The following is a 72,089-nucleotide window of genomic DNA, read 5'->3' as shown; positions in this document are numbered from 1 at the left end:
GGGTTTTATCCATTTCCACTGTCCTCCAAGTTGCTGAATCTCATCCTCACGTCAGTTACAAGAAGCGGCCACAAAGGCGCGACATAATACAATGAATGTAGGTGGTTGGAAAGACTATCGACCGATGCACCTTTGATAGTTCTTAATGTAGACTTTATTTGTGTGAATTAAACGTCTGATCGTATACATACATAAACAACATAGGCAAACGCTGTAATTTACTGTAGAGCATAGCTACTACTATTTCCTAAATTGGATAGCAAACCACGTGACAAATGCGGAAGTTGGCGCCGGTCGAAATCCAGCGAAAGGGGAGTTGATTCGTAGCTCAGTGGAGTGGATGCATCATTTGTTCATCCTTCTTCGTTGTTTGAGGTTCCATATTATTTTGTCTCAGTGACTTGGACACAACCGATAAGGACACTAACTGCACTGTGCGAATTTAGCCTCAATTGCAGAATTTACAAGGTGAGTTCTTGGAGACCAAAATACGGTGATCATTATTTCCAAACTGAGTTTGCTACCATAGAGATCCTATATTAAATTAGTTATTTTATGGTTGCTACTTGCCAAAGCGCTCAGCACTGTCGTAAACTTCAAGTCCGAAGAGACCGCACGTGTCAAGACAGTAGGCGCAAACTCGTTTCAGGACGTAGCCGCATATTATAGAAATATCAGACTATCATCTAATCTTTGTACAGAAATACAATATTTTTTACTTTGTAGTTGACTAAATGTACATTATCTTACGCAAATCTACCAAAAGGTTAAGTTAACTAGTAGACTAAACTTATTTCAAGTGAGAGAAAGCCTTTTTAGAACCCACAATAGTCAATGGTAGCGTAGGTGATTTGTTAAACGCTTCGAACACACCGACAGTGATTTTTGGCTTTTAGTACACCAGAATTACATTTAATTTCCAATGAAACGGTGTGTTTGCCTTGCATCATTGCGTTGCAGAGGCAGCTGCAATTCGTTCGATGTGGTGCATACGTTGGATTTATCGAACGTATGCGTCAAACTGTGTGCGTAAACGGTTTGACAGAAATGATAACAGAAAGTTAATATTGAACGTTTGTTGCATACATATCCAGATGATGTGGCATCGAAGTGTATCTGCTCTAGGCCAGGGTTTCCCAAACTCGGTCCTGGGCCCTACATCTATCTCATTATTAAATTGGTTTGAATGGAATACTGTATTAGTCAGCTATAAACAGTAGCGGTGTGTGGGGGTAAAAATCACAATCCAAGCCCCACAATCCAATCCCCCCCCCCCCCAAAAAACAGCATATTACAACTTAAGTGTTGTAATAATTGTGTTTTTACTATAGTCTGTGATCAGTGGTGGAAAAAGTACCTAATTGTCATACTTGAGTAAAAGTATAGATACCAAATAGAAAGTTGTAAAAGTGAAAGGCCGTCATTGTAAATAAGAATGTTGTTCTTAACTGACTTGCCTAGTTAATAAAAAAATAAAAAGGGTAAATGGAATTGCTAATTTATTCAAGTGTCAAAAGTATAAATCATTTCAAGTTCCTTATATTAAGCAAACCAGATGGAACAATTTTCTTGCTGGATAGCCAGGGGCACACTCCAACACTCAGACATCATTTACAAACGATGTATTTGTGTTCAGTGAGTCTGCCAGATCAGATGCAGTAGGGATGAGCTCTGTCAGTGACCATCGGGTTCTTGGTCACCTTCCTGACCAATGCCCTTCTCCCCCGATTGCTCAGTTTGGCCGGACGGCCAGCTCTAGGAAGAGTCTTGGTGGTTCACCTCTTCCCTTTAAGAATGATGGAGGCCACTGTGTTCTTGAGCACCTTCAATGATGCAGAATTGTTTTGGTACCATTCCCCAGATCTGTGCTTCAACACAATCCTGTCTCTACAGACAATTCCTTTAACCTCATGGCTTAGTTTTTACTCTGACATGCACTGTCAACTGTGGGACCTTATATAGACAGGTGTGTGCCTTTCCAAATCATGTCCAATCGATTTAATTTACCACAGGTGGACTCCAATCAAGTTCTACATCTCAAGGATGATCAATGGAAACAGGATGCACCTGAGCTCAATTTCGAGTCATAGCAAAGGGTCTGAATAATTATTTAAATAAGATAGGTTTTTTATTTTGAATACATTTGCAAAAATGTCTAAAACCCTGTTTTCTCTGTCATTATGGGGTAGGTTGATGAGCGGGAAAAAATAATTTAATACATTTTCGAATAAGGCTGTAACGTAACAAAATGTGGAGAAAGTCAAGGGGTTGAATACTTTCCGAATGCACTGTAAATCCAAGATGGCGTAGCAGTCGGACGTGTGTTTGTATTGTCCTGTCGCGTGTAAATAGTAAATAGTAAATAGTCTTCGTATTTTTCGTATACATTTCGTATATATTTTAATTTCACTTTCCATCTAGGAACTGAATATACATTCCTACATTCCGCCTCACCCAATGTGGTACGGACCTGCTATTTTTTTTATACTTTAGAACCGTAACCCCAATCAGAAGCTAGCCAGATAGCTAGTAGTCAGTTAGCCACTGCTGCGGTCTTCACCCTCAACTCGGACACAGCCAGCTTCAATACCGGGCCAATACCTGCCAGTCTGCAAGCGCGATATCAACCCAGAGCATATAGGACTGCTTTTTCTCTACCACATCACCGGATTCCTGACGCAAGCTCTGGACAATTACACCGTATCATCACAGCTAGCTAGCTGCAACCGAGTGGCTACTACTGGCTAACACCTCTGTCCCGAAGCAAGCACCAGTTAGCCTTGAGCTAGCCTCGAGCTAGGCCCATCTGCCAGCTAGCTGAAGAGGTCTACCAGCGAATTCTTGGGCTACAATACCAGCTACAAGCTAATTTAGCCTTTTTTTTTTTTTTTGCCGCTGCTAGTAGCTTTTACCTTCTGCACAGACACCAGCCCTGTTATTAGCCTGGATATTACTCACCAATTTACCAGCATCGGACTGTCTCTCGACAACAACGCCGGATTCCTGCCGTAATCCCTGAGCCACTGCTTCTGATCCTCACAGCTAGCTTGCGGCTAGCGCAGCTAGCGCCACTGCCACGAAGCTAGCACCAGTTAGCAAACACAATTCTACAATTCACAACCTCTCTTTCGCCATCGCCATCTGGCTTGGATTCTCTGTCGACACGACCACGTCTGAGCAGACCCCCTCCGTCTGAGCAGACCACCCCCCGGGCTACTAACTTTAAACGCCGCGAGGCCTCCCTGCTCCATCTACGGCTGCCCCCTGGACACTATGATCACTTGGCTACATAGCTGATGCATGCTTGACTGTCCATTAATTCACGGTACTCCATTCTGTTTATTTGTGTTTTATCTGTCGGCTCTGTGCTTTAACTCAGGATCTGTGTGTAGTTAATCCGACCCTCTCTGCCTAGTCGTCGCCATTTTTACCTGTTGTTGCTGTGTTAGACTAGCACCCTGTTATTGCTGCTGTTATCTTACCTGTTGTTTTAGCTAGCTCTCCCAATCAAGACCTGCAATCACTTTATGCCTTATTGTATGTCTCTCTCAAATATCAATATGCCTTGCATACTGTTGTTCAGGCTAGTTTTCATTATCATTGTTTTGGTTTGCAATGGACCCTGTAGTTCCACTCTCCGTACCTCTGATACCCCCTTTGTCCCACCCCCCACACATGCGGTGACCTCACCCATTGAGACCAGCATGTCCAGAGATACAACCTCTCTTATCATCACCCAGTGCCTGGGCTTGCCTCCGCTGTACCCGCGCCCCTCCATACCCCTGTCTGCACATTATGCCCAGAATCTATTCTACCACGCCCATAAATCTGCTCCTTTTATTCTTTGTCCCCAACGCTCTAGGCGACCAGTTTTGATAGCCTTTAGCCGCACCCTCATCCTACTACTCCTCTGTTCCTCGGGTGATGTGGAGGTAAACCCAGGCCCTGCATGTCCCCAGTCACCCTCATTTGTTGACTTCTGCGATCGAAAAAGCCTTGGCCTCATGCATGTCAACATCAGAAGCCTCCTCCCTAAGTTTGCCTTACTCACCGCTTTAGCACACTCTGCCAATCCTGATGTCCTTGCCGTGTCCGAATCCTGGCTTAGGAAGGCCACCAAAAATTCTGAGATTTCCATACCCAACTATAACACTTTCCGTCAAGATAGAACTGCCAAAGGGGGAGGAGTTGCAATCTACTGCAGAGATAGCCTGCAAAGTTCTGTCATACTTTCCAGGTCTATGCCCAAACAGTTCGAACTTCTAATTTTAAAAATTAATCTCTCCAGAAATAAGTCTCTCACTGTTGCCGCCTGCTACCGACCCCCCTCAGCTCCCAGCTGTGCCCTGGACACCATCTGTGAATTGATCGCTCCCCATCTAGCTTCAGAGTTTGTTCTGTTAGGTGACCTAAACTGGGATATGCTTAACACCCCGGCAGTCCTACAATCCAAGCTTGATGCCCTCAATCTCACACAAATCATCAAGGAACCCACCAGGTACAACCCTAAATCCGTAAACATGGGCACCCTAATAGACATTATCCTGACCAACCTGCCCTCCAAATACACCTCTGCTGTCTTCAATCAAGATCTCAGCGATCACTGCCTCATTGCCTGTATCCGCCACGGGTCCGCGGTCAAACGACCACCCCTCATCACTGTCAAACGCTCCCTAAAACACTTCTGCGAGCAGGCCTTTCTAATCGACCTGGCCCGGGTACCCTGGAAGGATATTGACCTCATCCCGTCAGTTGAGGATGCCTGGTCATTCTTTAAATGTTACTTCCTCACCATATTAGACAAGCATGCTCCGTTCAAAAAATGCAGAACCAAGAACAGATATAGCCCTTGGTTCACTCCAGACCTGACTGCCCTCGACCAGCACAAAAACATCCTGTGGCGAACTGCAATAGCATCGAAGAGCCCCCGCGATATGCAACTGTTCAGGGAAGTCAGGAACCAATACACGCAGTCAGTCAGGAAAGCAAAGGCCAGCTTTTTCAAGCAGAAATTCGCATCCTGTAGCTCTAACTCCAAAAAGTTCTGGGATACTGTAAAGTCCATGGAGAACAAGAGCACCTCCTCCCAGCTGCCCACTGCACTGAGGCTAGGTAACACGGTCACCACCGATAAATCCGTGATAATCGAAGACTTCAACAAGCATTTCTCAATGGCTGGCCATGCCTTCCTCCTGGCGACTCCAACCTTGGCCAACAGCCCCGCCCCCCCCGCTGCTACTCGCCCAAGCCTCCCCAGCTTCTCCTTTACCCAAATCCAGATAGCAGATGTTCTGAAAGAGCTGGAAAACCTGGACCCATACAAATCAGCTGGGCTTGACAATCTGGACCCCCTATTTCTGAAACTGTCCGCCGCCATTGTCGCACCCCCTATTACCAGCCTGTTCAACCTCTCCTTCGTATCATCTGAGATCCCCAAGGATTGGAAAGCTGCCGCGGTCATCCCCCTCTTCAAAGGGGGAGACACCCTGGACCCAAACTGTTACAGACCTATATCCATCCTGCCCTGCCTATCTAAGGTCTTCGAAAGCCAAGTCAACAAACAGATCACTGACCATCTCGTATCCCACCGTACCTTCTCCGCTGTGCAATCCGGTTTCCGAGCCGGTCACGGGTGCACCTCAGCCACGCTCAAGGTACTAAACGACATCATAACCGCCATCGATAAAAGACATTACTGTGCAGCCGTCTTCATCGACCTGGCCAAGGCTTTCGACTCTGTCAATCACCATATTCTTATCGGCAGACTCAGTAGCCTCGGTTTTTCTAATGACTGCCTTGCCTGGTTCACCAACTACTTTGCAGACAGAGTTCAGTGTGTCAAATCGGAGGGCATGTTGTCCGGTCCTCTGGCAGTCTCTATGGGGGTACCACAGGGTTCAATTCTCGGGCCGACTCTTTTCTCTGTATACATCAATGATGTTGCTCTTGCTGCGGGCGATTCCCTGATCCACCTCTACGCAGACGACACCATTCTATATACTTCCGGCCCTTCCTTGGACACTGTGCTATCTAACCTCCAAACGAGCTTCAATGCCATACAACACTCCTTCCGTGGCCTCCAACTGCTCTTAAACGCTAGTAAAACCAAATGCATGCTTTTCAACCGTTCGCTGCCTGCACCCGCACGCCCGACTAGCATCACCACCCTGGACGGTTCCGACCTAGAATATGTGGACATCTATAAGTACCTAGGTGTCTGGCTAGACTGCAAACTCTCCTTCCAGACTCATATCAAACATCTCCAATCCAAAATCAAATCAAGAATCGGCTTTCTATTCCGCAACAAAGCCTCCTTCACTCACGCCGCCAAACTTACCCTAGTAAAACTGACTATCCTACCGATCCTCGACTTCGGCGATGTCATCTACAAAATAGCTTCCAACACTCTACTCAGCAAACTGGATGCAGTTTATCACAGTGCCATTCGTTTTGTTACTAAAGCACCTTATACGACCCACCACTGCGACCTGTATGCCCTAGTCGGCTGGCCCTCGCTACATGTTCGTCGTCAGACCCACTGGCTCCAGGTCATCTACAAGGCTATGCTAGGTAAAGTGCCGCCTTATCTCAGTTCACTGGTCACGATGGCTACACCCACCCGCAGCACGCGCTCCAGCAGGTGTATCTCACTGATCATCCCTAAAGCTAAAACCTCATTTGGACGCCTTTCCTTCCAGTTCTCTGCTGCCTGCGACTGGAACGAATTGCAAAAATCTCTGAAGTTGGAGACTTATCTCCCTCAACAACTTTAAAAATCTGCTATCCGAGCAGCTAACCGATCGCTGCAGCTGTACATAGTCCATCTGTAAACTACCCACCCAATTTACCTACCTCACCCCCCATACTGCTTTTATTTATTTACTTTTCTGCTCTTTTGCACACCAGTATCTCTTCTTGCACATGATCATCTGATGATTTATCACTCCAGTGTTAATCTGCTAAATTGTAATTATTCGATTTATTGCCTACCTCATGCCTTTTGCACACATTGTATATAGATTCTCTTTTTTTCTACCATGTTATTGACTTGTTTATTGTTTACTCCATGTGTAACTCTGTGTTGTCTGTTCACACTGCTATGCTTTATCTTGGCCAGGTCGCAGTTGCAAATGAGAACTTGTTCTCAACTAGCCTACCTGGTTAAATAAAGGTGAAAAAAATAAAATAAATAAAAAAATAAATAGTAAAGTACAGATACCCCCCAAAACGACTTAAGTAGTACTTTAAAGCATTTTTACTTAAGTACTTTACACCACTGACTGTTAGGCCTATATATTGCGGTTGCAAGGCCTGTGAACTAGGATGAATATGTATGAACTTTCCAATTTGTAAGTCGCTCTGGATAAGAGCGTCTGCTAAATGACTTAAATGTAATGTAAATGAACTAAGGCGGAGCCAATAAGAAGACGGTGGTTGAATGAGTTAAACCACGCCTGTGTTTCATCACACAACTGGAGAGCAAAGAAAACAGGAGCTGCCTTCACTATTCCAGCACCATTTCAACTTCAACATTTTCAACATAATCAAATGACCTATGCTTCGTCTAATACAGTGACAACTAAAAGATACCAAAACATTTTTTGTCCAACCAACATAAGCTAAATATGGTGTGCGTGCGAGTAAAAAAACAAAACATTTTGACTCACCCTACTTGAAGAGAAATGCCATCCTCCTCTCTTTCATGTTGTTGAAACGGTTTATGACTCTGTCATACAGTACACGCATTTATTTTCTTGTTGTCCTAGGCTACTTGGCTAAGATGCTTGCTCGCTAGCCTAACTTCCTTTCAAGGGCAACATTAGCCAGTTAACATTAGCCTTCCACATCTAGCTACATATTGAACTTCCACCCTCTCAGGCCAGGGGCACAATATATTAATTTATGGTTGGATCAGAATCGCCTTTATAATTGTTGGCCAGTACAGAGAATTAAAGGGGAATTTCACCCTGTGGGAATCTGAGCTTGTTTTCATCATGTCTAAGGCATTTCTAGGACTGTGAGGTGTGTTTCACACATAATTACCTAGGGGGAAGGGAGGTCAACGCTTTGCGTACTGAATGATACACCCTATGATGGCTTCCGGTGTATTGATTAAATTAATGTTGTCCTGCTTTGTGGCATTTCGTAAAGGCTCTATGTTATACTATTCACACAATAGGTTGGGTGTAGATATGGTTTTCATTGTTCGATAGAGCCATTAGACGACTTTTGTTGTCCCTATCGATGGATTCATTGCTAAGTATTCAAGCATACACATGTTTTCCTGTCTTTGAAAGACTACAACTTGTGTTGGGTGGTGCTTCATGCCCTGGCACCTGTCCCTCCCCCAAGCTGTGCTTTTTTGAAAAGGAGGCAGACACTAACAACAATCCTTTGGGCAAAACGGAAAGAACTGACCAAACACAATGGCTTCAAGTGATTCCTCTCATCAACACGAATTTGATGATGGATTATCTGTTAGCTACATGATTCAACCACATGTTTCAACCGGAATATAGCGAAGAGGATTAGAAACAAAGATTTTGATTTATCTAACGTTAGAAGCTCAGCTAACGTTACTACCGATACCAGCACCAAGAGGGCAGATGACAAATGCATTGCCTAGCTGAGTTATTTTTCCTGCAAGCCACAAAGCTAACTTTAGTTTATCTACTCAAACCGATATTGTGTATTGCTGGCAAATATAATACTGTGATACAGTGGGGGGAAATCTATGTGTTTTTCTGTTTGCTAATTTAGCTAGCTAGGTACACAACTACCAGTAGCCACATCTATGACTAAAAATAGAGGTTTTACAAAAGATTGCCGATTTGTATCTCGATTGTGAAACCTCTTCTTTTTAGTCATAGATATGGCTAGCTACTAAATTGCAACTTACAATGTTACAACCAGACACCTAAAGCTAGGTTTACCAGCAAAAGTTAGCCACGCCTCTCATTTTGTAACTTGTTAGCAAACATGTAACATCAGCAACTGTAAATAATTTTACCAGCTAGCTATGTAACGTCATTGATGAAGGTTGACATTGGTTGTGATTATGACCTTGGATGCATTTCAATCTCACAAAATTATAGGCATGACGCAAGATAGGATTCCAAACAGAGTAACAAGTTTTGCATATCCAGCAAGCTAAGTTCACTAGCAAACAGCGAGGAGAAACAATAATACAATTAACATTTGTAAATCTCTAAAACGGAAGCTGGTTGTACTATAAAAATATTTCCCTAAGCATGCCTGATATACATGTCTGTAGGTATCCACTGTCTGCTTACATACTTAGACTAATTTGTATCGCCTGGTTACTGTGCAAAGGTTGAGAGTTATGTCATATTTCTTTCTATTAGGCTAGATATCTCTGCCTGTGCATGCATGTTCAACTATCCTAATGTTGATGTTATGCTGGCACGGTTCAACTGTTATTCAAACTGTACAATAGAGTATACAGACAATACCGTGTGGTGCCTGGTCTTCTTGGAGTGGATTCTAGATACAGAAATATATTTCCTTTCCCTGCGTGTCATTGTAGCAGAACTGTGAACTGTGTCCCTCTCGAGGGATTAGACATTATGTTGGATTTCAAGCAGATAACTCAAGAGGAGTTGACAGTTTGTTCATAGTAAACACAGCTTTACAAGTATTCCCTGAATTTACTGTAATTTTCTTTGGCATGGCAATTTCATCATGACCTCCTCCCCCATAATCTGATCACCAGTTCTCTTAGCTACAGATTGTTACACCAGATAATGTGATTTAGCCAAAGATTTTTGTTATCCAGTACTGGTAGTTAAAGGATAGGTACTGTTTGGTGTAGCCAGTGGTGTAAAAATACTTTAAAGTACTACTTAGGTAGTGTTTGGGGGGTATCTGTACTTTACTTTACTATTTATATTTTTGGCAACTTTTACTTCACTACATTCCTAAAGAAAATAATCTACTTTTTACGCCATACATTTTCCCCGACAACCAAAAGTACTTGTTACATTTTGACAGGAAAATGGTCATCCCTACTGACTCTGATCAGGCGGACTCACTGAACACAAATGCTTCATTTGTAAATTATGTCTGAGTGTTGGAGTGTGCCCCTGGCTATCCGTCAAGAAAATTGTTCCGTCTGGTTTGCTTAATATAAGGAACTTGAAATGATTTATACTTTTGATACTTAAGGACATTTTATCAATTCCATTTACTTTTGATACTTAAGTATATTTACAACCAAATACCTTTTTCGACTTATACTGAAGTTGTATTTTACTGGGTGACTTTCACTTTTACTTGAGTCATTTTCTATTAAGGTATCTTTAGTATGTGAATTGAATAGTTTTTCCACCACTGTGTGTAGTACAGAGAATGTTCCACCAACATTAGCGATGCCGTCTTCGTCCTCGATTCGGGGGGAAAAGGAGTCTCATAAAATGTCCGTATCCAGTTGCAGGGGGTCAGTTTGAATTTATGAAATACTCCGTATATTATAATAAATGTTGGTCCATAAAGAAATTAACAATATGTGCTCCGCCATTGTCTATTTTCAAGTCTTCTCACTCGTTGATCGAGACAGGTCTCTGTCATCATTACATGCAGCACTTTGGGGTGGACACCCACCTGTCTCTATCAATTAGAGAAGACTTGAAATAAAGAAGATGTCGGCACAAATATTTGAGTAAATCATTATCTGTTGTAACAATCTGTAACTACAGTTTTCTGCACTTGTCTCGCTACACCTGAGACGCACTTGGACGCACTGAACTGTACTACACTGTTCATACAAAAAAAATAATAGTATGTTACTTTTACCATTTAATGTTGTTGTTGAATACCCAGTTCTCTTGAGTTAGCATTAAATAGTGTATACTCTCTTGTATTTTAGATTTTGACAAATAAACAAACATTCTTTGGATATCTGAATGTCTAGCATCTGTTTGATGCTACAGAGCCCTGTACAGCTTATATAAATATCTTCTGTGAATCCATAAGGGCAGACAAATTTTAAAGATTGATAGAAAATATCCATATTTATTTGATGGTGGTTCTACATCAGGGCTCTCCAACCCAGTTCCCGGAGCGCTACCATCCGGTAGGTTTTCACTCCAACCCTAATCTAGCACACCTGATTTCACGTAATTAGCTGGTTGATAAGCTAAACCAGGTTAGTTTCAACTGGGGTTGGAGAAAAAATCAACAGGAGTGTAGTTCTCCAGGAACAGGGTTGGAGGCCCCGGTATGGTCTTATGCTGAGAGTTTATACAGGGAGCCCAATTCTGATATTTTTTTCCACTAATTGGTCTTGATCAGATCTTTTTCAGAACTGATCAAAAGACCAATTAGTAAGAAAAACTTATCGGAATTGGGCTGCCTGTGTAAACACAGTCATAATCGTTTATCCGGCTTTGGTACACTGACAATGGTGGGCTGGGGAAGCTGAGACTCTTTGTGCTTATGGCGATGGGCTTGTACTGTCTGCGGTGAACGGCAGCTGGGTAAGACTGCCGAAAGCGGTGTACGGATTCTTAACCCCCAACTGTTTGGTCCTCTTGCAAAATATTTGCTGGTACTGCACGTCTTCTGGGAAGACATTGTTGTGGTCTTAGCATTTTACACTTTTTGTTGAAGGGATGTAGGTCAGCACGCCTTTGTTGGTCAAGGGCAGGAGTTCTTAAACTTTTTCAGCCTGGAACCCAAATTAGAAATTCTGTTTTCCTGGGACCCAAGCTTATGAAAACATCCAACTATACATAAATATCGGTACATTTAATTTAGTTTATGCCTAAAACAAATGCAATCTAGATAAAAACAAATCGCAATGATATACCCAGTGGTGGAAAAAGTACCGAACTGTCATACTTGACAGTTTGTAAACTGTAGTAAGTAAAGATAGCTTAATAAATTCAGCAAAAAAAGAAACGTCCCTTTTTCAGGACTTAATGAACATGCACCTATGGAACGGTCATTAAGACACTAACAGCTTACAGACGATAGGAAATTAAGGTCACAGTTATGAAAACTTAGGACACTAAAGAGGCCTTTCTACTGACTCTGAAAAACAATAAAAGAAAGATGCCCAGGGTCCCTGCTCATCTGCGTGAACATGCGTTAGGCATGCTGCAAGGAGGCATGAGGACTGCAGATGTGGCCAGGGCAATAAATTGAAATGTCCGTACTGTGAGACGCCTAAGACAGCGCTACAGGGAGACAGGATGGACAGCTGATCGTCCTCGCAGTGGCAGACCACGTGTAACAACACCTGCACAGGATCGGTACATCCGAACATCTCACCTGCGGGACAGGTACAGGATTGCAACAACAACTGCCCGAGTTACACCAGGAACGCACAATCCCTCCATCAGTGCTCAGACTGTCTGCAATAGGCTGAGAGAGGCTGGACTGAGGGCTTGTAGGCCTGTTGTAAGGCACGTCCTCACCAGACATCACCGGCAACAACGTTGCCTATGAGCACAAACCCACCGTCGCTGGACCAGACAGGACTGGCAAAAAGTGCTCTTCACTGACGGGTCGCGGTTTTGTCTCACCAGGGGTGATGGTCGGATTTGCGTTTATCGTCGAAGGAATGAGCGTTACACCGAGGCCTGTACTCTGGAGTAGGATCGATTTGGAGGTGGAGGGTCCGTCATGGTCTGGGACGGTGTGTCACAGCATCATCGGACTGAGCTTCTTGTCCTTGCAGGCAATCTCAACGCTGTGCGTTACAGGGAAGACATCCTCCTCCCTCATGTGGTACCCTTCCTGCAGGCTCATCCTGACATGACCCACCGGCCATACTGCTCATTCTGTGCGTGATTTCCTACAAGACAGGAATGTCAGTGTTCTGCCATGGCCAGCGAAGAGCCCGGATCTCAAGCCCATTGAGCACGTCTGGGACCTGTTGGATTGGAGGGTGAGGGCTAGGGCCATTCCCCCCAGAAATGTCCGGGAACTTGCATGTGCCCTGGTGGAAGAGTGGGGTAACATCTCACAGCAAGAACTGTCAAATCTGGTGCAGTCCATGAGATGCACTGCAGTACTTAATGCACCTGTTGGCCACACCAGATACTGACTTTTGATTTTGACCCCCCCTTTGTTCAGGGACACATTATTCCATTTCTGTTAGTCACATATCTGTTGAACTTGTTCAATTTGTCTCAGTTGTTGAATCTTGTTATGTTCAGACAAATATTTACACATGTTAAGTTTTCTGAAAATAAACGCAGTTGACAGCGAGAGGACGTTTCTTTTTTTGCAGAGTTTAGAACATGACAAGTTAAAGTCATCCAGTAAAATTCTACTTGAGTAAAAGTCAAAGTATTTGCTTTAAAATAATACTTAAGTATCAAAAGTATAAGTCATTTCAAATTCCTTATATTAAGCAAACCAGGTGGCACCATTTTCTTGTTTTTTTTTTATTTACTGAAAGCCACGGGCACACTCCAACTAGATCAGAGGCAGTAGGGATGACCAGGGATGTTCGGTTGATAAGTACGTGAATTTGACTATTTTCCTTTCCTGCTAAGCATTCAAAATGTAACGAGTACTTTTGGGTGTCAAGGAAAATGTATGGAGTAAAAAGTACAATATTTTCTTAAGGAATGTAGTGAAGTAAAAGTAGTCAAAAATAGTAAAGTACAGAAACCCCAAAACACGACTTAAGTAGTACTTTCAAGTATTTTTACTTAAGTACTTCACACCACTGGAAATACCCATATAAATAGCGATTCATGTTTATTCTTCCCAATTTAAAACAATTACATATCTGTCTAGGTTGGAAATGTTGCTGTTAAAATACAATAAATAATTTTCATTCTGAACTGGAATAAACTGATTGATCACATCACACATATGTAGACCGGACGCTAATAAGAAATCTCGCTATGTCATCCGACGAATCATCAAACAACTAAAGCCTCAATACAGGACTAAGATTGAATACTACTACACTGGCGTCCGAATCTCGTCGGAGTTGGCAGGGCTGGCAAACTATTATGAACTACAAAGGGGAAGCCCAGCCGCGAGCTGCCCAGTGACACGAGCCTATCCGCGAGCTAAATTACTTATATGCGTGCTTCGAGGCAAGCAACACTGAAGCATGTATGAGAGCACCAGCTGTTCCGGACGACTGTGTGATCATGCTCTCCGTCGCCGATGTGAGTAAGACCCTTCAAACAGGTCAACATTCACCAGTTTTGACTGGTTACTGTATGTAGTGCCAAAATGGATCATAACATCTACTGCTTTCTCAGTCTGGCAGGAGACCTCTTCCTGCTGTAGATGAGCAGCCCAGAACTGTGTGTTTTTGCCTCAAAAAGCATCTTGCTTCAATCAGTTCATTCCAGGTCAGGATAAAAATTATTACTTATATTTTAACAACAACCGTTCCAACCTAGACTTGTTTTCAACAATCATTTCTACAGTAAGACGTACAGTAGGCCTGATCATTTTTTCATATTAATTTTGTATTGTTACTTATGGTTGAACTATTAATAGTTAACTAGCTTGCTTCGGCTAATGTTAGCTAGCTAGCTATTAGCTGTGTACAAGGGGATTGTTTGAAAGAGTTGTCGATGTAAGTTTCTATGAGAGACGGTAATCCGTTACTTCTGCTTATCCTCACCTGTTATAGAATGACAACAATGCCTTGCTAGCTGATGATCGCGCTGCTGCAGTGTGTAGGTCGTGGAGTGATCTTCAAGAAAACGGCAGAAAAAATATCCGGTAAACGGCAAAGCACACGGGCATCTCCTGCCCACTTGCACAGCTACCAAACTGAGCAGGGACACCGCTGCTAAACAGAGAGTGCAGTTGTACTTGGCCCAATCAATTCCAGTAATTAATGAAATAATTATACATGTAGTCTGAGACCATTAACAGGTCCGTGACCCACTTTGGGCCGCGACCCATACTTTAAGAAATGCTGGTTTAGGGACAATGAGGGGACATTGGGAGCTGCTTTTGAAAATAAAGAGCAGTCAACAAAGTGCATGGGCTGGGGGGCTGAAGAAGGTGTGAAAAGTCTTAGGAAGGCAGTTCTTACACAGTATGAATGGTTGTGTATGGGAGATTGAGAAAAACACAAATGTACTGTCTAAGCACAACCAAAACCCCCTTCCTCATCCTCAAGTACTCTGTAAACCTCCCCCAGCCCATTGACTTTGACAGATCATTCTTGTCAATAGCAGGCCTTTACAGGGGATTTTTGTAGACATGTCTTTGTATTGTGTTTTGAGCATCTGCAGAGAGAATAATGAGGTGATTGTTTCATGACTGTTGTAGTCTTGATTTTCTACCTTTCCGTGTCCCTTCTGCCCCACAATCTTGATGTGCTCCATAACCGCAAGGTATGTCCGCTCCCTCATGCTTCTGTACTCTGTGGTCCTCACTCAGGCTACCTCTATCCACCTGTAACCCCATAACACAACAATACAAACACTACCCAATTCATGTTTATTCCGTGCTTACTGTAAATTGTCATAACCGTCAGCTTGTAAATGTTTTGGCTAATATACCTCCACCTTGTGCAGCACTAGGGGTTGGAAGCACATGTTTGTGGAATCCGATTCTGTACCACCTACAACAAAATACACAATTAGTGGGTTGGTTAAATTGTGCGTTGTTGTATCTCTTAGACTAAGCATACCTAACATGGACATTTCAATATTGTCAGCTTGCTGTTTAGCTAACTAGCATCACTAAATTAGCAGCAACATTGCTAGCCAGCTTGAGACTCTGAGAACCAACTAACCACAGACAATGTTATACACATTCATCATTGCTAGCAACACACAGAGAGTGATTTAGCTATATCAACAATTCTAATTTTAGTAACGGAGTGTTTTCCAGACAAGGTGGAAGAGATGGCTACCAAATTGAGACGCTCTTTATTTGGTGACATAAGTTAGCTTACGTTAGCTTACGTTAGCTAACGTCAGTCAAAGATAGAATGAACAAACAAATATGTTTACTCTGCTGATGGTAGCTACCAGTCTAGCAGTGACTACCATGGCGTAGGTGAAATTGTTTGACTGTGTGTATACCAAAAGATAGCTATATGATTTAGCTGATGGCTTTCAGAGTTCAGTACGGGATTGTAACGTTAACTAGCTAGCTAACTTGCCCAGCTAGGCTAGCTAAAGTTAAGTTACCTCTAGTTGAGAATCTTCCGTTTTGTTATGAAGGAAAAACAAATTGTCACACAGGTCTTTAGCTATTGTACACATGAAACTGTGTCATTCTGAACTTTATCTGCAACGTAATATTCTATTTTGTTGTGACTCGAGCGATACCGATCCGTCCGGTGTACAGGTAATTGCCAAAACAAAGGAAACACTTAAGTAAATGGGACACAAAGTATATTGAAAGCATGGGGTGCTTCCACACAGGGAGTTCCAGACACTCGTAGAATCTATGCCATGGCGCATCGAAGCTGCTCTGGCCCAACGCACTATTAAGAAGCTTTATGTTGGTGTTTCCTTTATTTTGGCAGTTACCTGTAGCAGCAGGCTACACGGAGACTGGAATAGCTGAATAAGGGAAATGGCTCAAGTAGCGCAAAAGGGAATGTAACATTGCAGATAAAATTCGTAAGGACACAATTTCATGTGGTCAACATCTTAAGACCTGCATCACTATACTGAGAGCTTTGCCGTTTCTAAAAGGAGGTATTTGGGCCTTTGTTTTTTCGGGGGCCCCCATACTATACAACGAGGATGAGGAAGGGATTTGCTGTTTGCGGTAAGTTTCTCATGTGAAATCACAAAAAAAGGTGTCTGAACCCTTCTATAACATTACATTTACATAAATTTAGATTTGGTTGAAAACAATAACTTCTTCTTTAATCACCTCCCTCATGGATGCTTCTTCCTTCTTTGCAGGATAAAAAGGAGGGAGTGTCAGTATGTTTAATCGTTTCTTTCCCTGGATCTTTGAACCAAATGACAACTTGGTTCAAACCTCCAGCAGTTTTTGGTCCCTTGACTTCTAACAGAGTTACTATTTCTCACTGTTCACGTGGTTAAATTTGTGAGGGTGCAGAAGTCATTTTGGAACGTATCAGGCCTCTGTTGCCGTGATAAAAATAGCTTAGCCACAAGACATAGCATAAGATGTTCGATGTAGATCACTCACACAATCCATTATTCAATGCTTCCTTTTTTTAGAGGTGCATTGTATGAGCACATCTTGTTATGGTACTCTTCCAATAGTGGCTAATCCCAACGGACAATACAGCAACCTCTTGCTGTAGCTACTGACTGATCTGAAACAACTGAATAGGAAAACGCAATATGGTGAAACAAACTAGTCATTGGTCACCTCAACCTACCTAAGTTATTTTCAGGCCGGTGGTTATACAGTTAGTCAGAGCAACTTGTTAATTTTCGTAGTATGTCAGCACCCCCCTATGACCCTCACTTGACGCAATTTCAATCACTAAGAGTGCTGCGTCCTTCGACAACCTTTTAAGATGCCTGCCTCCCATGGTTTTTGTTCGGGTATTATTTTGTGCTTTCTTTTACAGAAACCTGTGAGAGAAGTTTCCCTGAAAATGTAATAATAAACCATCTGAATCTCCTCGGTTTACATGTAATCCTCTTTGACTGTTTGTTGTTTTTCTTTAATTCAAGTCACAGTCAGGAGCCTCTCCTCTCCCTTGGAGATGGAGCCTGGCACACACAGCTGGGTGCTGTTGTTTGACCTGCAGAATTAGTAACCTGGGGCTGGGATTTATTAAAGGCAAATATTAGCTTGTCTTTCAGAAGCATTTATTTCCTGATTTCATTACTGTTACGTCACTTTTTCCTTTCTTCCTTTAGCTCTTTCTTTCTTGCCCTCCCTACTTGTGTTAAAGCTAGAGTCCTTACCAATAACAAAGCGGCACCCCACCTCTGTTTTGGTAAAAAGCTGAGGTATGGGCCTGGACAAATGTGACCACTCTAAGTTGATAGACTGAGCTATGGATGCAAGGAGTGACCATCCACGATATAAAAATTATAGTTCTAACCATGTTTTGAGTACTATCGCAATATTTCTTTATATGCCAAAATTCACACACAAAGGAGACTAAACTCTTTGGACCTTTAATAACATGATGTATGTAAAAAAAATATTGTGTGCTATAGCTTGGAAAATAAATAAATTAGGGCTGTTTAAAGTTCAATCCGCTTTGTGTTTTGTTTCCTTGCCGCGATACTGGCATTGTCCCGGCCCTCGTTTTGCGGCTATACAGTGTTTGTTTTACATTTACATTGTTTGAACACCATTGGTGTAAAACAAGCACAAGTTTGGGGTTCTGATGGGGTACGACAGTTTATTATGCTTATGAGGCATTTTTAAGTTATATTCTTCAAGAATCAATGGGTATATATCATTAATACGTCCAAAATGGATGTAGCAACTATGGATTTACATTTTATTTTATGTATTTCTCCCCAAATTCGTGGTATCCAATTGGTAGTTACAGTCTTGTCCCATCGCTGCAACTCCCGTAATGACTCGGGAGAGGCGAAGGTCGAGAGCCGTGCGTCCTCCGAAAAACAGCCACGCCGCGCTGCTTCTTGACACACTGCTCGCTTAACCCGGAAGCCAGCCGTACCAATGTGTCGGAGGAAACACCGTACACCTGGCGACCGTGTCAGCATGCATTGCGCCCGGCCGGCCACAGCAGTCGCTAGTGCGCGATGGAACAAGAACATCACTGCCGGCCAAACCCTCCCCTAACCTGGACAACACTGGGCCAATTATGCGCCGCCCTATGGGTCTCCCGGTCACGGCTGGCTGCAACAGAGTCTGGACTCGAACCAGGTTCTCTAGTGGCCTTAGACCACTGCACCACTTGGGAGGCAGCTTTCATACTTCTTCATAATCCTGTCCTTTATCCTCTTTCTCTGTCTGTCTCTCTCTCTCAGGGTTTTGAGGCTGGGCCATAGAGATGACCAGGCTGTGACGGGTGGATTCTGTGTAGGATTGACCCTGGCATGGCTACTGCTAGGAAGAGTAAGTATCGTCCTTGTTTTGTTGCTCTGAGATTTGTGTGTTTTCCCTATTATGTGGTGTTCATTGCAAGAATTGGTATTTCAAAAGTGTGTTCAAATTCAAAACATGGTGCAGCTGAGTGAACCTTAACCTTAGCCTAAATCCTTTACTACGTTTCTTTATTCTTCCTCGGGTTGGCAGACATTGTCGACATCTGGATCAGGCTCCCATCAGTCTCCCTTATACTGTCTGTTTTCGAAATGGTACCCTATTGCCTAGATCGGTGTTTCCCAACGCCGGTCCTCAAGTAACAGTACATATTTGTGGTGTGGCCCCAGTCAAGCTCACCTGATTCTACTTGTCAACTAATCATCAAGCCCTTGACAAGCTGAATCAGGTGTTTTTGCCTGGGGTTACAACAGAAGTGTGCGCTGTTTGGGGTACTCTGTGTGCGCTGTTTTGGGTACTCGAAGACCGGCGTTGGGATAGTGCGCTACTTCTGACTAGACGCCTATGGGCCCAGTTTCCAAGGGCTCCATCACTGCTCTTAAGTTTGCTATCAAAATAAAGCCCCCCAAAATCAGTTTTTTTCACTGATCGAACAGCACACGGTACTCAAACCTGTAATAGTTTTTTGTTTGTTATTTCGGGGGCTTTGTGGCAGCAACACAGGAGGTATTGGCATGGAGATGGTAAAGGCTCTCCCCCTCTTTATTTCTCTCCCTCTGCCCCCCTCTTTCCCTCTCACCCTCCCCTATGTTATAACAGCACTACAGTATACAAATACTTAGTAAGTGTGTCATTTAAAGAAGTGATCATCAGGAAGGATACAGGCAACATGAGACAAGAGAATAAGACCTGGGAGACAGTGGCTGGAATTCAATCCAAACCCTACATGGCGATGTTTACGCATGCAATATCTTTGTTTACAATGCACACATACTACGTCTTTATTCTGAGAACTACAATTATCCAGTTAGTCTAGTTGTGGGCAAACCACAATGTGGACTTGATTGAATTAAGCCTGAAGTGTGTCTGTGTGAGCGACAGTGTGAATGAATATGATGCACATGACAGATAAGCTGGAATTGTTCAGGGAACCTCATAGAAGCACAGCAAGAGAACACCAGCTTGGGAGACAGGTCACTGTCATTAATACCACCCTCCCCGAGGAGATTGGGTCTTTGTTTCTGCACACAAAGAGCTCATCTCTCCCTGGGTCTTTGTCCTCACTTTGATTCATTTAAGCTACAGACTGAATGAGAGACTTTCTATTTGGTTTCACCTCAATGTATTTTTTATGTGTCTGGGATGTAGAATGGAGGGCGGGAGAGAGAGAGTGAGTCCTGGAAGAACATTGGCTGGTGCAATGGAATAGTCCCAAGGCAGGCTCACTTAAATGCTCCAAAGTACTGTCTGGGCTTGTGTCCAGAGAATGTGGATTAACCAAACGGTCTTGTTTAAAGGGCTGTGGATCTCTTAGCATTGTCTGAATCCACAAATTTAGTGTATCCTATTAGCTAGGCTTCATACTGGAGTGGACACAGAGCTACTCAGAGGGTGCGTTCCAATAATTTCTCCTTTCTCCTGAAGTGTACACATTCATTACCTCCCACGAATCTTGTAGCATTGGGTTGGTTGAGGCATGGGGTAGAGGGAGTTTCAACCTTTCAAATCAGTGAAGGGAACAAGTGTACACTTTGGGAGGAAGGAGAGATGATTGGGGCGTCGCAAGAGTTATACATCACACTTCCATAACAGTTCTGTTGTTCTTCTGTACTGCAACTTTCCCCAAATTCCCCGGTTTTCCAGAAATGGGAAGATTGGAATCACTAGAGTATAAGCAGGATTTCCGGGAATCCTCCAACCAGGATTTCTGAAAAACCGGGGAACTTTGGGAAGTTACCATAATTTTGCTCTGGTGAGAATGCAGGCCATTTTCGTCTTCCAGGAATTGTGTACAGATCCTTGCGACATGGGGCTGTGCATTATCATGAAACATGAGGTGATGGCGGCGGATGAATGGCACGACAATGGGCCATAGAATCTCGTCATGTTATCTCTGCGTATTCAAATTGCCATCGATAAAATGCCATTGTGTCCGTTGTACATAGTTTATGCCTGCCCATACCGTAACCCTACTGCTACCATGGGGCACTCTGTTCACAACGTTGACATCAGCAAACCGCTCGCCCACACGATGCCATACACATGGTCTGCGGTTGTGAGGCCGGTTGGACGTACTGCCAAATTCTCTAAAATGACGTTGGAGGTGGCTTATGGTAGAGAAATGAACACTACATTCTCTGACAACAGCTCTGGTGGACATTACTGCAGTCAGCATGCCAATTGTATGCTCCCTTGAGACATCTGTGGCCATGTTTTGTGACAAAACTGCACATTTTAGAGTGGCCTCTTATTGTCCCCAGCACACAGTGCACATACTGTTTAATCAGCTTCTTGATATGCCACAGCGGTCAGGGGGATGGATTATCTTGGTAAAGCATAAATGCTCACTAACATGGATGTAAACAAATTTCTGCACAAAATTTGAGAAGCTTTTTGTGCATAGGGAACATTTCTGGGATATTTTATCTCAGCTAATGAAACATGGGACCAACACTTTACATGTGTTGATATTTTTGTTCAGTGTAAGAGGGATCCGAGTTTCCCAGACATTTGAAGGCACCAGAATGACACGCACCCCAGACAGGCAGAAAATAAGTGGGTTTACAATCAAAACGTTCAAGTTGCCATGTTCTTCTCGCTTGTAAAGAAAACCATTTTATTTTTGTGACTTGTGACACTCAGGAATAAGAAAATAGATTGCATAGTGAACTGTTGTACCAGAGGCCCTTGCAATTTGTGTGTGATTTTTGTGTGTGTGTGCTGTAAAAGTGTGTGTGACTGTGTCAGTACTGTGACTGAAGGTGTGTGTCAACGCTGTTGTTTATGTATACTGAGGTGGTTGTTCTCTCCTCAGGCTCTGCGGCAAAGGCGGGGGCCGTCAGTTTCTCAGAAGAGCCGGCCACCGCTATTGCTGCCGCCGGCACCCCCTCCCATGTCCACTTTGACGAGAAGCTCCACGACTCTGTCGTCATGGTGATCCCTCAGCCCGATGGGAACTTCATGGTCAAGGTGTTTTTTTTGGATGAGCACATTTTAACATGTCTGACGTGACAATGACCATAACAGTTGGCATAAACAGCACACCCAGAGAGCTAGGATACTCTGAAACATACCCCTTGAAATCTCTAGTGGTCCCACAGTCACCCTTCTTTACTTGTAAAAGTCAATACAGCCAGTGTTGCCATTTTAAACTACGACCCTGTATGACAACTAAGGGGAGGAGACAAGCTTTTCTCTCATCTCTTCTAATTTCCGGGTCTCTGTTTTTAAGGTTCAGTTCCACTTATGCCAGATAGATCTCTCCTTACTACCTGCTCCCATAGCCCTCCAACCATCAACTGTTCACGTTAGGTCTCTGAGTTTATTCTGACCATGTGACCTGTGCAAGAAACTCAGCTACACTTCCTGGGCTCCATAGTTAGTGGACCCTAGGAAGAGTAGCTGCTGCGTGAGCAACAAGCTAAGGGGGACCCTAGTAAACTAAACTAATCTACACTTCGCTAGTAGCTAGCCACATTTTTTTAACTGAGGAGCCGTTAGCCTGGTCACAGATCTGTTTGTGCTGCAAATTGCCACGTTGGCTATACAGCACAAGGAGATGTGGAACCAGGCATTGAAGTGGATCAGAGAACCTCTGTAGTCTCTGCAGCACTGTAACAGTAGGCTTGTGCAGTATGACTGTGCTGTTCTGACCGCCCTTTTATTCCACTGCCCTGGTGTGGGAAGCGGGATCGACCAGACAGACGGCAGGGTTGAATGTGCCGTGTGTCTGAAGTTGTCATCTACCCACTAGGAACCTCGGGGTTGCCATGGAAAGGGGCGCGGGGGGGGGGGGGGGGACCAACCGTAGCCAGGCTTGCTCTTTTCTCCCTCCTTATCTCTTCTCTTGCAGCTTTTTTTGCTTGCTCGCCATTTATTTTTTTATAATCTTCACTCTCTCTTTCTCGCTGTTGTTAAATTGCATTGTGTAATTTTTATGAAATCACATGAACCAGACAGGATGTTTATCAGAGAGAGAAAAGCAAGTTTCTTTTTGTAGCAATTTTTGTCATCAGATGAAACTTAAGGATTTGCATGTTCAAAACCGGAAGCTTCTTTGCAGGGTAGCTCTAATTGATCTTTTATTGCTCAAATGCCTTTCCTGGGCATTTGTGTATATGGTGAATGAATTAGTCTCTCTTTCTGTCTCCCGTCCATCTCTCTCTCTTCCCCCAGGTTGGTTTTCTGAAGACCCAGCACAAGTATGAGATTGTCTTCGACCTCCCTGAGGTTCCGTTACTGGGGCAGGCTGTGTGTCCAGCTCCTGTACCCAACCAGCACATCTGCATCACCAATATCACTCCTGTAGCAGAGGGTATGTCAGAGTCTTGGTCAAGCCGGCGTCAGCCCTAGTCCCTATCCCACCCGTCCATCTAACCCCAGACTCCAGCCCCAGCTACCTCGACCTACTAGCCCATGCTTCGGTTTTACCGTAGCTGTCAGCCCACCCCCCAGATACAGCCTTTTCCCTACACCCAGACGTAATCCAAACCCTTTTGAAATCCACTGATCTTTGTCCAGTCTCCAGTTGACCAGACCTTCATATCAGTCATTCTTTATATTAGCTGGACATCTAATATGTACAGGAAACAGTGAAAAATTGCTAACCTCCCCCAGGGGGTTTCTGTAGTTCGTAATGAGGGTTTTTATTACCACCCACTCACTACAGTAGTTTGTTCTAGCGTTGACTTTAGTTCGTCGTTCCATTCCACCATCTGCTGGGATACCATAACCTTCTACCTTCGTGTGTGTGTGTGTGCGTTATTTGTAGTGTTGGCCAGCTGCGTTAATGTGCTTGACCCCAGAGTTTTTCCACTCTGGTTGACATTTCGCTCCCCTGGCCCTGTGAGTCTGGCATCTCTGTCCACTCTACCCATTCAAGAGAAACAACAATAAGAAGTAAGAAGTGAGAAATACAGAAAAAAAGATAGAGGGAAAAGTAAACAAACAATACAATTATTGCAGTCATAACAAGTATCTTTCTCTCTCCCCTCTTCCCCCCCTCCCCAGGTGGTCTGAGAGTGACGTGTGAGTACATGGCCCATCAGGAGGGGGTGCTATGTGAGGAGGTGATGCTGGTCAGTGAGAGCCAGGCGGAAGTCTGTGTGGGGGTCAAGGTTCAAGCCCGCGTCATGGGTAAGTGTAGGGGGAAGTTGTCCCTAGACTGTTTTTTCCCACTCATGGTTAAGATTGGGATTGAGGAAGGATAACCTGATCCTAGATCTGTACCAAGGGGAAACTTCACCCCGCAGCAGGTAAGTCTACAGTCACAGCCGTGATAACAAAACCAATTTGTTCCAAGTCGTCTTTATTGCAGTCACGCTGTGCAGGAGATCTCGCAATGCCTGGAGAAGTGTTTAGCAACCAAAATGATATAGCAGTACTTTGAGATGTGAGCATGTCTAGATCCCAGAAGATTTCTGTATCATGTCAGTGTGGTTCCTGAGAGATGTTCAACACTTCTCCAGGCGTTGTGAGATCTGATCACCTGCACACTTTTCATGCAACTAAAACTTGTAGTCACCACTTTTTTTAAATTTATTTTTATTTCACCTTTATTTAACCAGGTAGGCCAGATTGAGAACAAGTTCTCATTTACAACTGCGACCTGGCCAAGATAAAGCAAAGCAGTGCGACAAAAACAACAACACAGCGTTACACATGGGATAAACAAACGTACAGTCAATAACACAATAGGAAAATCAATATACAGTGTGTGCAAATGTATTAAGATTAGGGAGGTAAGGCAATAAATAGGCCATAGTGGCGAAATAATTACAATTTAGTATTAACACTGGAGCGATAGATGTGCAGATGATGATGTGCAAGTAGAGATACTGGGGTGCAAAAGAGCAAAAATAAATAACAAAGTGGGGATGAGGTAGTTGGGTGGGTGGGTAATTTATATATGGGCTGTGTACAGGTGCAGTGATCGGTAAGCTGCTCTGACAGCTGATGCTTAAAGTTGGAGAGGGAGATATAAGTCTCCAGCTTCAGTGATTTTTTTTCTTCAGTGGGTGTTGCTATGGTGACCAGTGAGCTGAGATAAGGCGGGGCTTTACCAAGCAAAGACTTATAGATGACCTGGAGCCAGTGGGTTTAGCGACGAATATGAAGCGAGAGCCAGCCAACGAGAGGATACAGGTCGCAGTGGTGGGTAGTATATGAGGCTTTGCTGACAAAACCGATGGAACATTGATAGACTACATCTAATTTGCTGAGTAGAGTGTTGGAGGCTATTTTGTAAATGACATCGCCGAAGTCAAGGACCGGTAGGATGGTCAGTTTTACGAGGGTATGTTTAGCAGCATGAGTGAAGGAGGCTTTGTTGCGAAATAGGAAGCCGATTCTAGATTTAATTTTGGATTGGAGATGCTTAATGTGAGTCTGGAAGGAGAGTTTACAGTCTAACCAGACACCAAGGTATTTGTAGTTGTCCACATATTCTAAGTCATAACCTTCCAGAGTAGTGATGCAAGTCAGGCGGGTGGGTGCGTGCAGCGATTGGTTGAAAAGCATGCATTTAGTTTTACTAGCATTTAAGAGCAGTTGGAGGCCATGGAAGGAGAGTTGTATGGCATTGAGGCTCGTCTGGAGGTTTATTAACAGTGTCCAAAGAAGGGCCAGAAGTATACAGAATGATGTCGTCTGTGTAGAGGTGGATCAGAGAATCACCAGCAGCAAGAGCAACATCATTGATATATACAGAGAAAAGAGTCGGCCCGAGAATTGAACCTTGTGGCACCCCATAGAGACTGCCAGAGGTCCGGACAACAGGCACTCTGATTTGGTCACACTGAACTCTATATGAGAAGTAGTTGGAGAACCAGGCGAGGCAGTCATTTGAGAAACCAAGGCTGTTGAGTCTGCCGATGAGAATGCGGTGATTGACAGAGTCGAAAGCCTTGGCCAGGTCGATGAAGACGGCTACACAGTACTGTCTTTTATCAATGGCGGTTATGATATCGCTTAGGACCTTGAGCGTGGCTGAGGTGCATCCGTGACCAGCTCGGAAACCAGATTGCATAGCGGAGAAGGTACGGTGGGATTCGAAGTGGTCGGTGATCTGTTTAACTTGGCTTTCAAATACTTTAGAAAGGCAGGATGGGTATAGATTGTCTCCCCCTTTGAAGAGGGGGATGACTGCGTCAGCTTTCCAATCTTTAGGGATCTCAGACGATACGAAAGAGAGGTTGAACAGGCCAGTAATAGGGGTTGCAACAATTGCGGCAGATAATTTTAGAAAGAGAGGGTTGATCGAGGGTTGATTGATTTAGAAAGAGAGGGTCCAGATTGCCTAGCCCAGCTGATTTGTAGGGGTCCAGATTTCGCAGCTCTTTCAGAACATCAGCTATCTGGATTTTGGTGAAGGAGAAGCGCGGGGGGGGGGGGGGGGGGGCTTGGGCAAGTTGCTGCGGGGGGTGCAGAGCTGTTGGCCGGGGTAGGGGTAGCCAGGTGGAAAGCCAGCCGTAGAAAAATGCTTATTGAAATTCTCGATTATCGTCGATTTATCGGTGGTGACAGTGTTTCCTAGCCTCAGTGCAGTGGGCAGCTGGGAGGAGGTGCTCTTATTCTCCATGGACTTTAGTGTCCCAAAACTTTTGGGAATTTGTGCTACAGGATGCAAATTTCTGTTTGAAAAAACTAGCCCTTTGCTTTCCTGACAGTGTATATTGGTTCCTGACTTCCCATAAAAATTGCATATTTTGGGGGATATTCGATGCTAATGCAGTATGCCATAACATATTTTTTTGCTGGTCAAGGGCAGTCAAGTCTGGAGTGAACCAAGGGCTATATCTGTTCTATGTTTTTTGAATGGGGCATGCTTATTTAAGATGGTGAGGAAAGCACTTTTAAAGAATTACCAGGCATCGTCTAATGACGGGATGAGGTCAATATCCTTCCAGGATACCGGGCCAGGTTGATTAGAAAGGCCTGCTCGCTGAAGTGTTTTAGGGAGGATTTGACAGTGATGAGGGGTGGTCGTTTGACTGCGGACCCATTACGGACGCAGGCAATGAGGCAGTGATCGCTGAGATCCTGGTTGAAGACAGCAGAGGTGTATTTAGAGGGTAGGTTGGTCAGGATGATATCTATGAGGGTACCTGTGTTTACGGATTTGGGACAAAAGAGCTATCTAAGGCAAGTTGAGTGGGACTGAGGGCTCTATAGTGAAATAACACAATATGGACTAGACGAGGCATATTGACATTAGAAAGAGGCATAAAGCGGTCACAGGTGTTGATCGGGAGAGCTAAGACAACAACGGGTAAATGGTGATGAATGGGCAGAGCGGGTCAGTTAGGTACATACAGGACCTGAGTTCGAGGCTGGGGCCGACAGATAAACAAAATGAGGTACCGTGTTATTGAAACAGTCCAGGGGGCATCAGCTGTGTAGCCGAGTGATCATAGGGTCCAAAGAACAGCAATAGGTGAGTCAGTGAGCCGTTCAGTAGTCAGTACTAGGCTAGGCGAGTGGGAGACACAACGCTTAGAAAGCTAAGGGGTCCAGAAACAAAGGGTCCAAGCCAATTGGCAAAAGAGGTATTGTAGCCCTAGAATTAGCTGGGAAATGGGCCTAGCTCATGGCTAGCTCAAGGCTAACTGGTGCTTGCTTCGGGACAGAGGCGTTAGCTAACAGTAGCCACTCGGTAGCAGCTAGCTAGCTGCGATGATCCGGTGTAATGATCCAGAGTGGCAGGAATCCGGTGATGTGGTAGGGAGAACCTGTCCGATATGCTCTGGCGGTGTCTGAGCTAAAAGGTGAAGACTGCTAGCTGTGGCTAACAAAGACTGGTAGCTAGTTAGCTGGCTAGCTCCTGATGGAGGTTCCAGTTATAAGGAATAAAAAATATCAGATCTGTACCAAATTGAGTGAGGCGGGTTGCAGGAAAGTATATTTAGTTCGTAGATAAAAAATTAGATTAAAATGTATACGATAAGAAAGAAAAAAATGCTATTTACACGGGATAAGACAAAGACAAACACAACACACGGCCGACTGCTACGCCATCTTGGAACGATTACAAACCATCTGTCCGTCCTAAAAATGAGTACTTGTGTTGTATCTATCATGCTGTGTGCTCTGTGGAGGTAGTGGTTCTCAAACCTCTCCTCTGGGACACACAGCTGTTCTATGTATTTGAACTATTCCAGATCTAATCCAACTGATTTAACTTGTCAACTAATCATCAAGCCCTTGAACAGGTGAATTACTTAAGCTAGTTCAAGGATACAATTAAATTGGGAAATGTCTGCGGCCCCTGAGGAGAGGTTTGAGAACCACGCTGTACAGTGAACCCTCATAATTTACTGTGTACACAAGTGCTGAAAACCACCTCCCTTCTTTCTCTAATAATATCATTTCTAAATAAGAAAGGGAAAGGGGATACGTAGTCAGTTGAACAACTGAACGCATTCAACCGAAATGTGTCAGTTATTTCTGAGTGTCCGTCTAGTTTTACTGTAGCCAACGAGTCATTGTCTTCCCAAACAAGGCACGGCAATGGTGTAGTGTTGTTGAATTGAGTAACAGTCTAGCGCCTAGGAGTCTGATACTGCTCCTTAACAATTCGTTTTTTAATAATAGGTTGAGAACAATTATGTAGTAGTGTGCTGTTGCCACCTCCTGGTGAGTCTGAACAGCATGGGTTAAGCATCACTGACGACTTCAATAATGTGGTAAATTGAGTAAAACGAAGTGAATCACACATAAATGGGGAGCTTGTTAGATGGGTAGATGGGAGCGTTCGTGTTCACATGCAGTGTCACAAATGGCACCCTACTACCTATTTGGTGTACTACTTTTGACCAGAAAGTATTGCACTACATAGGGAATAGGGTGTGATTTGGGACGTTCATGTTCACCTCCCCGCTCTGTACCTACATCTGTAGGCAGGCAGGCAGAGGAGGGAAGGGGATGTTGTGTGTGTGTGTGTGAAAGCGTTTGTGAAGGGGCCGGGAAACAGATCGCACAGCTTAAATCCTTTTGGCCTTTACTGACCCTCTCTCTCACTCTACTTTACTAGCACACACTGTAATAGAGGACTGGCACTGGTCTGATGTTGTAGACTAAACCATTTCTGAGAAATAACCTAATGGTATTTTCTCTTTCTTTCTCTCACCTTTTTTTTATTTTCTCTGTTTTCTCTCTCTCTCTGTTTTCCAGACCGTCACCATGGTACACCCATGTTGTTGGAAGGAGTGCGTTGTGTGGGAGTGGAGCTGGAGTATGACTCTGAACAGAGTGACTGGCAAGGATTTGACTAGACCAGGCAATGCAACACACACACACATTCAAACAAAAAGACAGTGCCACATATATTGGAATTCATCATCCACTCCAAACTATCCCTGACCATTCAAGATGTTTTGGTCCAAAAGGAGGATGAAATTAAGAAATAGACAGTGGTTCTTTTTTTAAAGCAAGGCTAATGTGATCAGATCTCTGTTGAGCATACCTCCAGTATAGTTAGTTAATGCATCTGAAATGCATTGAAACAGGTACTATTTTTTTATTGTCATTAGTACTGCAATGATATACGTCATCCAACTGCCCATGCCTTTCCACTGCGTGCCCCTATGTTGTTGAATATGTTTTCTGAGTAAACCTATAGGGGGCAGCAAAGCTCACGTAAACAATTCAGCCCATTTCACCCAGCCTGGCTTTAACAGTACCCATAGGGGTCGACAAAGACCACTAAATGTATCCCTCCCATCTGACATGGAGGGCTTGAAAATTACTTATTTTAAGTTCATAATAATAATTATACGCTATGAATCAATTGCAAGTGCCTATGTTGCTGTACAGCTTTTACCATCAACAACTGCCTTCTATCCCTTGCCTAGTTAAATAAAGGTTAAATAAATGAAATAAAAATTTTACAAAATAATCCATCTACCAATCACTAACCTGCCCTCCCTCCCCCAAACCCCTCACCGTTCTCTCTGAGCACTCATACTCTTGTTGCAAACTAATCTCTTTGTAAGAAGTATAGTTAGTCACTGTTTACTGTCAATGGTTAGTCACTGTAAATGAATATTCCCATCAATTAAGAATATCTAGTACAATCAATCTCTGTATTTCACATAGCTAAGTGGAATTAAACCTGTTTTCTTTATCAAATCAGACAATCTACATGTGTTAAATGTGTTCGCCCTTAATTGTTTTTATATTTGTGTATAATAGGCTCTGTAATGTCTTGAAGTTATCCCTTGTTATCGGGTGTCCATACTAAATCCACGCTCCCAGTTTGAGGTCAATTTCATTTAAATTCCAATCAATTCACGAAGTACACTGGAGTTCCAATTGTCTTCCATGCTTTTCAATGTGGATCATTCGGAATTGGAATTTGGTTTGCTTTCTGAATTGACCCTAACCCTGCCAAGCTTCAAACGATAGTGAAACGGATCGTGGATTCAGTTTGGATACCATCCGATCTTGTCCCATCGACAGGTTAAGAGTAGAAAAAGAGGGGGCACTATTGTTCATGCAGTCAGACTGATCAAAATAATATTCTCCACCCACATTGTGATAGGCATCATGTCTGTTCTTAGCAGGGTTGGGTCAATTCAGAGAGTAAACCAAATTCCACATTTCTAATTCAAAAGCGTTTAAAAGAATTGGAATTTCATTGTACTTCCAGAATTGACCCCAACCCTGGTTTTTAGGTTACTGTAATGAGGGATTACTGTACTAGGAGGGGTGTAGCATTTTGTCAGTCAATACACTACACAATACATGTTCCCTTATAGATGTTTGTTGTTGTGATCGCTCTTATTTTGTTATGCCATGAAAGAATAAAGTTAATGTATTTAAAAAAAATAAGTACTTTTGTATAACTGCTTTTGTTTCACTATTGCAAAACTCTGATTTTCCGCTGGAGGGTGGTCCTTACTGTACCATTTACTGTGTTCTGTTGATTGTAATGGAGCTACAGGATACATCTATCTTCTGAGGTTTATAGTGTTTCACATAGGCTATGGGTATGCTGTAGTCTAGATATTGGAACAGATCCATAGATTAGGTTGAAAATTGACCCCCCCCTTACCCCGACGCACCCGTTTTCCTAGTCGCCTTTGTCTCGCTCTTGCTTCACCTCCATTTCCCTCTACCTCACACATCCTTGTGTGTCCCTGTCTCAGTCCCAATCATGACACAACTTGCCCTACTGCTGCAACCACAGATTAAAATGTTACAAACGGTCAAGACCTCTCTAGGTTGGCGTGTGTGTGCTCTTTGTTCCTCGACTATAAAAGCCTGGCCAGTACCTCATGGCTGCTCTCGTGTTCTGGTTCCATCATGACCGTAACTAGCCGTTAGACCCCAGATACAAGACTCGATTCCGTCCCCTTTTTAGATGACCCAGTCCCCTTATGTAAATTGACTTATTTTTTAAATACATAATGTGTTTTATATGTAACTTCACAATCCCTTCATTTGGATGAGGGGATGTAAACATGACCCAGTAGTACCCTCGTTGACACACACACACACACGGTTCACAGTCAGTCCACTTAGTTGACACGGCCACAGAGAATTCCATTGTCTGTACTCTGTCTCTCTCATTTCGGTTCTAGTTCCTGTTCCTTCTCCTTCCCAGCCAGCAGCCATGAGGCCAGTGTGACCGGGTGGGAAAGAAATGGCAAGACCTCTCTAGAATATTTGTCCTGGTTCTCCACCCTTCTCTCGAAGTATGCACTTGCCCGCTTCCCGTCATGGATGTAAGTTAACAATTGTGGTAACTCCCTCCAAACAATTCCTACACCAATTCAATGCTTAAATCAATGACTTGGAGTGTGCAAGTGCACATTTACTTTGGGAGGAGGGTAGAGAATGGGGACATAGCATCTCCCTTGTAGAATGGTGTGCTAGTTTTCAGGGAACAACTCATTAGCTCTCAACCTTAAAAAGGGCTTTTAGAAAATGATCAACTGGCCAAAATGATTGACAATGATGCACTAAACAGAATATTTAAATGACAGCATTAGAAAGTGTATACTGTTAAACCGCTCTCCTTTCTCTCTAGGGATATAATATTTATCATGTTACTGAGAGGATGATCGAACTCCATACATTTCAGTCACTGCTTCAATAGTAGGTCTACATCACTGAACTAACTTATAGGCCTCCTAGGCATCGAAGTTTCCCACCCCTCTGGTGCAAAGTAAACTACCCACCTCACATGATAACTATATGGAAAATAAAATGAAGGATCCAGAAGCAAGGCATTTGTCATTTAAATGAAATATTAAGATTGCCATGTCAAAATGGTAGTGATAATAACAAGCTTACACTGCTATTATACTTGTTCAAAGTGTACAGGCAAAGCAGTAAACTAATCATTGTTTGCATACTTTTCCTCTGATTAGGCTATCATTACTGTTAAACTATTTTAGGAGTCATATTTTATTTATTTATTGTAGAGTAGGTCAGTATAGTAGGCTACATGGTCTAATGCATCCACTCTAAATCTAGAAGTACATGAAACTCACCGTTTGGATTCAAGATTTAAAGGACTGCAAACCTCCAATATTCATTAGCCTACTTTGAACGTCTGTTCTTTAGATAATATTAAATATATGAGCCTATGTAGACTATTTGAACATTTAACTAATACATTTTCTGTGCATCGTTTTTGGCTAGCGTTACTCTGTCCGTAACCTATAGGCATACACATTTAACGCGCAAGACAAGACTACCGCCATTTCGATACAGTCTGAACTCAATTCTGAGCCTTGAAATCACAGCGTTCACCAGAGCAGAGACAACGGGTGTTGGTCCCTCAACCGAAAATGTCTAATTTGTTTTGTGGACAGTTGTTTGTAAAATCATTTAGTCATCAAATCCGTGCTAAAATGGACGGATTTGCATCTTCTTTCATTAGCCTATGTAGACATCAATTAAAGCCTAAAGACATATCACTTGTTGGCTACGGTTATAATGGCTATTTTATGCATACGAAATTATGACTTTGTATACTTCACTTATAAATTGTGACGTGTGTTACAAATAAATATTAAGACATGTGTGACCTGATATCAAAATAAATATACCATCTATATACCTGTATTATGTAGCCTATACATCTTCCCAAATAAAATATACAGTTAATTAAAAATGTTCCAAACATTTCTCCTTTCATTACATATCAGAGTTTTTCGGTGGAGACCAAACTTTCCATTCTACTTTAATGCTTTGACATGCAGATGTAGGCCTAAATTAGTTGAAAATTATTTTTTGCCTACACTGTAAACGGCCACCAACCACCTGTAAGTTACTGTAACAAAAGGTACAGTAATGTTACCTTCCAAATAAACTTTGATTTAACAGTAAAACAAAAATATTGTCTTTATCATATACCACCACAGACACATTGCAAGCAAATTTAGTAAATACAATATATTCAATCTGTTATCTTAGAAAAAGTTTATAATTTCAGTTCATCCATGATTAGAATTTAAGTGATGAATGATTGGTCTTACCGTTCCATGAGGCCAAATGCTATCATTAATTCAACGCATAGGCTATACAATTCAACAGTTGGTTAAAGGTAGGCTCAATTATTTTCACTATTCAGACGCTGTTGAGGTTCATGCAGTTGGGACACCAGTCTACAGGCTTCTGGCTCCAGAAACAGGACTGCTGCATCGGATATTAAAGCCTAATCGTCACCAATCCAATAGTTTGACACATGACAGCATGGGTAATATGTTTCATGTTCAATTATCACCCTTTGTCTCTCTCTCTCTCTCTCTCTCTCTCTTTTAAAATATCTGAAATGAATAGAATTATGCCCCGAGAACATTCTCGCTCTACCGGGAGGCAAAGCCTTGTATTTGGGTATGATAGGCGAGACCCACCGAGAGTGTTCGAAACTCTCTCATCTCTATTCTGACGAGTTGAATCTGTTTGACATCAACCACAGAGCAAAGCGCAAATATAGGCTAAGGTTGGCTACAAAAAAAAGATTAGCCTACAACAAAATCATGATATATATATTTATTTGTATAGGCCTATGTTAATGAGTTAACACATTTCAATGAACGTGTATTGTATGTACTTGTGTTGTTGCTATAGTTGCGGGTCTTGGTGCATGGGCCTAAACCCACGATGAACACCTGTCTTCACTAATTGCCGTGCACCCTCCCCCCCGGCTCTCTTCAGAACCCCTCTGTTCCAATGTCCATTCTACTTTAAAACATGTAACACATTGGAAGAATTGAGGAGACAATGATATGCCAATCAAGCATCATGAACGTTTTTAATTGAAGAATAAGCCTATATGATAATTAGTAACTTTATATATTTTTAAAATAAAAAATGTTTATTTTTAGTAAAGACAATTAAGATGTATGAAAATTAATATATAGCTGTAATACATTTAGCAAAAATGTAGTCTAAAACCAATGTCATGACCTACAATGCATGCTGGAACAAATGTCGATAGTAATTTATAAACATCTTTACAGATACTATACTAATAACAATAATGAAAGCCCTGTAAATCCCAAGATAGCAATTAGTTATCGTTAACATTTAACAATGTTATGTTTTAACACCAACTCCAAGCATGGCAGGGGACCAGTATCGGAGAATGCAACCGAAATTGCTATATTTTATATATACATCTATCTGACTCAAATAGCTCGAGGCTAACCCCTGGCAAAGCCTATAACGCAACACAACTTGTTTGCAAAAAATTATTTTAAAGATTTGGTGGTGTAAAGCCTGTTGAATATGAACACTGTATGGCTTGCTACCCTAAGAGCGACCCGATGAGTTGCAGTAATCTGGATTGATTGATAGAATCCATGTCCACTGGGAGTTGAACCAGACGCACAAGCACTATATAAACTAACATTCGTCTGCTAGATTAAGTTTACATAGGCTAACGAACGATTCATTATAGAGTCTGTATCGTTACCTGTAACTATGTTGTATGTGCAGCCTATAACCTTTTGGTAGCCTAACCGTTGTGAACTTTGTAAAACAGTCATGAGTTACGGGAAATACAATTGTACGAAATAGTTATACAGATGGTGTGTGAAGATTTGAAGATGAACACTTGCTCACAGCTTTAAGTAGGATTCAGCAGATGTCTGAAATGGGCCTTATAGGGGGGATGGAACAGACGTCATAATACTGTTTAGATGACTGGGAAGAGATTGAAGCATTCAATTAAATTCAACTTTATCCCCACAGGGGCAAGTAAGAAAGGCAAGTCAATTGACGAAATATCAACCCAACACCCTCCACTTAAAATACAGTATACAACAGACATCATTATGTGATTGAAACAATTATGGTCCCATGGGAAGCCATAGACATTCGTTGTTGTTTCAACTATGCTTGTCAGACTGGTAACATATTGGATGTTCAACTTAAGACATTATTTGCAGTGGAAATGGAAAGGGGAAAACGATGATTGGCAATGGGTAAGTGGAGATACTATTTTGGGAAGCCATAGACATTCGTTGTTGTTTCAACTATGCTTGTCAGACTGGTAACATATTGGATGTTCAACTTAAGACATTATTTGCAGTGGAAATGGAAAGGGGAAAACGATGATTGGCAATGGGTAAGTGGAGATACTATTTTACATTTTTACAACTTGGGATGCATTTTGAATAGTTGTATAGTTCATCACGTGTGATGGCTAGGGAAGCGGGATTGCACTTGTGGAAGGGTGTATATGATTATAACCAAAACACATTTTGTGCATGTGTGCGTGTGGTTTTTACTCCCTCACACAGAGCTGTTGTGGCAATCAGTCGTCTCTTGTCTTGCTGCTGAGTGGAGGATCTGATTGTCAGGTCCATTCAACGCATTGACAGATTACAACATCTGAAACGAATAATGAGCAATTTGAATAATTATCATCTTCCTACCTGGCAAAACTGTTATTATGTAATCCCAATCATTTACAATGTGGATGTTTTTTGCTTTATAATTGTGTAGGCCTACAACAGACAGACAATCACATGCAGTTGTTCCCAGTTACAATTAGCAACAGCCACAATTAGGCCTACTGCGCAGTCATAACAACGGTTTAGGCATTCAATTAACTCGAATTAACTAAAAGCCTTTTCAATAGGGAAAATTCAATGGCTATTCAATGTGAATTTGAGCGAGGTAGTCCACGTTTTTGTATTATATTAGGCCCAATGGGCAGATGGAACAAGGCTAAATAATTGAGCGAAGTTAATGTGTTTCTGAAGAACTGTGGTTATAGCCTATAGGCCCGCGGTTGGGAAATAAATAACAATATGAACATTAAATGAAGCCATCCAGTAAAGTAGTTCTACTTTTCAATATTGAAGTCTCTTTTTTATAGACTCTTGCAACTTTCAGTTGGAACTCTTAGTTGACAAAAGTATATATTACCATCAAAGGTCTTGTCCGGGAGTTGTGGAAAATGTGTTGCGTAATCAAATAGATGCATTTTTGTTACAGAAATTAGGCGGTGTAGGTAGACTATAGATCTAAGCAAGTAAACCTATTGGCCAAATCCTTTCTAGTGAACAGCAAAATGTAACCTAGGCTACACTCTTCGAAAAAAAAATTGCTATCTGGAACCGAAAGTGTTCATCGACTGTCCCAATAGAAGAACCCCTTGAAGAACCCTTTTTGGTTCCAGGTAGAACCCTTTTGGGTTCCATGTAGAACCCTTTCCACAGATGGTTCTACATGGAACCCAAAAGAGTTCTACCTGGAACAAAAAGGGTTCTCCTATGGGGACAGCCAAAGAACCCTTTGGAACTCCATTTTTCTAAGAGTGTATAGGCCTACCACGAGTGGCCACTTCTGTTTTATCATTGGCGTTTTAGCTATGCTATTATCCTATTAGTAGGATATGTGCATTATACACCAACTTGGTCTGTAATTGGCCTATCAAACATTCCCTAAACTCTAAGCAACCTCTCTATTTTTTTGTTTTCTTGGAATGCCCATACTATGGAAGCCGGTTTCCGACACCAAAAAAATAAAATCTCATTACGAATTATGAGATACTTAAGTCATAATTATGAGATGGTAAGTTATTACGAGATATGTAAAGTCATAATTAGGAGATAGTGTCTCATTATTCCGACTTTCTATCTCCTAATTATGACTTTCATATTTCAAAATAATGACTTAACATCTCATAATAACAGCTTACTATCTCATAAGTATGACTCATTATTCTGACTTACTATCTCATAGCTCGTTAGGTTTATTGTTGGCAGGAACAAGCTTCCATACATTCCAGATTTGTAGAAGGGAATTTCATGATTTTCCTCTCAAAATAATGGCAAAATAGCTTACCGGGGTTTACTGAACTCATTGCATCCATTGACTATTCCAGGCTTCGAGTAGTTTCGTTTATAGTTTTTTTTAAATTAAGTTTAAACTAGTTTGGAAAAAATGTCTATAGTGTTCCATTGTTTATTTTATTATTAGAATAAAAAGCACACTGTTAAACTTAAATAAATACAAATCTAGTTGTTTCAACTAATTATTATTCAGTAGCTGGTTTCACAGACTTTTTTTTTTTTTTTTACTCACCTTTTCAGTCCAAGTGTTAGATGAACAAAAAAAATGTTGGCCAAAATTCATTTTCAATTTGAGAGAACGTAGGCAAAAATTCAGTCAACTTAAAATGATGTGTTTGCTCAACTTGTCTCATATGTTCATTGAGCTGTAAATTATTATTTGAGCATCTTACCTAAGCAAATGTATGGAACTAGTTACACACAGTGCTTTTAACATAATGTTTCCAACTTACATATTTGATCACATTGTACAGTAACTAATACTTAACATGTCCTCTCCTGGGATTTGAACTCACAACCTCTTAGTTCATGCCATTCCGATCTTCCTGCGCTGCCACCATGTCAATTATCAGTTAATCTGGCTATTCTCTCATCATTGATTTGATTTACTTATTTCAGCAATTGGGGGGGGGGGGGGTTCTGTATAACACAGACATGGTGGCATAGCAGGAAGATTGGAGTGAACCAAGAGGTTGTGAGTTCAAATCCAGGTAAGAACATGTTGAATATTCATTACTGTATAAATTAACATGCATAATGTAATCATGTAGCCTTTGTTAATAACTTGTGTCAAATATGTCAATTGAAAACATTGTATGTTAATGCACTGTGTTTGTGTAACTAGTACCACAGCCTTTTTTAGGTAAAATGCCCAAATAATAATGTCTAGTTGAATGAACATATGATACAATTTGAGAAAACACATAATTTTAAGTTGATTTAATTTTTGCCTACATTTTCTAAAGTTGGGCCAAATATTTTGTTTAGGTTCAGTTAACAATTGGACCGAAGAGTTGAGTGAACTAAAAAAGGCTGTGGAACCAGTTACTTAATAATAATAGTTTTTTTTTTTTATATAGTTTTTTTTTTTTACAGTGAAGGGTTCTTCGGTGGTATACACTTCTTAGAACGTAGACTGACTGATCTGTCTGTTTACCAATCAAAGACGAGCAAACCGGAAATTACGTTGCTGGTGACAGCCTCTTTAAAGTGCACCCTGCCACAACATTATTGTCCATATGACTGTCACACCGTCAAGACAAAGCAAAATGATCGCCACCAAGATGATCTGAACAATCATACAAGACGTATAGGCTACACACAGTTAATGGCTCGGTCAAGCCTTACTTGGTTCGTTTTGCCTCATGTGACCCTTTCCCCTGTTTGAACGCCCCTCCTCAACATTCTCTACACATACATTATTGCGCTCTCCAAAGGAAGAAGACCCCGAGCAGACCACCCAACAACCCAACATCCGTGACCACGCCAAGACAGCTCCACCGAAACCAACAACTCAAACGGTGGTAAACTAACTGATTTCAAGCCCATGCTCTGGGGTGCCTGGTTTATAGGACAAAAAGTTTCCTTTCTTGGATGCAGAGAGTGAACTGACTGGGCTGTTCAGAGGCTGAGACTGTTCTTCTGCTGGTTACGCGCTCGTCTTTCATTTTATTTATATGTGGGTGAGCAAATGTAGCACCTCCCAGCTTCGTTGGTCATAGATCTGGTCTCTCCTTGTAGACTATACACTTACTGTACGTACAACATGCATGTTAGATTTAGCGCGGTCCTATAGCTGAGGAGGGACCCTAGGCTTGTCCAAAGGGCCCCCTCATTCTCACCACCATCCACGATCTCTCTCCTGTACTTCGGATTGCAAGATAGTGCTGAAACATGCCGAGACACTTGCAGTGCAACTCGGTTCCATCCCAGGTCGGCGTGACGGGTTCTGTTTTGTAACTGGATCTACTCTGGGGCATGGTCTGCCTCACCACAGCTGAAGAGAACTATTGCAAATGACTTAAAAGTGCAAACAGTAGCAATAACTGCCCAATAGCGAGGTGAAGAATACAGAAGATCTATACACCAATATTCAAATCGATGTTCGATCAAGCCACGAATATGGGCGATGAAATCGCCGAGGATCGTAACAACAACCACCGCCTTGGATCCAACTCTCAGTGCCGTGACGGGATAGACAAATGCCATACCGAAATTGGGGGCAGGTCGCCGGTGCAGAGCACAACCGATACCCCGGGTACATCGGCTTCCACCCCGACCTCCTCCAGTGAAGACGGACATGATAAACTTTTAGGAGTGGACCCAGACTACTGCCGGAGGATTTTAGTTCGAGGTTAGTAACGAAATATTATTTATTGTTGTTGTTGTTGCGAAAATGGAAATCTAGAAGGATAAATTGCAAAAAGAGGGCACATATTGTCTGCATAAGTTACTGAACAAAGCCAGGTGTTTATAATTCTTAATATTTGAGAATTTCCATTAAATTAATTTAATATATTTAATGCATTTGCAAATATACCACTATTGCAATCACAACTACTAATAGCCTAATTCTACAACAACAACTACTACTAGGTTACTAGGCCATGTTACTACACTGCTACTACTACTATAATACTTTTACTCTTACAAATAAGCAAATAGTTGCAGTGATTTATTGTAAATAAAATAAAATAAGGTATTTCATATGCAGATGAAGATATAATACTATATAAGTCCAATATACTTTAAACAAATGAATATATAGCTAGCCTATAAACTGACAGCAGCTTTATTTTAAATGACTCCTGATACCTTTTTGGAACAAATTTGCTATACTTAGAAGAAAAATATTCGAGCGAAATTTGTATGAAAATTATGAACATCTGAGATTAAAATGTACAGTAGAGCTTAGAGATAATAATAACATATAATAACAGCAGTAGCTGCTTTGTACTATATGAATCAACATTTTAATTATTGGCAAACAAACTACTTAAAAAAAAACACAAACCATCATGTGTACTTCTGTGTGTGTTTATTCATGGTCATGTTGTTATCTTTGTATTATTACTCAAAATTAAGCAATATGTTGTCCATGCTCTCTTTGATTAAAAGAAATGGAGCCCCACCTTTCTAGGCCTATTGCCATCTTTGGATGGAATTCTCCAAAATGTGTAGACTCACTTAAGAGTTATTTTAACAATATAAATATATATATTGTGGTTCTTAGGATCTACAACTTCTTTAAAAAACGTGTTGAGAATGAAACAAAACATAAGTTACGATTTTCAATTTCAAAATGTATAATTGTGTAATTAGTGGCCTACTCTATGCATGAGTTACACAACTGATATCTCCATAGTTTATTTCACCATGTCCAAATATCGTGTAAGTGTATGCGCCATGATGGTCATGATGGTTCAATAGTTTGTAGTAAATTATGACAATAATCATTGTGGGGGGGGGGGAGGGGGAGAGAGATCCCCTCAACAACATTCTCTTCTCATAACAAAACAACACCATGCCATATTTGGTATATTACTAGTTACCTTCCTAATGCGTATTAAAATATAGTAAAATAGTTCCAGGAGTATGCATTTGCAGAAATAAATTATATTTAAAAGAAGAAACCGTTTGTAAAACATGTCAAATTGTTAAAGGTGTGTGCAAAATTACATAAAATACTTATTGCATGTCAAATAGGCTATAACATTCATTGAATGAAAGTCAATAGTTTTGTTCAGAGCGTAATGACATCTCTTTGCACTGCTCTTTAGTCAGGGCTGTAAAATGCGTTATAATGTCAATGTCAACAAACCCTAAAGTATACAGGTGATTTTTTTTGGGTTGTTTGTTTGTTTAAAACCTTAGTGAGATAATATCAAAATTATGAATATGGCTTTCTAAGTACATAGTCATAGTGAGCAGGAAAAAAACATTTGATTTCAGTTTATTTTGAAACTTTTGAACTTGTAGGCCTATTCATAATAATTATTCATAATTATAATACTTATTTCTAAAATATTCATAATATTCAAGTTGAATACTTATTTCTAAAATAGCATATCCATGCCCCTTACCCGGATAGTTCTCACACCAATGTGAGATGAATATTTGTAATGGATACCGTAACACCATATATCAGTTAATCACCAAACTATTAGCCCACAGAAACACTGATATTATTAATTTATCTTCTTACAAAAAACAGTTTCCCCCCCTATTTGTGCACATTTGATTTTCACCAAATGTATAAATGAACCTTTCATTTGAACAACGATAATCATACACATCACCTACAGTAAAGGTCTACATAATTGAATTCATTGCGCGTGCCCCGGGGCTAAATCTGAACAGAAAGCCCGGTAATTGTAGAAGTGAACGGCCTCGGCGGTAGACCGAGATTGATTAGATGTGGTGAGGGCGAGTTGAGCGTTTTTGGCAGAGTTGCTCGGGACACCAAGCTCGCAATACCCGGTGTCACTATTTGTTTTTAAAGCTGATGATTGAATGCGCTAGGTACCGCTTGAGAAGCCGAGGTCAGAGAAAGGTCAGGCGGTCTGTCTATGTGTAAAGTCTCGATGTGTGTGCAAACCGTTTGAAAGGCCCTGCTGCAAAGTTGTACATTTTGAGGATTTTAAAATTGGGTATCATGAATGAGTAGATGTTTAGTTAGAAATGATAAATATGCACAATGTTGGAACGCGTCTCTATAGCTCTTGCTAACACCTTGGATGCTTGCATGGAAGTTAGACAAGCTCTACGCAGAGACCGTGCCGTATAGGCCCTATAGATGCTATTTCCCCATGAAATGTGCAATATATAGGCTGTAGGGCCTATGTGGATGAACCACATAAGCCCTACGTATAGCCTACAACACTTCAAATAGTATACGGTGGTTCAGATTTTTTATATCTTCTATAACTTTGATTCAATTTAAGTTTTGCTGAGGAATTGAAATAGATTTAGACGCAACATGATTTGACAGATCTAGGCTACTGCTCCTTTGACATATTTATTTTATGGTGGGACCCAGCTTGGTTAGTCTATATGTTTTGCACTTATTAATAGGTTTTTGGTATTGCATAAATAGCATCTTAGGCATACTCCATACTTTTATATAAAAACACACATTTCATGATGTTTTACTGAACAAAACGATTTCACGTTGTCCCATAAATTGCTATATTTAACGTTGTGTACTGATGCGTCAACTAGTCGGTTACACTATATTCTCCAGGATGGGTTCTAGGACTCATGGCAAATGCAGAGGTTTAATTTGAAATATAACTCTGAGAACATGCTCTCCAAAAATGTAGGCCTACTTGCGCTGAGACAGACAATTACGTACCGGTAGGTCTATAATTTAATAATGGGATAGGGAAGTATCTTTCAGTTCTCATTGTTCTGGCTATAACTTTTTGAGAATATTCCCCAAACACGGCAAAAAAAGCAAGCTACTATAGTGAATGTGTGAAACTCCGAGGTAGCCTATTCCCCAATAAAAAAATAAAAAAATGGTATACCTAACTTATGTCCAGTTCCATTACATACTGCAGCATAGCCTACTCTCAGTTGAAAATATGGAAGAACTAGTCTAAGGCATTTTACGCGTAATATCTATCTATCTAACGAACGGATATGCCTGTTATCTCTGTAAGGTGCATTGAGTTTTATTTACGGATATTGTGATTCTTACAATATATTATCCATCTATTACTCCTTCCCCTTCTTTATTTATTTTACTACAAACTTGACTAGCCTATATTTCCAAGGAAGACAACTAGATGTCAATATCCTCATACTGAAAACAATGATCACGTCAAGAGATTATTCTGATATTGCGTAGGAGCACAATGTTTAACAATATCTTCCTGGTCTGTACAAAAAATAATGACATTGGTAGGCTACTACAGTATGTGCAATCATAATAAGACTATGGGACATTTCACACACGGTGTCTGGCTGTATATCCACAGATGCCAAGGGCACCATCCGGGAGATCGTGTTGCCAAAGGGCCTGGACCTCGACAGGCCAAAACGAACGCGGACATCATTCACCGCGGAGCAGCTCTACCGGCTCGAGCTCGAGTTCCAGCGCTGCCAGTACGTAGTCGGCCGCGAGCGCACTGAGCTGGCGAGGCAGCTGAACCTGTCCGAAACACAGGTAAGAAACATACATCATTTGACAGTGTAGGCCTATTTCTTCAGAAGTGGTGAGTTATGGATAATATATTGATATCCTATTGTGCCAATAAAGACAAATTGTATACGTAACCTTGAGTCCCCATTGTAGGCCTATATATTTAAATATTAGATTGAAAGGTATGCTATCATGATAACTCATCGCTGTGCACAGTCCAGCCCAGCACAGTCACATTATATAATGTCTCAGCTGTTTTTTTACCCAACTTTTGTCATGGAGATGCATCTACTAAGGAGAAAGCACGACGTGTACATCTGACATCATAACCAATGTCTTTATTTGGAAACTCAAGTGGTCGTCATGATATGGGCTAGGATTGGCGCAATGGCTCCATTCTTGGGTTCTATCCATGAGTCCATATTGTCAGTGCTGACTTTTCTTAGCGGGAATTCACAGTAGCTCCATCGCCAGACGTCTCATGTAAACAAACCAAACAACACAGCTACCTCGGTGCTTTACAGTAAGTATTCAATAATAATAATAGCCTAATAATAATAATAGGTATTTGTGTTATTTCAACTTTTTGTTGTAGATACCCGTGGGTTGTAGCCTATAAAACAAACTTTAGTCTAGACAACAGTAACAAGGGATAGATGGATGTAGGCTAGGCTGCTATAGCCAGTGCTCTCCACATGAATGATTGAGCAAGGATGGAGAATAACACACAACATGGTGTGAAAGAATAGGGCCTCATTTGTTATTTGTCAACTGATGCATTACTATGCCTCTGATCCAATTATACGAGTTGTGTCTTATATAACTAAACTAGTTACATGTCAAGTTATCATCATTTCCACAATACATTTAGTAGGCTAGACCTAACGCAATGTGTAGTCCATAAATCCATTCCTGAAAATGAAAGATTGAAAGGGTTGGTGTGAATGAAATACGCTATAGGCCCTATTGTCGAAAGGACCGTGTCCAACACCAAGTAGCCTACAGTTAAACTGCATCTCCCTGACCACTGATAAGAATCACCTTTATTCGCCACGTACATTTATATGTACCAGGAATTTGACCTGGTGAAATGGTGCTAACCCCACAACTGAATTTATACAGGCAGAATATCTAAACGAAGAATGTACACATAATCCACATATTCTATAGATACAGCAAAAACGGAACAGTTACACATAGGCTAGCTGTAGCCAACTACTACACAAAGCTGATAAAAAGTGACAATTGTCCAGCGAATTGATAACCCCTACAGATCAATGGCAACGATGGAGAGGAGACGAGACGAAGAAAGAAAGCTAATACTTTTGGGACACAGGCACATTCATGCAATGTTATTCAGGGCATAGTCGTGGCTGTCAGTGGGAGGGGCCTATTTCTACCACTTTTTAGGGGAAATAAGACGTATGGGGTATATAGGCTACTGGGTGGCAGCAATGCATCGGTTGTAAGGCTTATAGCTTACCCAGACATTCTTTCAGATTGTTTAAAACTGTAATAATCACATATTTCTATAGTCAATATTGTCAGTCATAATTTAGCTCAGTAACCGAAAGGTTGCAAGATCGAATCCCCGAGCTGACAAGGTAAAAATATGTCGTTCTGCCCCTGAACAAGGCAGTTAACCCACTGTTCATAGGCCGTCATTGAAAATAAGAATTTGTTCTTAACTGACTTGCCTAGTTAAATAAAGGTTAAAAATAAAAATATATTTCATCTGGAGGCTATTAAAAACAATACCCAGAAGGTGTTGGAGCATTTTAGAGCAATTTCTTGAAGCTGTTTCCATTGAAATTGCGAACTTCGTCTGCTAATATATTTTGCTTTGATAATTTACACATTGAACAGCCCCAGGAGCAAATTTGCATATAGGCCCTAATCAACGAATTTAAAATAAAAAAATACCCCAAAAAACAAAGAACAACCACATTAGGCGATTAATCATTCTGTCATTTCTAAAAGCTTTCACTTTTTATGTTTCGGTTAAGTTCAATTTCAGAGTTTATATTTTCACTTTGTTCGAGTAGGCCTCGAGGCTCTAGCTGTATCTTTATGAGTTGCTGATATTCAAGGCTTTAACAAGAGTCAAACCAGTGATTTGATTTTCAGGTCCACTTACGCAACGTACACTGGCCTATATGTGTGTTTTTAAAGCATTGCCATTTGAGAAGTTATTGCTTATCGGTTTTGAGAGAGAGTGGTCGTGAAATGTACGATTGAGCGTAGTAATAATAGCTTTTATGAATAATTTATAATACTAACTCAGCTTAACTAAAGGCAACATTATACTTTGATGGTCAGAAACACGATTTAATCTTCAATTTCAGGGGGGGGGGGGGGGGGGGGGGGGGTGAGAACTGAAATGCACATTTGGGGAAAAACTCTGATTTCTGAGTGCGTTTTGGCAACCTCATTCGTATTCATCCCCTCCAAATATTTCCAGTCAAAGTCACGTTCATTTTACAGCACCAAGCAATACATTGTATCCACAACATTCTGATTCTGTAGTGTCCATGCAGCCTCAGGCCTGTTGGAGGGGAGGATGTTCACCTATTACTATTGTCAACATGTCCACTTTGGCATCCAAACAAAGAATATATTTCTAAGTAAAGTCACACCAAGTTATCCAACTAAACAAAACGTTTAATGTTATATCTAGTATATCTAGTTTAACACAATATTCCAGTAAATTTCGACCCAAGGGTATTACAAATCCTATTTTTGCTGTTAGCTATGTAGATGTGGGCCTCTGCATTGTTTGGTAACTGCAAAGAGTGTTTACATCAAACGGCTCTTCACTTAGCGCCTACTGAGACATTTAAATGCCCATGCTCTCGTCGATTTCTTTCGATTAAAAAAGATCGGATGAAGTAGATATTACAAATGATTGAATTCATCAAATGCTATACTAGGTCCTACTTAATTTGTCAAGAGATAATAGCCTAATATCAAAATGTAATCGAATAAATGTAATAGGCTCTTAGCCTGAACCTTAGTGCATCCAACAACGTAATAACATGTAGCCTAATTTAGCCAAGCATGTTTTGTGCTGTAACACATAGCTCAAATTGCTCAATTTAGACATTGGTAGGCCTATTTTATATTCCGTGTTACCAGCACGAAATCTCGGTTACGATAGGCTTCGTTGGGCTTAAAACATGTCGTTTATATAATGTTTATTAAGTTATCAAAGGCAGACCTCAATGGGTGTTGACCTGTGATATTGCACTCACTGGGCACGGACGTCAGTTCAACATCTAGTTTGATTTACATTTGGTTGAGTTGCCAACTAACGTCAATTCAACGTGAAATCAACAACTAAATGTCACTTAATTGGATTTACGTTAAAAGTTGTGAAAAATATACGAAATTCCCTTATTGATGACTTTTTGCATATCCAATCAGCTTTCCACATTGATTCAACATCACCACATTTAATAATTTATGTTGTTGCTGTGGTTGTTGTTGAAATGACTTGAAAAAAACGTTTTTCCCAGTGGGGAATGTGATGTCATTCACGTAAATAGTTTATTGTTCCAAAGTTGACGGATTCCTAAGCGCTAGTGTTTCAGGATACATGCGTTGACAAAGGTGTAACTCGAATATGTTTGGTCACTATCAAAACTATCAAAACGAGCCACATGCTGCATTTACATTTAGCCAAAATGTCATGAAAGATATAAGATAATGTCCTTATTTTGCTGTTCGTTCACGTGACAGGCTAAAGATCAAACGGTTTGTTTAGGTATAGGTATGACATGAGTAAGCCATCCTTATAATATAGCCTCATGTAAGACAACTTATTCAATGAGGTGTCAATGTGCTTTGGGCAACCTAAACAGTTTCGCAGTAAAAACAAAGTTAATTTCCAGACCAGTTGTGCGTAAAAGCTTTGAGTTCACCAAGAGACACGGGCTAAATGAAAGCAAACTATTTGAGAGGGGATGAATAACATTTCATGTAAAATCCTCCCTCACTCAGGAAACACCTCGCCTCTCCCCAGAGCCCAGCAGGTGGCTCCCCCTTCCCGCGTAACGCGGCGGGGAGCCCCGCGCTCTTGGCACGCTATGGAGGTTGTCTTGGGGATGCCTGTGCGGCTACTAAGTATCGCCTACGCCAGGTGCACCTTCCTAGCAGGCTAAACGCCGCCGATTCACAGGCACTGTAGGGGAGGAGACCTGTTACTTTAACAGTTAGAGGAGTTACTTGAGCTCTGGTGAAAGTTTCTCAACATTTGCAAATCAGTATTCAAATTTTTTTTTGAAACACGGGGATTGAGACCAGTGAAGCATGAAGCATCCACTGACTTCACCTGTTGTATTTCAAAGACCTCTACATTATGAAAATTCATATTATATCAGGGGATACATTGATAAAGGCATGGTAATGGTTTTGCTACAGCTGCTATGACTGTGACTCCTCTTTTTCGGTTTAGAAGCACTGACTTACTCAGCTGACAGAATACTCAAATTACATTTCTGGGTGGTTCTGATTCTGAATGCCAAAATGGTGCTTGCTTGGTTTTCGACAATTGTTTATTCAGACCCTTGTTTTACATTTAAGCTTACAAGTATATTTTGGGTTGACCCTCGGTTAATACCTCCATACCATTTGGATCCCTTTCATCCCGTCCACTTGCATTCTCTTCCAATATTAAAACGTGATTCAATTCCGTCTATCAATCCACCGAGTAGGCTTTTTCAGCTTGCTTGAAAAACACCATAGTCTAAGAGTGTGCCCGAAGCAGCGCCTTACTCCCTATATAAAGGGGCCCTACCCCATAGGGCTCTGTTTTAAAAGGAATGCACTATATTGAAAATAGGGTGCCATTTCAGACACACAGTAGACAGGGTCTAATGATTGCCTTTCACATCGAGAAATGTTAATGCCTTTCGTTCTGTTACCTTTTAATTTGAACTTGGCTCTACATAAGCTATGCATTCTACAATGTGAGGAATGAAGATATCTTATTGGTGGTTGGTGGCCCTAGGAGGAATGAAGATGTCTTATTGGTGGGTGGTGGCCCTAGGAGGAATGGAGATGTCTTATTGGTGGGTGGTGGCCCTAGGAGGAATGGAGATGTCTTATTGGTGGGTGGTGGCCATAGGAGGAATGGAGATGTCTTATTGGTGAGTGGTGGACCTGGTAGGACAACATTTTTAGCACCATTTACTGAAATGACTTTTCCCTCTGACTGAAATGATGGTCTAGAGTCTAGACTGAAACAATTATGTTTTACAAAATACTTAAGCGAATGAGGGTTTATCTTTTTACTCTTGTCTAAATGATGACACGATATGGTAATCTGTCACCTGACAGGCTCTCAACCCCTTTGGACATAAAGAAGTTGCGTCAACATAGTTTCCATGTTATTTCAACATGACCATTACGTTATATTATTGTTCAAAACTGGTTGGATTTTGGGAAATGAGACTGTTATGCATATAGCTGCCCAGAAACCTCTCTTTACCTACCCAACCCTCTTCCCATCCCAACTTGTACCAACCATGATGTCTGGTCATTATCAGAGTTTACCATCACCAGGGACCATTTTACTTACATTGCAATGTATCAATATATTGTTGGGACAAATGGTACAAGGCTAAGTGTCAAAATGTATGGAATCACAGTAGTTTCAGTGGAGTTTTGGACAAAAGCTGGTTTTAGCGAGCAGCTATGGCCAAACATTTGGATTATTTTGATCTTTCAAGGCAGCAAAGCTTGCTAACATGCACAATCAGATGGGCTGATGAGCTGCTGGAAAACTTCCACAACCACGTTTGTTTTAGAGACTTGTGTGTGAAGTACAGTAAGTGCTTGTGTGTGTAATATTGATAATGTCTAGAGTGGTATGCAGGTCTGCGATACTTGTGTCCAACCTCCAACCGTGTATTCTGCAGAACTGAATGCAAGATAAAGACAGAGATATGAAATGCTGGAAACAAACTGTAGAAACAAGGGGTCATTTATTCTATGCCGTACTGACCCTAGATTTTCGCGCTTTAGAGAGAGAGAGATACCAAGAGAGAGATACAGACAGACAGAGACAGAGGGACTGACAGACAGAGATAGACAGAGAGCAGAGACTCAGAGAGTGGATCTGATCCTAATCTTACTAAAGCCCTGTGAGGAGGTAGGATCGAGGACGTATTAAAAAGATGCATAACACCTCTGTTTTGAAACATCAGCTTGTCCGAATCCTATACACACACATCCCTACTAATACCTTCTCTGCTGACAAACATCCCTCTGTCACTTCTCCTTCTGGGGAGCTCAGCTCTTTAGACCCGACCCACAGTAACCGTCTTAGTGCACCACGGGTACATGAGTGGCCATATGTATGCAGGGGCCAGGAGTTTTCCCTAGCCACATTGAATAACCGGACCAGGGATAACTCCAGGGCCTATGTAAAGTTTCCATATATACTGTAGTACAGAGTCTCTTTTTTTTAAACAGCAGCAGTTGGGCTTCTAGAGCAGGGTTGGGGTCAGTTGGAGTTAAAAGCAGTCAAATCAGGAAGCAAACTGAAATTCCAATTCAATCATTTAAAGAAGGGTATATACACTGCTCAAAAAAATAAAGAACACTTAAACAACACAATGTAACTCCAAGTCAATCACACTTCTGTGAAATCAAACTGTCCACTTAGGAAGCAACACTGATTGACAATAAATTTCACATGCTGTTGTGCAAATGGAATAGACAACAGGTGGAAATTATAGGCAATTAGCAAGACACCCCCAATAAAGGAGTGGTTCTGCAGGTGGTGACCACAGACCACTTCTCAGTTCCTATGCTTCCTGGCTGATGTTTTGGTCACTTTTGAATGCTGGCGGTGCTTTCACTCTAGTGGTAGCATGAGACGGAGTCTACAACCCACACAAGTGGCTCAGGTAGTGCAGCTCATCCAGGATGGCACATCAATGCGAGCTGTGGCAAGAAGGTTTGCTGTGTCTGTCAGCGTAGTGTCCAGAGCATGGAGGCGCTACCAGGAGACAGGCCAGTACATCAGGAGACGTGGAGGAGGCCGTAGGAGGGCAACAACCCAGCAGCAGGACCGCTACCTCCGCCTTTGTGCAAGGAGGAGCAGGAGGAGCACTGCCAGAGCCCTGCAAAATGACCTCCAGCAGGCCACAAATGTGCATGTGTCTGCTCAAACGGTCAGAAACAGACTCCATGAGGGTGGTATGAGGGCCCGACGTCCACAGGTGGGGGTTGTGCTTACAGCCCAACACCGTGCAGGACGTTTGGCATTTGCCAGAGAACACCAAGATTGGCAAATTCGCCACTGGCGCCCTGTGCTCTTCACAGATGAAAGCAGGTTCACACTGAGCACATGTGACAGACGTGACAGAGTCTGGAGACGCCGTGGAGAACGTTCTGCTGCCTGCAACATCCTCCAGCATGACCGGTTTGGCGGTGGGTCAGTCATGGTGTGGGGTGGCATTTCTTTGGGGGGCCGCACAGCCCTCCATGTGCTCGCCAGAGGTAGCCTGACTGCCATTAGGTACCGAGATGAGATCCTCAGACCCCTTGTGAGACCATATGCTGGTGCGGTTGGCCCTGGGTTCCTCCTAATGCAAGACAATGCTAGACCTCATGTGGCTGGAGTGTGTCAGCAGTTCCTGCAAGAGGAAGGCATTGATGCTATGGACTGGCCCGCCCGTTCCCCAGACCTGAATCCAATTGAGCACATCTGGGACATCATGTCTCGCTCCATCCACCAACGCCACGTTGCACCACAGACTGTCCAGGAGTTGGTGGATGCTTTAGTCCAGGTCTGGGAGGAGATCCCTCAGGAGACCATCCGCCACCTCATCAGGAGCATGCCCAGGCGTTGTAGGGAGGTCATACAGGCACGTGGAGGCCACACACACTACTGAGCCTCATTTTGACTTGTTTTAAGGACATTACATCTAAGTTGGATCAGCCTGTAGTGTGGTTTTCCACTTTAATTTTGAGTGTGATTCCAAATCCAGACCTCCATGGGTTGATAAATTTGATTTCCATTGATCATTTTTGTGTGATTTTGTTGTCAGCACATTCAACTATGTAAAGAAGAAAGTATTTAATAAGAATATTTCATTCATTCAGATCTAGGATGTGTTATTTTAATTTGCCCTTAATTTTTTTGAGCAGTGTAGTTTTAATGACTTCATTTTGGGATTTTCAAATTTGTATTTATTATGGATCCTTCCTGGGGTCTAGCAAAATTGAAGCAGTAATACATGAAAAAATATTTTTAAAATTCACTACATATTAAGTGTGTGCCCTCAGGCCTCTCTACCATATATTTATAACACAACATCTATGTGTACATGTGTGTATAGTGCGTTTGTTCTTCACAGCCCCCGCGTTTCCATAAGGTGTATTTTTATCTATTTTTTTTAATCTAATTTTAATGCTGGCATGAGTTACTTGATGTGGAATAGAGTTTCATGTAGTCATGGCTCTTTGTAGTACCGTGCGCCTCCCATAGTCTGTTCTGGACTTGGGGATTGTGAAGAGACCTTTGGTGGCATGTCTTGTCGGGTATGCATGGGTGTCAGAGCTGTGTGCCAGTAGTTCAAACAGACAGCTCGGTGCATTCAATATGTCAATACCTCTCACAAATACAAGTAGTGATGAAGTCAATCTCTCCTCCACTTTGAGCCAGGAGAGATTGACATGCTTATTATTGTTAGCTCTCTGTGTACATCCAAGGGCCAGCCGTGCTGCCCTGTTCTGAGCCAATTGCAATTTTCCTAAGTCTCTTTTTGTGGCACCTGATAACAGAATTGAACAGTAGACCAGGTGCGACAAAACTAGGGCCTGTAGGACTTGTTTTATTGATAAAGCAGAGCAGCACTTTTTTACGGACAGACTTCTCCCCATCTAAGATACCATTGTATCAATATGTTTAGACCATGACAGTTTACAATCCAGGGTTACACCAAGCAGTTTAGTATCCTCAACTTGCTCAATGTCCACATTATTTATTCCAAGATTTAATTGAGGTTTAGGGTTTAGTGAATGATTTGTTCCAAGTACAATGCTTTTAGTTTTTGAAATATTTCGGGGAAGGCATGGCTCTTGACTTTCGCCTCTCCCGAGTTCGAACAGGAGTTGCAGCAATGGGGCAAGACTGTAACTACCAATTGGATATCATGAAATTGGGGAGAAAAAGGGGTTAAAATACAAAAAATACAAAAAACCTGAGATTCTTCACATATACTAGTCTGTGCTGTTGTCACTCAGTTATTGCTTTGCTGTCGGGACTTTCATTTGTTGTCTTGGGCTATCACCAAGGATGCAAAAAGCAGGGGTCTGAGTGTGTGTCTGTCTCTGTGTGTGTGTGTGTGTCTCTCTCTCTCTCTCCTTCTCTCTCGGACTCTGTCTCTCTCTGTGTGTTTATGTATGTATGTACATAGTATGTGGACACCTGCTCGTCGAACATCTCATTCCAAAATCATGGGCATTAATATGGATTTGCCACTCTTCTGGGAAGGCTTTCCACTAGATGTTGGAACATTGCTGCGGCGACTTGCTTCCATTCAGCCACAAGAGCAATAGTGAGGTTGGGCGATTAGGCCTGGCTCGCAGTGTGCATTCCAATTAATCCCAAAGGTGTTCAATGGGGTTGAGGTCAGGGCTCTGTGCAGACCAGTTAAGTTCTTCCACATCAATCTTGACAAACCATTTCTGTATGGACCTCACTTTGTCCACATGGGTATTGTCATGCTGAAACAGGAAAAGGCCTTACCCAAACTGTTGACACTAAATTGGAAGCATAGAATCGTCTAAAATGTTATTGTATGCTGTAGCGTTAAGATTTCCCTTCACTGGAACTAACGGGCCTAGGCTGAACCATGAAAAACAGTCCCAGACCATTATTCCTCCTCCACCAAACTTTACAGTGGGCACTTTGCATTGGGACAGGTAGCGTTCTCCTGGCATCCGCCAAACCCAAACTACCAGATGGTGAAACATGATTCATCACTCCAGAGAACGCTTTCCACTGCTCCAAAGTCCAATGGCGGCGAGCTTTACATCAATCCAGCATTGCTATTTCATGAAGCTCCCGACAAACAGCCATTTTGCTGACATTGCTTCCAGAGGCAGTTTGGAGCTTGGTAATGAGTGTTGCAACCGAGGACAGATGATTTTGACGTGATATGCGCTTCAGCACTCGGCGGTCTCGAGTGCTGAAGCTTGTGTTGTCTACCACTTCGTGGCTGAGCCGTTGTTGCTCCTAGACGTTCCACTTCACAACAGCCTATGACGGTGCCACGTTGGAAGTCACTGAGCTCTTCAGTACGGGCCATTCTACTGCCAATGTTTGTCTATGGAGATTGCATGGCTGTGTGCTCGATTTTATACACCTGATAGCAACGTCGGTGGCTGAAATAGACGAATCCACTAATTTGATGGGGCGTCCACGTACTTTTGGCCATGTAGTGTATATGTGTGTGTTTCTGAATGTCCTTCGCTGTGCATTGTTCTCAGTAACTCCCAGACATTGTCTGGCTAGTCGTCTGGAGCACGGAGGGCACAGGGCATTACGTAGTCCTACAGATGTAGGAGAATGAGAGAGAGGACGAGACAGAGGCAGGGATTGTATAAAAGCTGAAAGAGTAGGACACATTTTTAGGAAGGAAGGGAGACAGACAGACGTGGGCCTAAACCAGTTACAAATGTTGTTGCATTGTCTATTCATTGCAGGGCTATTCATTATTTTAAAAGTGTGATCAAGAGTTTAAGGAATTTTATGTACAGTGATTGATGTCCTCCTCTGTCCTTGTACAGTCTCAGGTTGTAAAACTGACGTTCAACACATTTGACACAACGTTGTGATACAACTGATCTTTTTTTGTGATACAACAGAGATCATATCTGCACAAAAACGTTTACACGGCCATTGTTCGGTGTCTCCAAAACGCTTTTGTCATTTTTTTTTTTTGTGTGCAACAAATCTCTTTGAAGGATGTGTGTGTGCATGCGTGCAAGGCCTTCATTTAATTCGCCGGGAAATAGCGTAGCGCAATTATCTCATTGGATTAGCAAGAACAACAAGCCGAATTGGTTTATCTAAACCTCGACATCATGGGACCTTAGGACGAAGGGCTAGGCCCACCCCGGGGCGGGGCGGTGGGCGGGATGGGGAGGGGGACAGAGCGTGGAGCAGAGGGCCTAATAATAGTCCCAAGTGCTTTTACGCTAAGGAGGATTAGGGAGCTACATCTACCAGTGAGTGGCTAAGATGGGGTCGACCCTTGGCTGAACCTGCCTGGACATGTGTTTCAGTAATGCAAAGGAGGGATTGAGGGAGGGAGGGAGGGATGAGGGCAAAGGAGCAGGGCACGAGGGCGAGAGGATGAGCAGGTGAAAAAAGGCGAAAAATATGACGAGATAGGAGGTAGGAGATATAGGGGGTAGGAGTTATAAGTTGAAACTGGGGCCGCGTTTGGATGAGGTCCCAGGTGTTAGAACAGAACGTGGGATTGGAGAGAGAGAGAAGGGCTGTGAGGGAAAAGGTACATTTGTCATATTCATCCATGTACAATGTTACCGTACCGTTTCCATACAGAACATTTTGTAATTGCTACCATACAGTATTCTTATAGAAAAGAAAGTCATTGTTACCATAGAGTTTCCTTATAGAAAAGGGCCATACAGTCATACAGTTTTGCTATAGAAAACGAAGTCATTGTACTCCTAGACCGAGGCCAGGCGGTCTGATGTTCATCACATGTGCAGGATCAGCGGGGTCGCGGGGGAACGTTGAGCCTCTTCCAGGGTCACAGAAAGTGTTCGAAATATTGTCAGCAGGTGTCCGTCCTGCTTAATGGAGCCAGGCTTTTCCACCCCACAGACTCTCTTTTGAGAGATTAACTAGCTTCTCACTAGTGCACCCCATTATTTGGTCACAACTACAGCCTTTAGTAGCTTTATAGGGCATTTATAAAGCCTTCATAAGAACTATATGGAGGCTTAGGAACAAAGTCATCCTACATAAAGGGTGATAAAAGTGTTACCACATTTTGGCCAGCCTAATCCTATATATATATATTTTTTTTATAGCATTACATTTTCTAAAGAATCATTCTGATGTGTAGGTCTGATGTCTTCATTAGACACAATCAGAACTATTCATGACACCGGCTATCTGTCTGCATGTATTGTCGGTGTTACGTTGCTGATGTGACTGTAAATAGTGTGACATCCATCTCTTGAGCTGCTTCAGTTCGGTAGACTCACATATGGACTCCCAGTTGACCTTTGCCCTGGGTTAGTTAGCCCTAGCAGGTGGCTCAAACTAACACCACTCCATCCCTGCTTGTTTTCTGCTTGTGTTGTTGTGGTTTGGCAGTGTTTAGTACTAGTGGACTCAGGAATATCCAGCTCTGTCCTGCACACTCTGTCTTGCCCTACCTGCTCTACTCTAACCCTTGTGTTGTGAGATGGAGTGTGTAGTAGTGGACACAGGCCTACTACCCTGTAGCAGTCCAGCTATCCAGAATGTTCTGCTTTTGCTCTATCCTCTCCTATCTCTGTTCTAACCACCCCTGCCCAGCCTTGCTCTGCTTTGCCCCGGCTGTGCCCTGGCTGTGCCCTACCAGAGCAGAGCAGAGGGGAGCGGGAGAGCTGCAGGGCAAATCCAGGTCATTGCCAGGCCAGCACTCCCCCTCTCTCTCTCACTCTGTAATCTCTGCCCTAGCTCTGAACCCTGGATCTCATTAGGATGGATTTATTTCCAATAGTGTATATGTACGAGAGGGTAGAGATTTGTTTTCTTTCTCTTTTCATATTCCCCCCCCCCCCCCTCCCGTAGTAGTCCCCTGTAAACCCCAGGGTTTTTCCTCAAGCGGACGACTGTGATATGAACGGCCCGGCCCACTCCAGCCTCCCCGCATCTCAGTCCCTGGCTAAGCCACGCCCCACCGAGGAGGCGGAGCGTTGTAATTGTGGGTTTTCACCCAATGGGGAGGCATTAGGGACACAAGACTCCATCTGAGGTTTTGGTTTGAAAAACCCTGGTGTGGGAAGTGGTGTTATTAGCTTAGACAGATGCACTATATACATAAAGAGGGTTAAGACAAGACAGAGACTGTGTGGATTGAGGCCCAGGTCTTTACTCTAAGTCTAAGATGTGGCATCAGTGTCCTTCTCAGCGGGGGAAGATCCCTTCCCAATCTCATTATACACATACAAATGGAACCGCTGAGACGATGGTGACCTGAAGTCCTGAGACTTAACTAACCACCAGGACCGCAGGTGTAAACAACAGTTTTATTCAGGGTTGGGGTCAATTCCATTTCAATTCAATTCAGGTAAATTTAGAAATGTAACTGAATTCCAATTCCACATTTTCCTGATTTGAAAAGCATTGAAGAGAATTGGAATTTCAGTGTACTTCCTGAATTGATTGGAATTGAAATGGAATTAACTCCAACCCTGTAAACAACAGTTCTATCACATGGCTTTCACCTGTCCAGTCAGATCAAGACTCTTTAACTGAGTGAATATTTTTCTTGATTCTACCTCCATTGTCCTCCTCCTAGAGTGTCTGAATATTTTCCTCTCTCTCTTCAAGGTTACCAGAGATTATGTGTGTGAGTAAATGCTAAAGAGAGAATTGTGTTGGGGACTGGGGAGGTTTCTGTCCTGTGGTTGCCATCGGTTGTGTGTTTTATATACACATAACCTCTCTGTGACTGCTGTGTGTGATGTGAATACAGCAGCTCACCTCATGGTCGTATTATGTTGTGTGTGTCCTGTACTTGCCATGCTGCTGCTAGTCATATAGGTTATCTAGGTCCTGCTCATCATTGATGCTTTCCAAATGGAACCCTATTCTCTAGTGCACTATATAAGGAATAGGTTGCCATTGGAACGCAACCCATGATATCCCTCCCTCCGTATGTAGGCTAGGCTATACGGCGTGTGCACTGACTTGAGAGATGGCATGTTCTAAGCCACATCCTAACATTATTCTGCCTGACTGTCAAATCAGCAAATTGTTGTGAAACGTTAAAAATATTACATGAACACTTTATGGTGTCTAGCTGCAAAATGGAAGCCGCTTGGTGCTCAGTCTGCTGTACCAATAGCCCAATCCCCTTTTTAGCTGGATTAGATGGCAGGGTTCTCAAAATAAACAGGCAATGCGTTGATGGTTGCAGAGCATGTGAATACTATGCAGGGGCGTCATGTACCCCAACAAGTTTGAGGGGGCAGAAAGTATGTGAGGATAGCTGTGGGGCTGGAGAACTCAGCATTTTTCAAATACCTGAAACAGCTTTTTTCCTGCAATCTAGAGCCATAATCAATAAACTTAATTCTATGTAAAAAAAAAAAGAAAAAAGATATATACACTACCGTTCAAAAGTTTGAGGTCACTTAGAAATGCCCTTGTTTTTGAAAGAAAAGCACATTTTTTGTCCATTTAAAATAACACAAAATTGATCAGAAATACAGTGTAGACATTGTTAATGTTGTAAATGATTATTGTAGCTGGAAACGGCAGATTTCTTTTATGGAATATCGACATAGGCGTACAGAGGCCAATTATCAGCAACCATCACTCCTGTGTTCCAATGGCATGTTGTGTTAGCTAATCCAAGTTTATAATTTTAAAAGGCTAATTGATCATTAGAAAACCCTTTTGCAATTATGTTGAAAACTGCTGAAAACTGTTGTTCTGATTAAAGAAGCAATAAAACTGGCCTTCTTTAGACTAGTTGAGTATCTGGAGCATCAGCATTTGTGGGTTCGATTACAGGCTCAAAATGTCCAGAAACAAAGACCTTTCTTCTGAAACTCGTCAGTCTATTCTTGTTTTGACAAATGAAGGCTATTCCATGCGAGAAATTGCCAAGAAACTGAAGATCTCGTACAATGCTGTGTACTACTCCCTTCACAGAACAGCGCAAACTGGCTCTAACTAGAATAGAAAGAGGAGTGGGAGGCCCCAGTGCACAACTGAGCAAGAGAACAAGTACATTAGAGTGTCTAGTTTGAGAAACAGACGCCTCACAAGTCCTCAACTGGCAGCTTCATTAAATAGTACTCGCAAAACACCAGTCTCAACGTCAACAGTGAAGAGGCGACTCCGGGATCCTGGCCTTCTAGGCAGAGTTGCAAAGAAAAAGCCATATCTCAGACTGGCCTATAAAGGATTAAGATGGGCAAAGAACAAAGACACTGGACAGATCAACTCTGCCTAGAAGGCCAGCATCCCGGAGTCACCTCTTCACTGTTGACGTTGAGACTGATGAGAGAGAGAATTAGAGGGAGCATACTTAAATTTACACAGGACACCAGACAGGAGAATTACATCAGATATAACAGACTGTCCCTAGCCCCCCGGCACATAGACTATTATAGTATAGATACTGGAGGCTGAGACGGGGGGGGGGGGGGGTCAGGAGACACTGTAGGGGATGTCAACAGACCACCAACTTACTACCCTTAGACAAGGCTGAGTATAGCCCACGAAGATCTCCATTGCACGAGTTGCATGTTCAATAATAATTGTTAACATGATTTTAAAAATAAAATCCTACACGTAATTATCTGTAAGATCCCTCAATAGAGTAGTGAATTTCAAGCACAGATTCAACCACAAAGACCAGGGAGGTTTTTCAATGCCTCGCAAAGATTTACACCGATTGGTAGATGTGTAAATATAAAACCATAGACGCTGAATATCCCTTTGAGCATGGTGAAGTTATTAATTAGGATTTGGGTGGTGTATCAATAGACCCAGTCACTATAAAGATACAGGCATCCTTCCTAACTCAGTTGCTGGAGAAGAAGGAAATTATGGTGATTTTAAAACAGTTACAGTTTAATGGTTTTGATTATGAGAAAACTGAGGATGGATCAACAACATTGTAATTACTCCACAATATTAACCCAAATGACAGAGTGAAAAGAACGAGGCCTGTAGAGAATAAAAATATTCCAATACATGCCTCCTGTTTGCATGATCTTTTTGTCCTGAATACAAAGCGTTATGTTTGGGGCAAATTCTTATACAACTTCCACTATAAAACACACAGGTTCATGACAGGTCACCTATTGGATGGTTCATGACAGGTCACCCATTGGATGGTGTCACGAGCAATACAATTCACCAGACAAAACTTGATAAAAAATATAAACAACAGCTGCCTGGCGGAGCCACCATCACCTCAAGCATGGGGGGGCATGGGGAGTGACGCTTGGAGCAAGACCTACAAAAAAAACAATGATAGATGACAGCTCTGAACGCAGGGCGAACTATGTTTAGGTCAGACACCACTTAAAAGCGCTGCATGGTCAATCCGACGTCTGCATTGGCCGTGCAGCATTTGCGGTGATATGGTCTCTGCAGAAGTCAGGGCATTCATACTTTTTGCGCTTCGCCGAGCAGCGCAGAGCTGTTGTGAAGGAAGTTGTCAAGGATGTGAGTTTGTGTTTATACAGGACCTCCCGCCCTCACCTACCGTCAACCAATCATGTAAATGCGGAGCTATACGGAGCCCTCCGCATTGTTACAAAATTTGAGAGGCGCACGGCGACGTGGTATAGAGCTCAATTTGGCCTGCGTCACACCATCCATACGGCGCCTCCGACCACATTTTCGGATCAAGCATAAATTGACTCAGAGTTGGCTCCGACCAGAGCGCTGCAGCTCAGACCTTCGCAGTTTGGACCGACAGCCTCCGTCTTGTGCTCCTGCTCCAGCTTATAAAGGAGGCAGAGGGCGAAAACTGCAACGAAAGAGAGAGCATAGTTAGGGGATGCTCCAATCACAGGAGGAGGGTGATTCAAAAAAAGTTTATACAATTAAGCATAGCACATCTCCAAGTCACAGCACACACATGCAATCAATTAAGGGCAATCAGAAATATATTAAGGTCAATCATTTGTGAGAGCATGCAAAGATCAGAGCTAAAGTTCACCCTATAACCTGTGTGAGCAAAAGCATCTGATCTCCACTGACCCCCCTTTCCCTGTGTATTGTGTGTGTGGCACATGCCTTGCCCCCCCCGCCCCCACACTCTACAGTACCACACACACGCTATATATTATAGCACTCGCGCATCATCAATGAAACATCCAGAAGCAAGGACAGTCAATGTTCAGTGAGCTACCCTCACGAATGGCACACTGTGTGCTGTGTAGAGAAGTCTACTGTGTAGCCCTGCCTACCTACCTACCACAGCACAACACTTCACTTTGCCCTTGCTTTGACTCTGTCGAAACAGGTTGAGGAAACAACAGCACCCCATATACCCTTCAAAGTTATTGCTGTGCTTATAGTATTGTCGTACTTGGGTAATGTGTTGTATACTTTGCACTCATAGACAAAAAACAGATTCACTAACTCTAACTTTCACTGGCTGACAAGGTCACCATTCCCTTCCAATCGCACACGGACTCCTCCCCCCCTGTCTCTGTCAGGCACCTTAGTGAGAGAGATGCGGGTAAAACCATCCAATCGTGGTCAAACCCAGTCAGAGAAACAACAGTGTTGATCCAATGAGGTGTACTTGGGATTGCCTTTGTATGTATGATGCTTGTGTCTGTGGGTGTATGGATGGCGAGGCACTTTTGCATTGTGTGTCACCAACGTGTGCATACTGTGGGCATATCATGTGCTTTATTCTAGCCTCCACTAAAAGCCTTTAGTAATGTATTGGGTAACTCTCAATTTGGAGCTGCCTTCTTGACAAAGACTCCCTTGATAATGTGCTCTTTTAAATCTCAATGGGACTTCTGGATTAAAGTTTCATGCAACAGAATTAACTGAAATCCAGTGATGGCTAAGATGATCGGTGAGAAAGAATCTGGGGCGGCCTAGCAGTTAAGAGCTTTGAGCCAGTAACCAAAAGGTCGCTGATTCGAATCCCTCAGCCAACTAGGTGAAAAATGTGTCAATGTTCCCTTGAGCAAGGCCCTTAACCCCAACTGCTCTGGATAAGTGACAAAATATAATGTGTTTGTATGGTTTTAACTGCACATAAGTAAGACTTATTTTTTACCCTGTTGTCAGCTGTTTTAGTGAACCAAACCATTTAATTAATAAAACCATGTTTTAACCCTTTAGCATTTCTCTCCCTTCTTCTGTCCTTCCAGGTCAAAGTGTGGTTTCAGAACCGTCGTACCAAGCAGAAGAAAGACACAACCAAGGACTCTGACAAGCGCTCCTCCTCCACCTCCGAGTCGCTGGCCACCTGTAACATCCTGCGCCTCCTTGAGCAGGGGCGCCTCCTCTCCGCCCAGCCCCCCAACCCCCTATTGGGCACCCACCACCCAGGAAACAGCTCTCTCTTGGGCAGCCCCGGAGGCTCCTCCTCCTCGCCGGGTAGCAGCACACCACCGGGAAATGGCGTTCATGGGGTGGGCGGGACTTTCGGGCTGTCGTTGCCCTCCCTGGGTGGGACTCCGCCCTCGTCGCGTCTGGGTGTGCCACCGTTGCACTCACTGTGCTTCTCCATGCCGCTGCTAGGGGGTGCTCATCATGAACTGGCATCCGGGTATGGGTGCGGGTCCTCTGCGTTCGAACCCTACATGCGGCTGGACAGGATCTCCAAGGATGGCGATCTGACTGGGAAGAAGACAGTTTCCTAAGGGGCGGCTACTCGGGGTTTTGGGATGGGGTTGGGATGACTCCCCCCTCTCTCCCTCCATCCCTGCCTCTGGTCTACCACCACCTATCCACACACCAACATTGTTGTCCGTCGTTGGTTGGATCACCAACATCATTGTCCAAGATTGGCTGACAAGGATGGACAGACAGACAGCTGGGAGGAGGTGCACCCCAGAAGGAGCAGGGCTATCCTTGCACTGCCGTGTTGTGTCATTGGTTGCACCCTGTACCCACCCGTTCTCCAGCTACTTGCTACTGAATATCGTCTATAGATTACATTACAAGGAGTGCAACCAGTTACCCCTTCAATACATTACATACTTCCCAGCAAAATCATCATGTGTGGCAGCTTTCTGCCAGAACGTTCTAAGTAAAAGAATCATACACTTTAGCAGTTTCTAATATTAGTTCGTATTGTATAGTGTCCAACACTGATTCCTGTAAATTCTTTATTTGGTTGGTTCTGTGTGTGTTTTAAAATGTGGACAAATGGTGTGTAAACTAAAGCTAGTCTTAGGTCAAATCCATGCTAAGAAATATAAAAAGAAAAGGTACTGGGCATATGTCCTCGCCAAAGTAACGGGATAGCGCTGTTAGCTTCATCTCTGCTCTGCGCTACACCCTCATGTTGTTTTGTCGTACAATTAACTGGAGTAAATTCGAGGTCAACCTGATGAGCTTGACCCACTGACCTTTTATCCCCTCCCATGAGATGAACTCTTGATATGTAATTCACCAGTGAAGCAGTATCACTTTGCCTGCAGTATGCGTTACCATTGGCTACAGAGACTACTCTCTAGATTAAAGCAAGCAGGTTACCCTGACGACCCCCGTTCAGATAATCTCAGAATGTTTTGAAACACAAAGGGTTTATCACAATGGGGGGGGGGGGGGATTTGTATTTGTTTTTAGTGTACATAAAATGCAACCCATCTATCCGGTACGTATACTACCACATCACCTGGTATTCACCACTCCTTCTCTTGTGGTTGAATGTTGATCACCTAGGTTTGGTGCGCATGCATACACACACACACAGACACACAGACACACACAGAGAATTCCTAACCGGTTCATATCAATACTTTTCCTTATCTCATGGAACTCTGTGTGTGATGTTCTGATAGGTCAACATACACAGGATGCAGTACGCGTCATCGCTTTTTATCTGTTTTTAATGTAAATCTTTTCTCAGATTGGTACTTTCAAAGCCAGTTGCTTCTTTTTCCCTTCTCTTGTTGTTATTTAACAATGATATTTGGCTATTCCCTCCCAGACACTCTCCTGTGCACAAGACTCATCCATTGTTTGATTTCCATTAATTTACCTTTGATATAAAGCACTTTATGTTCCTAGAAGCTTTTCTCCATTCTTCTCCCTTTTTTCTGGTTGAAAGTTTGTTCTCATGAAAGAGATCTTGAGATATCAGATATTCACAGGTTGTATCACAAATGGCACCCTTTTCCCCATATAGTGCACTACTAATCCTCCCAACAGTCACTCTCCCATAGGTACAGTTTTAAATGCAATGTATTCGGACTACCCACTACCCATTGAGGTGGCAGGTGGCCTATTGGTAGGAGTGTTGGGCCAGTAACCGCAAGGTTGGTAGATCAAATCCCTGAGCTAAAAATCTGTCGTTCTGCCCCTGAACAAGGCAGTTACCCCACTGTTCCTAGGCCGTCATTGTAAATAAGAATTTGTTTTTAACTGACTTGTCTGGTCAAATTAAAAAGACAGCTTAAGAGTTAGTTCCAGGTTCTGGATTCAGTTGTTGAACATACAGAAGCAGGAGGACACATGTTTTGATTTTGCCCAAAGAGACCTGAAGCTCTGAGCCGTATTGACTGTGACCAGACAACTTTTTTCCCTATGCTCTGGCCATTCATATTTAATTCCCTACGTAATATCTGCTTGCTTTTATTGTCAGTTGACTCTCTTCATGGAGTCACAATAGGCCACATAGATAGAGCCATCTTGAGCCCCCTATCTCTTCTTCTCGTGAGTTCCCTGGTTGCTACATGATGACATCAATAAAACATGGCCGACCTCATCCTCACAAATAAACGCTGAGGTAGGCTACAGTGTTTGGTCGTAATTTTCTCATGTTAAGCCTAACGTTTATTAGGGATACACCGATATTACGGTTTTGGCCGATACCGATATCCAATATTTTCTTTGCCAAAAAACCCGATACCTACAACCGATATTTAACATTTTAGCGGCCTTTTAAGCATTCTTGTACAGTTAAATAGTTGAAACACACACACACACACACTAACCAAAAAGTTATTTTATTGGCATTTACGTATGTCCCCATTACCAGTAAAACATAATCAAAACCTATTTCTTTCACTTACTTGCTGTGCTGTTTCGTTGTTCATTTGCTCAGTCGTTTCATTCTCAACCAGGATTTCATCATACATGTCAAGCAGTGAAGTTTCAGCTCTGTCTGTCCGTGGCTTCTCTTCCTCGGTGCGCACTGTCACTGTGTCCATTTCCATCTTGTCCAGCTGTGTCTGTAACATTTCACGTAAGCCCTGTTTCTTGTCTGCTTCGAAGTAGCGGTCCAGGTACCTAGCATTGAGCATGGTGGCGACACAGTGAAGAGGCTCAGAGAGAATGCCACCGACTCGCATGCTCACAGCCTCTAGTAGAGTACTTTTTCAAGTTTTAACCCCACGGTCTGTGTCAGCAGTTTTGTTGAGCAGGCATTTCAATGCCATGATAGATAGTATCACGTCTGTTGCAGACGCAGTTGATGAGCTTATTTCTCGAGTCAGTTGTTCAAATGGAGCTAGGAGTGTGTTCATGTTGAAACACCAAAAAAGATCCACACAGCAGACATTGTGGGCTCGGTTAGGAATGCTGTGTTGCACGTGTAGCGCTGTATATTTTTCGTGGCGTCATTACGTCATCTACCTACGTTATATAGGTATGCACGTCAGCTTTGACATCGGTTTTGCGTTAAACTAGACATCGGGCCGATGCCGAAGTTGGCATTTTTAGCTAATATCAGCCGATTCCGATATGCTTACCGATATATCGTGCATCCCTAATGTTTATGTTTCACGAAGCTATAGGCCTACAGTGTCGCAGTGCTGCTATTTAGAATGCTGGCTGGTGGCAATAATGTATTTACTTGTTCAGTAATTAAAGTGGGAAATTCAAACATTGAAGATTGTAAAATGAATTTTTCGATGCAACAGCATACTAATCAATAACCAATAAATTATTGTTTGAATATACAACTGTCCTGTTAGGTCTATAGCCTACCTTAGCCTTCCTTGTGCTCTCTCGCAGCTTGGGTAAAAAGTTTGTGCTGCTTAAAACCAGTGTATTATTGAGCGTTAATAGAATCAGTCCACCGTCAAAGCAATAGCTTACTAGGGATTGTTTCATTATGCAGACAATGCAGTCTAGCCTACTAATAGCTCAATGTGGTCTCAGAGCATTTCATATTGTTTTGTACGTAAAACCAAGACATTCCATTTTTTTAACTAGGCAAGTCAGTTAAGAACAAATTCTTATTTACAATGACTGCCTACCCCGGATGATGCTGGGTCAATTGTGCCGTCCTATGGGAGTCCCAAACACAGCCAGATGTGATACAGCCTGGATTCAAACCAGGGACTGTAGGGATGCCTCTTGCACTAAGACGCAGTGCCTAAGGCCGCTGCGCCACTCAGGAGTCCATTTAGCATGATATGTTATGTTTGGTATGTATTAATTCGTGAATGTCCATCATCCATTTAATATGTTACAAATTACACATTATGTTACAAATTCCAATTTGTTGTAACTAATGTTTACTAGTACTAGGGGTTATTTTTTTTAACCTTTATTTAATTAACTAGGCAAGTCAGTTAAGAACAAATTCTTATTTACAGTGACAGCCTACCGAGGAACAGTTGGTTAACTGCCTTATTCAGGGGCAGAACAACATATTTTTACCTTGTCAGCTCAGGGATTCAATTGAGTAACCTTTACGGTTACTGGCTCAATGCTCTAACCACTAGGCTACCTGCCACCCCAGTTAGGGTTAGGGGAAGGGTTAGCTAAAAGGGTTAAGGTTAGGGTTAGGGGGAGGGGGAGGGTTAGCTAAAAGGGTTAGGAGAAGGGTTAGCTAAAAGAGTTAGGGTTAGGAGAAGGGTTAGCTAAAATGGTTAAGGTTAGGGTTAGGGGACGGGTTAGCTAAAAGGGTTAGGGTTAGGGGAATAGTTAGCTAACATGCTAAGTAGCTGCGAAGTAGAAAAAAAGTAGTAAGTAGTTGCAAATATTCTGAAGTTGTCCGTGATGAGATTTGAACACACAACCTTTGCGTTGCTGACGTTCACATTATACACTAACCCAACCACACCCGCTTCGTTTGTGCCTTAAGTAACCTTCTATCTTATGCAACCGTCCATACCAAATGTAACATATCATACTAATTTGAGTGTTCTGGATTTACATTTAATATGTTACTTCCAGTCTATGAGACCAGTATGTATAGCTATATACAGTATTTAGCTGGTAACCTATTTATATTACACATTGGAACTCGCCCTACACGCTGACGGGGCTATCCGTCTCATCACTCGTAGGCTTACCAGTTTTTCACAGAAGGTGGGTTGCACTCATAGAATTTGATTTGATTTGAGCATCGCTGGGTCTCTGGCAGTCGTCAGCTTGGTTTTTTGGGGGGAGAGAAGGAGGAGAAACAGGGCCGGCACTCTCACTAGAGGAACTGTCACTATTCTCGAGGGGAGGAAGAAGAAGAGGAGGAGCAAGGCTACTGTCATTCCCGGGCCCAGGCAGTGAGGTCTCTGTCGGGACTGGGAGGCTGCTAGTGCTAGCTAGCTGCTGCATAAGTAGGTCTACTAGCTTCCACCTGCGATGGTGTTTCATCAGTCGAGGGCGAGGTGGTAGCTTTGCTGTTGTGGTTATCTCCTGTGCTTGACTTGGTCAGGAGCTCACCGGAGCTGAGTACCGGCACCTCAAATCTTCTACCGCTAGAGCTCCTGTTCATCTTATAGAATATTAGCTCAAAGGTATTGTGGAGCTACTGCACCTAGATATAAACAGTACTGGCATACAAATTGAGTACCGGCGCCTATTTCAGTCCAAGTCAAGCACTGGTTATCTTCTGTAATTTGTCACGAGCTTGATCAGATAAAGCTTTTTTGCACTCTTTTTGTGCCCCACTTGTTCTTGCTTTTTGTTTATCCATCTTGAACAATGCACTCACTCTATGACCTGGAGAGTGAGTGCTGCGGGGGTTTCCACTAAGCCAATGTCCCTTTTTTGTTGCCGTAGTGTAGCACCAATTTGGGTCTTGTAGTTGTGGAAACGTCTTTGTTTGTGTCTTGTTGCCGTGGTTCTACTGGGGCTGTTGTTGAACACTGTTTTTTTTTTCCATAAGCAACATCCATAATTCAAACCGTCCTCCATCAAATATTGAAGGGAGAGATGGACCTGAGAAGCAGCGAAGCAGGCAGGCAGGCAGGCAGAGAGGAAGCAACTTAGCTAGCTTCAAACCTCTACTACTCGGCTAGCTTCGCACCACTACTACTTGGCTAGCTTCACACTCCTACTACTTGGCTCAACTGGCTCTCACAGTCTCGCGTTACAATTAGACATTCCTCCATGTTTCTAAACATCAAATTTTGAAGTTGTTGCAAACTTCAAATTTCTAAATGTTTAAGGTTAAGTTTAGGCATTAACTCTGGATTTTTAAGGTTAGGGTTAAGTTTAGGTGTTAACACTTACCTTAACCATTCAGAGTTAAGGTTTGGGATAGGTTTCAAATGAAAACTTTTTTTGCTAGATTTGAACTTCCAACCTTTGAAATCAGAGGCCAATGCCTATTTGAAGATAACAGCGTTCACTGTTGCCCTAGTGGCTGATTTCCACGTCATCTCCCAACGTCCTCGGACATGTATGGATGTCGAATACTGACTTGTATCACGGGTGACCTGGCTGACTTGGCTAGCTTCACACTTCTACTACCTGGCTAGCTTTACACTTCTACTTTACTTCCTATTTTGTTTCTTTCTATCTTTTCCCCCCAAAACTCTTTCAGTTGCTCCCCTGCAGCTTTGCCCAAGGCATTCTCTCTTCATACAGAGAGAGTGAGACACAGTAGCCTATGTTTCGTTTGGGGTATTCCTAAAAATAATTACTGCATTTCCTCTTGTAATGTCAAATGGTATTTTTTTCTTCAGGTCTCAGTATCTGGATCCAACTCCGATATTCACCCAGCACATCCCCTCAAAACCTCCCCAGATAATAACTAACCGAGAAGAGAAGTAACGGTCGTGTGACCCCCATCCCTTTCAATAACATCTCCCGTTCCCGCAGCTGTACAGTCAGTCGTGTGTTTGTATTGCATGTTCAACAGACGCTATACTTGTTCAAATGCAGTGTTGTAACCACACGGAAAAGCAGCACAAAACTAAAAAGCTATATAGTGAATGATACACTGAATAAGAGGCCATTCTCATGTTCAAAAACACACAACGCTTCATATGAAGAAAAAAAAAACATTCAAAGGCACCACATAAGAAAATCTAGCCCTTGGCCTTACTGGGTCGAAGATGATAATGCTTTCATAGCAAATAGCTCAGCATCAAACTGTTTCTCTCTTTCTGTTTCTCTGGGCTCACTGACTGAATGGAATCGTTTATTTTGTGATGTGCAATCTCCTGACACCGTGCAGCACTGAAAATACAGCATCATATACAAAGAAACCCATGCCAGAGAGAATTGACTGGGGGTAATAAAGAATACCAGAGTTCAATTCCATTTAAAATCCCATCAATTCAGGAAGTAGACTATAATTCCAATGCTTTTCAATTTGGATTTGGAATTTGCTTTAGGTTCTGAATTGAATAGCATTGAAATGAAACTGACCCCAACCCTGGAGAATACAGTAGTTCACTCTCTTCCTTCAAGCTCTCTCCAGGGCCCATATTCCCAAAGTATCTCAGTGTAGGAAGGCTGATCCTAGATCAGCACTCCTGTTTTGAGACACTTTGTAAATATGGGCCCAGTTCTCTCTCTCACTCTCACTCTCTCTCTCTCCATCTACACGGTGCTATTGTATCATGAGTTTGATGGTTTAAGTCCTATGAGATTGTGTGGCAATGTTTCTTTATTTGAAAAAAAAATATATTATACAGAGGCAGTGTTTTGTTTTTACGCACAACTAAGGTTATATAGGCCATCCAAGGGTATATAGGCCATACAGTACAGTAATTCCTTTGGGCATGAAAGTTATAACCTGATTCCAGATCTGTATGTGCTGAGGCCAACTATTATTTGTCATGTTGTTGGATAAAAGCACAAAGTGATCTGGGATCAGGCTAAGTAAAAGTTGTAATTGACCATGTCGAGTTAACCGGCAACATTCTATTACTCACAGTGAAGAACAAACTCAATGTAAATATATAGGTCTTTGCACAACTATCTCCATGTCAGTACCATGTGATCTTTACTCAAAACAACAAAAAAAGAATGATGGAAAAAATAACTTTATATATGTTTTACAATTCTTTGTCTCTAACAAATTGCACTTATTTAAAGATAATTTTTTTGTGTTCTGGTTTGAAAGAGCTGTTTTCATGCTCTATGGCTTGAAAGGCCAAGATATTGTATAATATGTATATGTATTTGTATTCATATGCGTATAAATATATGTCTATGTAATAGTCTTTCTGTCTGTCTCTTCTTTGTATTCATCGCAACACTTGACTTCTGAGTGGTGCAGCAGTCTAAGGCACTGCATTTCAGTGCTGGAAGTGTCACTACAGACACTCTGGTTCGAATCCAGACTGTATCACATCCAGCCGTGATTGGGTTGTCCCATAGGGCGGCACACAATTGGCCCAGGTTTGGCCGGTGTATACCATCATTGTAAATAAGAATTTGTTCTTAACTGACTTTCCTCGTTAAATAAAAAAATATATATAAAGAAAATACTTCATTTGTATTGAAAACCCACTGTTAAATATCAAGGCCTGTATGTAAGCTATAGCATTTGCTCAATGCGGAAACATATTTAATATTATTCTGGTTGATAAGTTAGCCACTAGCTATACCCTCTCTGAATTACAAACGTCATTCATATATCATTGATGTCCTCTCCTCTCCTCGCTTCCTCCTTTCCAGTGACACAGGGACAATTGACTCCAGGGTGCCAATTAAAATGATTGGCGCCTTTATTTGAGAGGGGAAAAGGCGAGGGCCAGGAGAAAGGAGAACAGATGGGTGGCCTGTTTCGCAAGGAGGGAAGGAAGGAGGGATGGAGGGAGGGTAGTGGGGAGCTGGGTAGCCCTCCCTGTAGCAGTGGACGGAAGCAGAGAAGATAGACACTAATGGGTTGTCGGGCCAGTGCAACAGGCTTGCATGCGGCTAAAGTTATCATCGCAACCGCGCTTCACAGTGATGCTAAATCCGGAAAATGTATATTATTGTAAGGTGTCGTAATCGGAATGATTAGAAAAATATTAGAATCAGCAAATGTAATCTTTGCTTGTATGTACTTTTCTTCGTTCTATGGTGTAGTGCTGTGTGTGTGTGTGTGTGTGTAGTCAGTTAAGTGCTATCCCACTGGGCACACACAGTTGAATCAACGTTGTTTCAATGTAATTTGTCAATCTATTGCGACGTGGAATCGATGTGGAAAATACATTGGATTTGAAAAAAGTAATCAACCAGTACTGTTATACCAGTACATCTAATTTCAACCAGTGTTGTTAACATTGAATTAGGGTAAAACTTCAACTTAAATTCATTGACTTAACCTGAATAACAGGTTTTTACATCAATCTGATTTCAACATAATCATCAGAACTATGTATAACGTTGAAATTGTGTTGAAAATTACACAAAGAAATGTTAGAAATCATTTTATTCCTGTTATATATTATATATATCAGGTGGTTGAAATTATATAGAATTTCATATTTGATTGGACATATTTGATTTGATCTTGTTTCAATGTTGATAGTAAAATGGTATGTTTGAAAACGTCATTGTTTCAACGTCATGCCATCAACCTAAATAAAGAGGTATATTGAAATGAAATGTGAAGCCACAGTCCAACAATTCCCGACTGAACATTTGACTCCTACTGGTATATGAGGGGTAATGCACACAGTGAGAACAAGTCCACCATCCAGATGCCTACCTCTATGTACCCTACTTAGATCCGGTAAAAAGCTATGTTTGATTCAGCTCAGACATAGTGTCAACACATTTAGACATGGGTCAGCCTCGAAACTCATTTGCGTAGACTACATAAATCACATTGAATAGTTGAAAGTAACTCCTATACCTTTTCTTTAACAAGCTGTATGTGAAAGTTAATTTGGAGTGAGGTTGGGTTTATGTACTGTAGGCAGGGCTGGAGTAACGCAGGGGCACACCGGGGCTGAAGCTCCAGGGCCCAGGCCCGTTTTACAAAATAAATAAAGGAAATACTGTATATATTTTATATACAGTATATATTATATATGTAGTATATATATTGTATATTTTTTATTGCAACTGCCAACCACAGGAGGACTCAGGAGCCCACTCTCAATGAGTGTAGACAGCCTGTTGCTGCCGCTCTGCTAATCATCAGATGGGGGAGGAGAGGAGGTAGGAGGCCCACGTGATTAAATGGGGGGCCCTGCCATGATTGGGTAACTGATTAATAAAAACAAAATAATAAACTGCATAACAAATAAATGTGACTGGTCAATTGTGTGAGTCAGGGGCTGGGCCCAAGAGGCCAACAGAAATAATAATATATCCATATTATAATTTTTTATCCAACCACAGGAGCCCGCTCTCAATGTTCAAAATGCAGCAGAGAGCA

General features: G+C 42.3%; 2 protein-coding genes across 3 annotated transcripts; both read left to right on the top strand.

Annotated features, from left to right (window-relative positions):
- The first annotated feature begins 290 nt into the window (after window positions 1–290).
- On the top strand, window positions 291–30,972 carry LOC139534403 (adipose-secreted signaling protein-like). Of its 2 annotated transcripts, none has more exons than XM_071333529.1 (6): window positions 291–468; window positions 18,909–18,996; window positions 21,959–22,113; window positions 23,320–23,458; window positions 24,154–24,279; window positions 29,314–30,972. In XM_071333529.1, the coding sequence occupies exons 2-6, from the start codon at window positions 18,978–18,980 to the stop codon at window positions 29,412–29,414; spliced, it is 540 nt and encodes a 179-aa protein (XP_071189630.1). In that variant the 5' UTR covers window positions 291–468; window positions 18,909–18,977; the 3' UTR covers window positions 29,415–30,972. The 2 variants fall into 2 exon arrangements, with proteins under 2 accessions (XP_071189630.1, XP_071189631.1); XM_071333530.1 differs by lacking the exon at window positions 291–468 and adding an exon at window positions 14,630–14,721.
- Window positions 30,973–38,719: 7,747 nt separating this feature from the next.
- Window positions 38,720–63,146, top strand: vax2 (ventral anterior homeobox 2). Its single transcript, XM_071333528.1, has 3 exons — window positions 38,720–39,813; window positions 43,442–43,629; window positions 61,729–63,146. Exons 1-3 carry the CDS (start codon window positions 39,561–39,563, stop codon window positions 62,221–62,223), a joined length of 936 nt encoding a protein of 311 aa, XP_071189629.1. The 5' UTR covers window positions 38,720–39,560; the 3' UTR covers window positions 62,224–63,146.
- Window positions 63,147–72,089: the final 8,943 nt, after the last annotated feature.

Source organism: Salvelinus alpinus, chromosome 11 (genome assembly GCF_045679555.1).
Source record: "Salvelinus alpinus chromosome 11, SLU_Salpinus.1, whole genome shotgun sequence".
NCBI lineage: Eukaryota > Metazoa > Chordata > Actinopteri > Salmoniformes > Salmonidae > Salvelinus > Salvelinus alpinus.
The sequence above is the reverse complement of the archived record's forward strand: the minus strand, read 5'-3'. Positions and strand labels throughout refer to the sequence as shown.

Excerpts from the sequence above, each read along its gene's own strand:
- LOC139534403 (XM_071333529.1), top strand. Across the intron at positions 23,459-24,153 it reads TATCACTCCTGTAGCAGAGG|GTGGTCTGAGAGTGACGTGT; the intron begins GTATGTCAGAGT and ends CCCCCTCCCCAG. Across the intron at positions 24,280-29,313 it reads GGTTCAAGCCCGCGTCATGG|ACCGTCACCATGGTACACCC; the intron begins GTAAGTGTAGGG and ends TCTGTTTTCCAG.
- vax2 (XM_071333528.1), top strand. The coding sequence starts at position 39,561 with ATGTTCGATCAAGCCACGAATATGGGCGATGAAATCGCCGAGGATCGT. Across the intron at positions 39,814-43,441 it reads CCGGAGGATTTTAGTTCGAG|ATGCCAAGGGCACCATCCGG; the intron begins GTTAGTAACGAA and ends GTATATCCACAG. Across the intron at positions 43,630-61,728 it reads TGAACCTGTCCGAAACACAG|GTCAAAGTGTGGTTTCAGAA; the intron begins GTAAGAAACATA and ends CTGTCCTTCCAG.